The sequence below is a fragment of the Pan paniscus genome, chromosome 14, assembly GCF_029289425.2.
Source record: "Pan paniscus chromosome 14, NHGRI_mPanPan1-v2.0_pri, whole genome shotgun sequence".
NCBI lineage: Eukaryota > Metazoa > Chordata > Mammalia > Primates > Hominidae > Pan > Pan paniscus.
Genome location: NC_073263.2, coordinates 30,299,063 through 30,371,151, shown reverse-complemented (window position 1 = coordinate 30,371,151; position 72,089 = coordinate 30,299,063). Strand labels below are relative to the sequence as shown.

Sequence of the window (72,089 nt, the reverse complement as noted above, 5' to 3'; positions counted from 1 at the left end):
TGGAAGAGGAATTAGTTTTCCTTTACCCTCAGAGTGTCTGCTGGGTTGGAGGGAAGACCTGATTCTCGGAAAGGAACACCTGGGGACTTTGTCAGACTTGCCAGGAGTGGGTTCAGGCAGAGATTTTACCAGTTGGCTTTGAGAGGCAATCAATGGGGTATTTCACAAATGAGGAAACTGAAGCTCAGAGAAGTTAAACAAATCCACGTCCCTACCTTCTTCCTGGCCTGCGTTCTCTAATCTTCCTTGTGACTAGTAGTGACCACGTGGCCAGCCAATGTAGCACAGCCAGTGATGAAGGGATGCGTGCCACTTCCAGTCCTGTCCTTCAAAGTCTGCCATGCATGCCACCAAGCTCTCATCCTCTTCTGGTGATGGCCCTGGGGTGACCTTGGAAGTGACCTGATGAAGACAGCAGAACCTCCACAGTCTGAGTCCCTGGGTGGATGCGCTGAGGAGAACTGCCCCACCAACCTCTCCCCCTGCCAGGATTGTGATCTGAACAAGAAAAAACATCACTGTGATTATACATGTTGTTGAGGTCTATTTGTTCCCGCAATTAGCCTTCCCTAACTGATACATGAGGATAGTCCCGTCTAGCTTCAGCTTCCCTGTACCACATCTCATAGGTCAGCTTGGTTGCAGGGCAACTGGTGGCATCTGAGTTATCTTGGCTAATGTTGGGCTGGCCCAGAGATACTGGGTCAGAGCTACTCTGTTCATCATGATAGCTGCTTTCTGTGGTCTGGAGGGTTCCCAGTAAATTGGCTCCAAGTCAGAACATGAATCTTTCATATGACATGTTCTCAGGGAGATTATGGATTTGCCGCATGGTGTCTGGTACTTAAAAGGTGTTCTGTGAATGCTTATGGATAGATGGATGGATGAGTGGATGGACGGATGAGTTGATGGATGGGTGGGTGGATGGATGGGTGGGTGGATGGATGGATGGATGGGTGGGTGGGTAGACAGGGGAGTGGATGAGTGGATAGGTGATGATGGCTGGATGGATGGTTTCTACTATAAGGCAGGGGAAGGAGAGAATGTCCTAACATGGACATAGGAGTCTCATTGAGACACTAAAAATGTAGGCAAGGAGAGAGGGCTGCTCATACCAGTGACAACCCTCTCTTGTTATGTGTCAGTAAGTCCTACTTGCTAGAGAAGAGCAGGAGACCAGACATAGGCAAGCCTGGGAGGCAGCAAATGTGTGGTGTAAGCGGCTCCTGCTGCTGGGAATGCCTCATCCCTACCCCCAACCAGGGCAGTGGTTGTCATCTTAGGAAATAAAAATACAGGGTGCCCAGTTAAACTTGAATTTCAGATAAGCACGAACATCTGCCTGTGCAATACTGGGGACATTTTTATACTAAATAAACTATCTTGTACCTGAAATTCAGATTAACTGGGTGTCCCGTGTCTGATCTGACAACCCTAAGCCAGGCTGTCCAGCAAGTGACCTTGTATGGACAAAAGGGGAGATAGTGGCATGGGTTGGTTAAAGGTCACTGTTTCAGGGACTCAAGTCCTTCTGTTAGGGGCAGTTTGCCTCTTCTGAATGTCCAGGAGGCAGGAGACCTCTAGCCACTTCATCTGGCCTCTTTCCTGCATTATGGGAAGTATTCTAAGCTTGGAAATGGCAGGTCTGTAAATAGCGGGTGTAAATTAGAGCAGAAAAAAAAACACAAAAGTATACCTTTTGACCTTCAGTCCACTGGATACAAAAAGGAAATCCATCCAACCCAGCAACTGTTTATTAAATGTGAAACACACCATTTTATTCATAATAGGGTTACAGAATGGGAGCACAGGGGACCTTTCTGTTTTTCACCCTAGGAAAAATTCTCTACGTGCTTTTGTTCAAGAGTCTTAAACATCATTCACATGCAGTTCCTATCACTGTCATAAAGCTGGCATAAACACAGTTGTGGTCAGCATGGATGCTCGGTCAGCCTTTGTACTGACACTGCTCTTCTCTCTTCACATTCAACACAATTTTTGCTTATTTTCTTGATAGTTCTAGGAATCGTGGGAGAAAATTCTAGAAGTTAAGGGGATCTTGCTTCACCCTTTCCTCCTGCACTAATCACATCACAAGTCTACATGAAACCTCCATAGTGAGAAAAAAAAAAAAAGGGAAGGATGCTAAAGGGATTAGCTAACCCCTTCCTGGGTCGGGAGGACTGGCTGGTCACTTGTCCCCTTGCCCTGGCTGGTGCTGTGATGCCCACGTAATAATGGGACTGAGAGCTGTACCCAATAAGCACATAGTGGCAGAACCTCTGACACAATCACCCCCATTCTCACGAGGTTACTTGTCATTGTCTCCCACTGGTGGCCCTATTTTTTTTTTAGATGGAATTTCACTCTTGTCACCCAGGCTGCAGTGCAGTGGCACGATCTTGACTCACTGCAACCTCCACCTCCCAGTTTCAAGCGATTCTCCTGCCTCAGCCTCCCCAGTAGCTGGGATTACAGGCACCCACCAGCACACCCAGCTAATTTTTGTATTTTTAGTAGAGACGGGGTTTCACCATGTTGGCCAGGCTGGTGTTGAACTCCTTACCTCAGGTGATCCACCTGCCTCAGCCTCCCAAAGTGCTGGGATTACAGGTGTGAGCCACCGTGCCCAGCCAGGCAGCCCTATTTTTATGCTTGCCTCTCTGTAGCCTTTGTCCCACCCAGAAGCCAGAGACATCCTTGTGAAATGCCATTCTCCAGCTGTAAACCTTCCAGTGATTCCCCTGCCTGTTCAAAAATGTCCCAACCCCTTCCGTCGGTCCACGATGCACAGGATTCAAGCCTTCTGACCATGTTCTCCCACCACTCTCATCCCACCCCACAGACACGGCCCCCTTTCTGCTTCTCAAACACACTGAGCTCCATCCCCACGTAGGGTTCCTCATTCACTGAGTACCGGGCCTGAAAAATTCTTGCTGCAGGTGTTTGCCTGGCTGTTGCCCTCTTGTCACTCAGGTCATGGCTGAAAAGTGGCCTTTCGGAACAGCTTTTACTGACCATGAAACCTAAAACAACCCCCTTCCCTTTTCCGCTCCATCTCATCACCCATTTTTATCACAGCACTTACCATGACCTGATAATTTTTTGCTTATTTGTATATTGTCTGTATCCTCAAAAAAGAATGTAAGCTCCTATTTGTCCTTCTTAACCCATATTCCCAGTCCCTGGAACAGAGTGTGGCACATAGTAGGCTTTCAATAAATGAGGAATGAATGTATTGCAGGAACTTTCAAAGCTTCATCATATCACCAGGCACCAAATCCTCATGAAGACAGCATATATACATGGCTAGTAATAATACTAACAACAGACAGACCCAGGCCTTACTGCAGGCCTAAGCACTTTTCCAGTATAATTCTCTCAATCCTCACAGTAGCCCTGAGAATTCTGCCGTATTATTATCCCATTTTACAGATGAAAACATGAAGCCCAAATGGGAAATGTAACTTCCCGTGGGCACATGGGGATAAGTGAGGAAGTCAGGGTTTGCACCCAGGCAATTCAACTTCAAACTCTAAGCCCTGATCGCTAGGCTCTGCTGCAAACACCAAACTGAGCCCCAAGCCTGACACACAAAGAGGACTGCATCCAAGCTGGTTTCTGGGAGGTCCATGTGAGGCTTTTGGTTGTTTATTTTGGTTTGTTTTATACCATTTGTTGAGTTCTGTTCATACATTCAGTGTCAGGAGGAAATAGGCCCAACTGTAACTTGATAAGAATTCAGAGATAGCCAAAGACAGAGGATGGAGGCCAGTGAAGCCTTCTGTATACACCCACTGTCCATTTATCACACACTAGACAGACGTTTTGTGAGTCTGTGCCCTGCAAGGCACCATCCTAGGCTCATTTGTCTGTTAAGAGGTGGTCAGTGCTGTGGAGAAACAGAAGCAAGGTAGGGGATTGTGGAGTGCAGAGGGGAGGAGGAGGAGGAGGATGTGTTACCGGAGGAGGGTGGCAAGGAGAGCTGGCCTGAGAAGTTCCATGTGGGTGTCCAGAAGTAAGGTGTTTCCGGCATAAGGGACAGCAAGTGTGGAAGCACTGGGGCTTCCTGATGTGTGCAGAGGATGAGCAGGGAGTGGGCCTGAGACAGAGGAGCAGTGGGGAGGGATAAGGTGAGAGAAGAGAGAGGTCTTACAGGCACTGTAAGGATTTTACTCTGAGTCAATGACAAGCCACAGATTGACTTACATGTGTAGAGCCTTGCTCTACACCAGCACAGAGACAGTGTGAGCAGGAGCATGGAAAGTAGAAGATCAGCCATGGTGGTGGTTCTGCCCCTTAGTGGACATTTGTCAATGTCTGGGGACATTTTGGTTGTTGCACCTCAGGAGTGGAGGATGCTATTGGCATGTAGTGAGCAGAGCCCAGGGATGCTGCTGAACATCTTAGAATGCACAGGACAGCCCACCACAATGAAGAATTATCTGGCCCCAAATGTCAAATGTGCTGAGGCCAAGAAACCCCAAGCTAGGGGATTACTGCAATAATCTAGGTGAGAGGTTACTTATTAAATAGCAACTGAGCACCTACTATGTGCTGAGAGCTGAGAACATAGCAATGAGCAAAACAGACAAAGCCCTCTGCCCTCATGGAGCTTTATGCTGCAGTGATGGTGGAAGTTTTGAATGGCATTGGGCAGCGGGGGTGGTGAGAATGGTCAGATCTTAAAAATAATTTTTCGAAGGTAAAACTGACAGGATTTGCTAAGAATGGAATGTGCAGTATGAGAGAAGAGGAGTCAATGTTGATGCCAGGGTTTCATCCTGAGCAATTAGAACAGAGTTACCACTTACTGAGATGGGCCCACTAAGGGAGAAAGTGATTGTGTGGATGGAGAATCAGAGGTTTTGTTTTGGACACATTAAGTAGGGATGAGGGAAATGTGATATTTTAGTCTGGAGGTTAAGAAAGGGATCTCCTTTGGAGAAGACAAATTTTAGAAATTATTAAATGTGAGGAAGATCACTCAGGTATCTGGAGATGTGCAAGAGACTTGTGCAGCAAGCCTGAGCTCTCCATAATTAGGAGGTTGGAGAGTGTCTTAGTCTATTTTGTGTTGCTATAACAGAATACCTGAAGCTGGGTATTCTATTTATAAATTTATTTCTTAAAAAAGAGATTTATTAGACCTAAAACCATAAAAACCCTAGAAGAAAACCTAGGCATTACCATTCAGGACATAGGCATGGGCAAGGACTTCATGTCTAAAACACCAAAAGCAGTGGCAACAAAAGCCAAAATTGACAAACGGGATCTAATTAAACTAAAGAGCTTCTGCACAGCAAAAGAAACTACCATCAGAGTGAAAAGGCAACCTACAAAATGGGAGAAAATTTTCTCAATCTACTCATCTGACAAAGGGCTAATATCCAGAATCTACAATGAACTCAAACAAATTTACAAGAAAAAAACAACAACCCCATCAAAAAGTGGGCAAAGGACATGAACAGACACTTCTCAAAAGAAGACATTTATGCAGCCAAAAAACACAGGAAAAAATGCTCACCATCACTGGCCATCAGAGAAATGCAAATCAAAACCACAATGAGATACCATCTCACACCAGTTAGAATGACAATAATTAAAAAGTCAGGAAAGAACAGGTGCTGGAGAGGATGTGGAGAAACAGGAACACTTTTACACTGTTGGTGGGACTGTAAACTAGTTCAACCATTGTGGAAGACAGTGTGGCGATTCCTCAGGGATCTAGAACTAGAAATACCATTTGATCCAGCCATCCCATTACTGGGTATATACCCGAAGGACTATAAATCATGCTGCTATAAAGACACATGCACACGTATGTTTACTGTGGCACTATTCACAATAGCAAAGACTTGGAACCAATCCAAATGTCCAACAATGATAGACTGGATTAAGAAAATGTGGCACATATACACCATGGAATACTATGCAGCCATAAAAAATGATGAGTTCATGTCCTTTGTAGGGACATGGATGAAATTGGAAATCATCATTCTCAGTAAACTATCACAGGGACAAAAAACCAAACACTGCATGTTCTCACTCATAGGTGGGAAATGAACAATGAGAACACTTGGACACAGGAAGGGGAACATCACACTCTGGGGACTGTTGTGGGGTGGGGGGAAGGGGGAGGGATAGCATTAGGAGATATACCTAACGCTAAATGATGAGTTAATGGGTGCAGCACACCAGCATGGCACATGTATACATATGTAATTAACCTGCACATTGTGCACATGTACCCTAAAACTTAAAGTATAATAAAAAAAAAAAGAACTTAAAACGAAAAAAAAAGAGAGATTTATATAGCTCATGGTTCTACAGGCTGGGAAGTTCAAGGAGCATGGTGCTAACATCTGCTCCTCATGAAACAGTGGAAGGTCAAAGGAAAGGGGCAAAACTTAGAGGTGTCCTCACTTTGTAACAACCCACCCTCAAGGGAAACAATCTATTCCCAAGAGAACTAATCCAAGAGTGGGAATTCAATCACTACCTTGAGAACAGTACTAAGCCATTCATGAGGGATCCACCTCCCATGACCCAAACACCTCCCACCAGACCCCAACTCCCAACACAGCCACAGTGGAGATCAAATTTCAATATGAGATCTGGTGGGGATAAACAAACCATATCCAAACCATATTATTCCACCTCTGGCCCCACAAAACTCATGCCCTCCTCATTGTAAAATACAATTATCCCTTCCCAATAGTCTCCAAAAGTCTTAACTTGTTCCGGCATCAACTAGAATGTCTAAAGTCCAAAGTCTCATCTGAGACTCAAGGCAAGCTCCTTCCAACTGTGAGCCTGTAAAATCAAAAACAAGTTTTTACTTCCAAGATAAACATTCCCATTCCAAAGGGGAAAAAATCAGACAAACTAAAAGAATGACAAGTCCCACACAAGTTCAAAGCCCAGTAGACTGAACATTAAATCTTAAAGCTCCAGATGCTGCCTCCTAGGCACACTGGTGAAAGGGGTAGGCTCCCAAGACCTTGAGCAGCCCCATCCCCATGGTTTTGCTGGGCAGAGCCCATGTGGGTGCTCCAGGGCTTGAAATCAGACACCTGTAGCTTTCCCAGGCAGGCACTACATGCTGCTAGTAGCTCTACAATTCTGGGGTCTTGAGGGCAGCCCTGCCTCTATAGCTCCACCAACCTTGGTAGGCACTCCCTGTAGTGGCTCTGCCCCTGTGTCAATTTTCTGTCTGGGCTCCCAGGCTTTCTGATACATCCTCTGAAATCTAGGAGGAAGCTGCCACGTCTCCACTGCTCTTTCATTCTGTATGTCTGTAGAATTAGTACCACATGGAAGCTGCTAAGGCTCAGGGCTTGCTCTCTACAGAGCAGTGGCATGAGTCAAACCTGGGGCCACATGAACCAAGGCTGGAGCATCCAGAATGTGGGGACCAGTGTCCCCAGGCAGCACAGAGACACAGCATCCTGGGCTTGTTCCCCTAAACCAACCTGTCATCTTAGACTTAGACCTCTGGGTCTGTGATGGAAGAGGCGACCTTAAAGATCTTTGAAATGCGTTGGGGACCTTTTTCCCATTGCTTTTTCCCATTGTTCTTTTAGCACCTGGCTTCCGTTTATCCACGCTAATCTCTCTAGCAAGGGGTTTCTCTGCCTCACCTCACCTTTGGGCTCTTTCATTCTCTACCAGAATTTTGGCCAGGCTGTGAATTTTCCAATTTTTTCTGCTCTGTTTCCCTTTTTCTAGTAATTCACTGTAAGCAGTTAGAAGCAAGCACTCAGCAGCCCATGCACTTTGCTGCTTAGAAATTTATTCCACCAGATATGCTATTCCATCACTCTTAAGTTCAGCTTTCCACAGAGTCCTAGGGCATGGACACAGTGTAGCCAAGTTTTTTGCAATGGCATAACAAGTATGCCTTTTACTCCAGCTCCCAGTAAGTTCCTCATTTCCATCTAAGAGTTCATAAGAATGACCTTTACTATCCATATTTCTATCAGCATTCTGGCTACCACCTCTTAACAAATCTCTAACAATTTCCAAACTTTCCTTCATCTTTTTGTATTTTTTTGAGCCCTCGCCAGAATCATCCTTAATGCTTAATTCATAGCAATATAGTATTTTTCTAGCTGCTTCTTCGAACTCTTCCAGCCTCTGCTCATGACCCAGTTGCAAAGCCACTTCACATTTTCAGATATCTGTGTAGCAACATCCTACTCCTCGGTACCAATTTTCTGTCTTAGTCTCTTTTGTGTTGCCGTAACAGAATACCTGAGGCTGGATAACATCTAAAGAAAAGGGGTGTGTTTAGCTCATAGTTCTACAGGCTGGAAAGCACAAGAAGCTTGGTGCCTGCCTCGGCTCAGTTTCTAGCGAGGACTTTCATGCTGTGTCACAGCATGGCAGAGCATCAAAAGAGAAGCAGACATGTGTGAAGGAACAAAACCCAAAGATGTCCTCACTTTTTAACACCCCACTCTCATGAAAACTAATGAAGTCTACTGAGAGTGAGAACTCACTCATTACAGAGTGAACAAGTGAATGGCACCAAGATATTTATGAGGGATCCACATGCCTTTCACTAGCCCCCTTTCCCAACATTGCCACATTAGGGATCAAATTTCAACATAGTTTTAATGGGGTCAAACCATAGCAGAAAGGAGCTAGCACCAGAGGATGGCATAGAAAGAAAGCAAGAAGCCAAGCAAAGAAAGTGTTTCTAAGATGAAAGAGTGATCAAACCGTGCCAAGTAAATTCTTCTCCAATGCCAAAAAGAAAATCTAAATACCACCGTATCTCCATTTTCTAATATTATGAATTGTTCTGATGAGGCCATCACACAACTTGGTCCACTTATTGACAATCTGCTGAATCATCTCTAAGGATAATTCAGTCTGTCCAGGGGGTAATCCAGTTTCTTCAGGGACAATTACTAAACATCTACACTGAGCAATAAATGAAACTGAATGTCATGCAAGGTGGAAAAATGATTAATACCCAGCTTCTATCTTCATAAAGCTTTCTATCTACTGGGTGAAAAAACGCATCATCCATGAAAGCTTCTGCAACATCAAAAGAAAGTATTAATCCATTGATATTCATTGTTCACTGTATACACAGCACTCTCCTTGTTGCCGAAAATACAAAAGAGAAATGCAAGACAAACTCTGTCCTCTCATGGAATTTGCAATTTTGTTGGGGGGACTAGTGGAGAAACAAAAGCAGGCAGTCATAGTATGGAGTGTAAATGCACTAGGTGTTTGAAGAAAGAGAGGGCCATTCATATTACAGTGCCTGTTAACTGATCTCTGGCCTGAATTACCTCCCTTTGCTGCAGCTCACACATGGGTTCTAAGGATTCAGGGATGAGGCAAGAAGATGGGAATAAATTAGTATATGACCATGACAACCTCCAGGAAGGGACCCCATAGCACACTGGCAACCCCTAACCCTAAGAGGAGGCTTTTCCGAGATGCTCCGCTTCATGATTAAGCATTCACCAGGACTGGTGCTGGAAGTGGAATGAGGGCCAACGTGGAGCTTATGTTTCCTGATATCTCTTCCCGTTCATTAGCTCCCAACTGTTATTTCCCCAGAAGAAACCAGATGAAAGAGGTTTTGCGTTTGAAATGTTGAGGCTTTGGAAAAATCAATTTCCACACCAATTTCTCCCTGAGTTCTGATACAGTTACCCAAAAAAACTTCTCGACTCTCCATACCCAAGCATTGTAGTGGGAATTTCATCAATTTCTGCATGATATAACCAAATCCTCACGTTATATTGAGCAAAGCCTCAGTACTCACAGGAACTCTTAATATAAGGGGCAGACAGGTCTCAAAGTGCACGCAGGCATTTGTTTGTTTTAGCCTCATTGTTGAAGTATGGGCCAGACACCAAAGTGGTGGATTTCTGGGCATGGGCAGGTGAAATATGTTTCAACATATTGCAAAATTTAGATACCCTTTCCTATAGAAATTTCAGGCAATTTTTAAGATAAATGTGTATCACTTGAGTAGAAAAGGGATAAGAAAAACTATATATTTTGTAGTTATACCCAAGAATAACTACTCTCTTTGTACCAAGAATTGGTACAAAAAGAAAACTATTCCATTAACACTCAAGATACCTTGGAAGGAAGATAGAAGGACAAAATATTTCCAAAAAAAATGTCCACTTTCTGTACTCACTTTACCTTTGTTTTGTTAGGTTGCTTTAGCACCTGTAAGATACTTCAATTATCTTTTCTGTCAAAACCATGCCAGAGACAAAAGAAACGTGATCATTTTTCCTTTGGTGCTGACCATATGGGAGTAGGTTATTTTTTCAAATAGCAAAGGACCCTAGAGTTAGAAATTACCTGCAAGTCTTGAAGGCTTATAAGAGAGTTATCAGGAAAATGCCTTAAAGTTGTTTTTCTTAAACAAACTAATAAGAAAAAGACCTTTACTTTTCTTTTTCACAGGGTGGAGCCATCCTTTTCTCTTTGGGCCCTGTTCTAAATTGAAAAATTCAGAAAAATAAATGACAAATACAAAGAATCAATTGATTTATTATGATTTTTCTAACCTGACATGTTTTCCATAAATTAGGACAATGTTGCTGTGTTTTTAGATTTAAAGACCCAGTTCAATATGTCTGTCTGCAGAAGAGGAAATGAAACATCCTTTCTTGGGCCCCATTATAAGGATGACTTATGACAGGCAGCTGTCAGGCAAGGCATCTGGATTCTGACGGAGCCTGTTTAGACAGTGGTGTTGAAAGCGCTCAAGAATCTGGTGAAAGTCATAGGAATCTTACCACAACCACCCAGCCAAAACAACATGCACAGAATGGATGTCCACGTACATACCATTGTGAGGTTAATTTCAGGGTTTTCAAGCCTCCCCACCCTTGAGGTCCATACCCTGATCCCTTACCTATCAGTTCCTATCTATATGATCTGTAGTGAATTACTTGCTCTCTCAAAAGACTCACTTTCCTTCTCTTTAAAATGAGCATGAGATAGTGGTGCCTGGCTTATGGGTTTGTTTTGAAGATTAAAGGTACAGATGTATCTAAACGCTTGGCATCATACCTTACCCATAATGAAGGTTGGTCATTCTGAGCCATTATTATCCTGCTTGTGCTATGAATTTAAGATTCCCTGGTCAAAAAGAATAATATGTGTATTTTATAGTTTATCTGTATCAATTAAAAGGGACAATCTCTATTACAGGTTTTATGGAGTAACCATTTAAAGTATGGATTTACTTTACAATGTCCATAACTTACTTTAAAATACCTCAACACTGAGAAATGAATCATGAGTTTGTATTAGTAGAAGCCTCAACTCCAGAGGCATGAAGTTGCTGAAATGGAAACTTCACCTCCACAGGTGGCCAGCTGGTATTCCATCAGAAAGACTTCAGCTCTTCAGATCTCAGTCATCACCTGAGGCTTTGAAAATTAGCATAGTGAGCATCACAAATGGATTTTGATTGATATAAGAGATTTGCTAGTCAGTATGAATACCAGAAATAGGCTTTCGACCGGGCGCGGTGGCTCACGCCTATAATTCCAGCATTTTGGGAGGCTGAGGCGGGCAGGTCACCTGTGGTCGGGAGTTTGAGACCAGCCTGACCAACATGGAGAAACCCCGTCTCTACTAAAAATACAAAATTAGCCTGGCATGGAGGTGCATGCCTGTAATCCCAGCTACTTGGGAGGCTGAGACAGGAGAATCGCTTGAACCCAGGTGGTGGAGATTGCAGTGAGCCTAGATGGCACCATTGCACTCCAGCCTGGGCAACAAGAGCAAAACTCTGTCATAAAAAAAAAAAAAAAAAAAGGCTCTCAATGGTAAAATTCAAGGTATTCAAGTCTGGTGACTGTGTAAAATACTGTCAGAAATATTGTCAGAGTGCTCCACACCTGTGCTGAATAGGCAGTAGGAATCTAGTGAGGCCTGTGGCCATGCCCATAGGATCTGCACTGTGGATCCATCCATAGACAGTTCTGCCACCAGCTACTGGTTAGGAGGATTTCTGGTTGCCTAATGCTGACTTCAGGGTATCAGGGTCCTACCTCTGGAATATTGTTGCTTCTCCCTCTAGGGAACTTTCATCAGGAGGTAGAATCCATCAAGCTCACAGTTTCATGAACTCTCCTGGGCCTGCTTTTTAAAGGAATGTTTGTTTCAAGAACAGTCTGTATTTGGCAGAATTTCTTCTGAGAATTGCTTTTTTGATAACAAGATCTAAGGACATATCTAACTCTCATTCATCTTAAACATCTCAGTGCCATCATATACCCAAAAGAATGCAAGAGTTGTGCATGGACCTATTTGCTAAAGTCAGTTCACAACAGCTTTAAGATAAGATAGACTGAATTTGGATCCCAGATATGCTACTTCCTAGCTCTTTGACCTTGGGCAAATGTCTTCACCAGTAAAACAAGGAAGTTAATATTACCTACTTAATTGGGTTATTAGAGAATTAAATGAGATAAGGCATATGTGATGGTTGATTTTATGTGTCAACCTGACAAGGCTAAGGGATAGCCAAACAGATGGTTAAATATTGCTTCTTAATGTGCTTGTGAGGGTGTTTTCAGAAGATTCAGCATTTTAATCAGTAGACTGAATATAGAAGCTCTGCCCTCACCAATGTGGGCAGGCATCCTCCAATTCGTTGAGGAAAAAAAAGGAAGAAGAAGGGTAAGTTCTCTCCTTCTCTGTTTGAGCTGGGACGTCCATCTTCTTCTGCCTTTGGACATCAGCACTACTGGCTCTTGGGCCTCCAGACCCTGTCTAGTACTTATACCATGCCGATGTCCCCTCCCACACAGGTTCTCAGGCCTTCAGACTTACACTGATCTACACCACCGCTTTCTTGGTTCTCCAGGTTGCAGGCAGCAGATCTTGAGCCTTCTCAGCCTCCGTAATTGTGTGAGCCAATTCTCATAACCAATTAATCAAGCAATCAATCAATTCTATCAGTGCTGTTTCACCAAAGAACCCTGACTAACACAGCGTGCAAAGCACACAGTGCACTTCCGGCTTATGGTAAGAAAGTAACAAATGCATGGTCACGGTTATTATTATGAGTTTAGGTATTCTTCTTTCTTATTATAAACAGCTTTCCAATGTCCTTTAACTTTCATTTTCCATGATGATTTATTTAGAACTATAAATCGAAACTGTTCACTCTTGGGTTTCTGTGACCTACTTTGCTCTGGTGTTTCTGCTGCCTCTCTGACTGCTTCCTGTCCTCCAGCACAATGAATGTTCTGCAAAGATAGGGACATTGTCTCTGTCATCACCACTGATGCCCAGGACCTATCCATATGCCTGGTATATGGTGGGAGTGCAATTGGGATTTATTTGTACTGAGTCTCCTCAGCACCCAGGCTCAAAACCAAGCATTCTCTCTTATTCTCTCTCCTTTTCCTGATCCCTACCAACCAATCCTGCTTCCTGTTTGCTGTCATTCATAATGTTACACCTTCCATTTTATTTTCCCATTCTGTCAGCTGCCATCTTTGTCTGGGTGCCATCTTGCATTTAGACCGTTGAAATTGTCCCCTACCAATTGTCTCCAGCTGGTTTCCTGTTTCTAGCCTGGCGGGTTTTTATCATCAAACTATCCTCTAGGAAACTGCCAAATTATTTCTATTAAAACCCTGCTTTGCACAAGTTATCTTCCCCTCTCTCTGTGTGTGTCTCTCTGTCACACACACACATACTGCACACACACACACACCAAACACTTTCAATAACTCACTACTGAAAGCATCCAACAACCTAACTCAGGGACCTTCCTTTCAGGAAATTCTTCATTCCTGTCAAGATGTTTTACTTATTATCTCCAACTGTTCTTCTGTGCCTACTTTTGTTCACAGTCTAGAGGCTCTCAGCCCTTTCCACCAAAGCCTCCCTTAGTGACAGAGGAGGGTGGCTGTAGTACCCAGCCAAAGATGCTGCTTTCAAGTCTTGTGTTTTATATCAAGAAGCCATATGCATTTTGCATTGCTATCACCTAATATATCCATGTTTGTCGTAATACCTAAACCTTTTAAATTATAGCCATCCAGTTAGATTGAACGGGCCCAATCTCCAGGGTGAGAGAGATGTGTTGGGTTAAGTCTTTGTGAACCCTCTAGCTCTCACCATGGGGCACAATTCCCCCAGACACCCCCTTGTACTCCCCGTCACTGCTGTCAGTCCCATTCCATAATCTTCTCCCAGGCCTCAGTGAAGTCCTTCCTTTCTATCCTTGACTATTTCTGGCACCAGTCACTGTCTCCTCTGAGGCCCTGGAGTCTATTCTGCTAGTCCACCATGCTGTAGCTTGAACCACTGGGCAGCTTTCAAAAACCATTTTGTCCCCCCAAATAAAAGGTAGCCTCCTTGAAACAAGGATCCTCTGTTAGACCAGTGTTTATCCCACCAGGTGCAGCAAGCAGCTCTGGACACAAACAGCTCTCAACATTGTAATCTACATCACTCATCTGCTTGAAAGCGTCTCTTTCACATTTTCACTTCATATTGATTTTTTTGTCTGTTTTTTTCCTCTTTATGTGCTGGACCTCACGGTGGCATCCTCTTCTCCTTTCTCAGGTTTAAGTGAACTAAACACTGAGTTATCTCTCAAAACTGGGAGTTTTTCTGATGCTGTGCTTCCAACACAACAGTACAAAAGAGAAATAAGAGTAGTAAACATGGGGGTGGGAGGAAGGGTAAAAATAATGGCTACTTTATTTTTCCTTTCTTTTCTTTCAGCATTTCATCAAGACGAAGCTCCGTGCTCAGCATTTCATTTGCTTTGTTTCATGATAATATCAATTGGGAATCTTCCACTGATGTGAAGTGGAACAGTCTAGAAAAGTACACGGGCAACGCTCAACTCCCCTGCAACCCACCTCCTTTGCCTACCTGTCCACTCTCATTTAATGTCTTAATAATAACCCCACCATATGGGAAAAATGAAGGCAGGGAAGTCATGAAAAGAGAGGCTTTGAAACAAAAGGTTAAAATGAGATGAGGTTCAGACATTAGCGAGGTCCCCATTAACCCAGGTGATTGAAGGGGATGCAGAAAGAATGTGTCAGCTGAATCACAGAATGTTATTATAGCTCTTTCTCTCTCAGCAGGCATCCACCGTACCACACACACACATACACACACACACACCACCTCCTTTCCCCTGACTCCTCTCCCCAGCCTTTTTCTGAGGCTGAAAATTACAAGAATCATCCAGCCTTATGGTGTCAATTACGTTGGCCAGCATTCTTTTAATATGTCACTGCCCAGTGCACTGATAAGTTTAAATATAATTAGGGAGTGTTTTAGTCCATTACGGTTTCTATAAAAAAAACCATAGATTTGGTGGCTTATAAAAAACAAATTAATTTCTCACAGTTCTAGAGGCTGTGAAGTCCAAGATCCAGGCACCAACAGATTGTCTGGAAAAGGCCCATTTCCTGGTGCATAAATGGTGCCCTCTCGCTGTGTTCTCACATGGTGGGCAAAGTGAATGAGCTCCCTTGGGCCTATTTTATAAGGACACTAATCCCATTCATGAGGATGCTGTCTTCATGACCTAATTACCTCTCAAAAGGCCGACCTCCTAATATCATCACCTTGGGGGTTAGGATTTCAACACATGAATTTTTGAGGGATGCAAGCATTCAGACCATAACAAGGAGAGAGGGAGATTATATAATCAGTGGGGCATGGCCTGCTGGGTCCAGGTAAGAATAGACATTTCCAGACAGTTATTGTGGCCATGTTCTGGTTGCCATAGTGCTGACATTGAGGACCCAAATGCATATGCACTAAATTAAGTAATTACACATCAAATGTTTGTTCTTTTGCCCTCTTGTTGATTGGCTGAATGGTTTTTTATAAGTGTGAATCCTGAGAAGGCTTATATTTCATTCTGCTTATGCAATGGGTTCCAGTCCATTAATGGCAAATCCATTTTAGCAGCAACTTCTTCACAATTAAGGCAAATTTCCATTAAAATTTGTTTACAACAATTGTCAAAAGACAGACAGAGTTGTGTTCCTTTAGGTAGATCATCTGATTTTCTTAAAGCCTGGTGCTGATTTCTTTTAGGCCAAGTAAGAGTGTGCCAACTTGCAGGACTAGTCAATGTTAACACAAAAGCTTCATATAGACAATATATGCTACCTATCAGCAGAGCATCTAAGTGCTTAGCAAGGATAAGAAGAAAAAAGGATGAACTTCTCTTGGGACTGTGGTCTATTAGCGTGTCAAGCAAATTCTTAATTTGAAGAGCAATTCTGCAGAAATGAACAGAAAGTCCTCTCTAAACATTTTAATAAGAATAACCCCCCGAGCCAATATGCAATTGAGTGCATTACTTTCTAGTAATTTCATTTATACAACAGCTCCACAAACTGTTTCCTTCTCCATATTCAGATAACCCTAGCCTCTAGGGTGACTGTAAAAGTGATATTTTAATAATGTGCCACATCTGTGATCAGAAATCCATGGTGAAACGCTCTCATGATCATATGCTAACAGCCTCAGATAACTATTTTCCAGATTTAGGCAGGACTGGTTTGATGCTTGAGGTAACTTTCATTGCCACATTTTTCAATATCGTCTGCAAGAAATCATTGCTAAAGATGAGCCCATAGAATGAGATCCAGCCTTTATTTCAGCTGCGAAGACTTGCCATCTTCCATGGAACTTATAGATCAGCTCTGTTCAATAGGAGTATAATGTGAGCTGAATATGTTATTTAAATTTTTCTAGTAGCCACATTAAAAGTATAAAGATGTGAAATTAAGCCTAACAGTATATTTTATTTAACGCACTATATCTACAAGATTACCATTTCAATATGTAATCAGTGTAAAGCATTATTAATGAGATGTTTTGCATTCCTTTTTCTTTGTATTAACTCTTCAAACTCCGGTGTGCAATTTACATTTACAGCACGTCTCAGTTCAGAGGAGCTACACTTCAAGGGCTCAGGAGCCACACTGACTACGAACTACTGCATTGGGTAGTACAGCTACAGAGCAAAAATCTTCTGAAAAGGTGGTCAACAAACCCTGGATGAAGAACATCTTAACAAGAATGTGAATTTCCAGGCCCTATCCTTGACCTACCAAATCATACCTCTGGGGGTAGCACTAAGGAACTTTCATGTTTTAAGACAGGTTCTGTAGAGGATGCTTTGCTTACTAAAATTTAAGAACATTTCTTAGACTCCCTGTCCCAAATTTGCTTATAGCCCTATAGCCATCACCACCACACCCACCATAAACCCCACCACATGGTCATATAGGTAAGTAGGCACAATTACATAACCCAGTCTGTTCTTTCATACACTCATCGAATATTTTTTTGAGTGCTTATTGTATGCCCGGCCTAACAATATAGGCAAAGCTCCTGCCCTTTGGAAGCTTATATTCTAACGGACAAGGCAAACTGAACAAATAAAGGGGTAAATAAATGATCTAATTTCAGGTGGCAGCAAGTATAAAGAAGTGACACGTGGGTAGGAGGCTGGGGTGGAGGAGGGAGCGTGGAGGAGGAAGGGCCTAGGTGTAGGTGTGGTGGTCAGGGAGGGCTCTGGAGGAGGTGGGTGCTGGTAGACACTGAGTAAAAGGAGGGAGAGGCCCCACTGCATGAGAGAGACCAGTGCATTAGGAAGCCCCATGGTGGGAGCAGCTCCCAGGGCAATGTGGCTGGAACTGAGTGAACGAGCAAGCGAAAGGAGGAGTTGGGAGAGGGGGCAGGGACATATCTGATGGCACAGAGCCTGCATGGCCACGCCAAGGTGTGTGGGAATTATTCCAAGAGCAGCGAGAATTATCTGGGGGATTTTAAGCAAGTGCGTGTAGCATTAACATCTGATGGGCTGGGCACGGTGGCTCATGCCTGTAATCCCAGCACTTTGGGAGGCCAAGGCCGGAGGATCACTTGAGCCCAGGAGTTCAAGAGCAGCCTGGGCAACATAGTGAGGCTTCATCTGTACTAAAAATTAAACAACAACAACAAAAAATTAGCCAGGTATGGTGGTGCCAGTAGTCCCAGCTACTTGGGAGGCTGAGATGGGAGGATTGCTTGAGCCCAGGTGATGGAGGCTGCAGTGAGATGTGATCATGCCATGGCACTCCAGTCTGGGCAACAGAGCAGGAACCTGTCTCAAAAAAAAAAAAAAATAATAAAATAAATCTGACAGAGGTGGCTATGGAGACTGTCCAGGAGAGAGAATGGTGGGCCCAGGTGACAGGGATAGCAGTGGAGATGGTGAGATGTGGCAGAGGTGCGTTGGCCGTTAAAGGTGGAGCTGATGGAGCTTGGGGATGATTGACTGTGGGTGGGAGGGCGGAAAGGAATGGAGGAAGGTTCCTTTGTTTGGAGCCTGAGTGACCACCAATGGGACAGTTATTGAGGTGATGCTATGGCCTGAATGTTGGTGTCCCCCCAAAATTCAAGTTGAAATCGAATCCCCAATGTGATGGGATTAAGAGGTAAGGCCTTTAGGAAGTGATTAGGTCATGAAGGTGGAGCCCTCATGAGTGGTATTAGTGCCTGCGATAGTTTGTAAGTTTCCCCCCTCTAAATCTCAAGTTGAAAGTTAGTCCCTAGTGTGGCAGTGTTGGAGGTGGGGTCTCGTTGGAGGTGTTTGGGTCATGGAGGCAGGTCGCTCATCAATAGATTAATGTCCTCCCTCAGGAGTCAGTGAGCTCTCACTCTATTAGTTTCCCCAGTGCTGGTTGTTAAAAAGAGCCTGGCATCTCTCCCCTCTCTCCCTCGCTTCTGCCCTCACCACGTGATATCTGCACGCACCAGCTCCCTTTCGTCTTCCCCCATGACTGGAAGCGACATGAGGCTGTCACCAGATGCAGATGCCCAATCTTGAACTTTCCAGCCACCCAGAATAGTGAGCCACATAAAGATTTTTTTTTTTTAAATAGAGACAAGGTCTTGCCCCGTTACCCAGGTTGGAGTGCAGTGGCTCAATCATAACTCACTGCAGCCTTGAACTCCACCCACCTCAGCCTCTCAAGTGGCTGGGACTACAAGCACACTTTACAACACACAGCTGATTTTTTAAAATTTTAGTAGAGATGGGGTAGATGGGGTCTCACTATCTTGCCTAGGCTGGTCTTGAACTCCTGGCCTCAAACAATCCTGCTGTTTTGGCCTCCTTAAGGATTAGGGTTACAGGATAAGCCTCCATGCCTGGCCACTTTTTAAAATAAAATAAATTACTCAACCTCAGATGTTCCTTTTAGCAACACAAAATGGACTAAGATAGTGACCTTATTTAAAAAAAAAAAAAAGAGAGAGAGAGAAAGAAAGAAACAAAAAAAAGCCCAAGGAGCTTCTCGTCCTCTCCTTCCACTGTGTAAGGCGGAGCAATAAGGCACTGTCTATAAACTGGAAAGCAGGACCTCATTAGACACTGAATCTGCCAGAAACTTGATCTTGGATTTCCAGCCTCTAGAACTGTGAGAAGTAAAGTTTTGTTGTTCAAAAGCCCCCAGTTATGGTGTTTTGTTATAGCAGCCTGAGCTGACTACGAGGAAGACATAGGGTAGGGATAATTGTAAAAACCCAGTTGCACAGATTATCTCTTTGCAACCAGGGAGAATCTCAGTATGAATAATCCTATTTTAGTCTAAATGGAGAGGAGGGAGGAGTTCACTTGTATGTCTCAGCTTCATCTGTTCTTTCACTGTGCCCTTTCCCACAGGAGATAGAAAAATGGTTAATGGTGGCTCACGTCTGTAATCCCAGCACTTTGGGAGGCTGAGGTGGGCGGATCACTTGAGGTCAGGAGTTCAAGACCAGCCTGGCCAACATGGCAAAACCTCGTCTCTACTAAAAATACAAAAATTAGCCAGGCGTGGCAGTGTGTGTCTGTAATCCCAGCTACTTGGAGTTGAGGCACAAGAATTACTTGAACCTGGGAGGCAGAGGCTGCAGTGAGCCAGTGAGCAGAGATCAAGCCACTGCACTCCAGCCTGGGTGACAGAGCCAGACCCTGTCTCAAAAAAAAAAAAAGAAATTTCTCTGTCTGCCAGGAGGTGGAGGAAACCACAGCCTCCTTTCTTCCCAGGTGGTCATACGTATGAATTCACTCACACACACACACTGCTGCTGCCCAAAAACCTCAGCATCACAACCATTCAGCTTCTTTTGACTCAGTGACGTAGGCAGAATCCCAAAATAATCCCCCCGTGACCCACACTTCTGCAGAATCCCCTTCCGTGGAGTGCAGGCAGAACCTGGTTGCAATTTCACTCCTTTCACTAAGTTATGTTATACGGTAAACATGAAGGGACTTTGCAGATGTAATTAAGATCTCTAATCAGTTGACTTAAAGCTCACTTGGGCCTGGCCTAATCAGATAGGCCTTTAAAAAAGGGTCTAAAGTTCACTTAAAAAAAATATGCTAATCATGTTCTCCTATTGGCCTTAAAGACATAAATGGCCATGTTGTAGAGAAACCTGTGCCAGAGAAAAGGCTTCTAGAGACTGAAGACTGTAGGCTTTAGTCTTCCAACTGGAAAGAACTGAATTCTGCCAACAACCAGTGAGCTTGGAAGAGAATCCTGAGCTTCAGCTGAGATCACAGCTTTGGTTGCCCTCTGATTACAGCCTAGTAAGACCTCTGACCCAGAAAAACTGTCAGATAATAAATTTATATTGTATTGAGTCCCTACATTTGCAAGAATTTGCTATGCAGGAATTGAAAACTAGTGTAATAAAATAATAATAATGGCTTTTATTGAGCACTTATATTGTGCTAAACCTTTTCAATTGCTTTACCTCATTATTCCTCACAACCCCATGAGTTTAGCACTATTATTATCCCAATGTAACACATGCAAAATTGAGGCTTAGGGAGAAGTCACAGAACTGATGGTGGGATACAGCAGGCACTCTGAAGACAGGGAGTATGAGCATTACACAATGCTGTATTCAATTAGAAGCTGTCCCTCATCAGAAGCTGTGCACCTGAGACTCCTCTTCATAATTATGAAGGCTGCTCTCCCCTCCCCTTAATGCCTTAGACATGCACTCTGGCCCCAGGCCCCACCAAGTAGTGCCTCTGATGGGCCATTGCATCATTTCCTCTCCCCACCCCCTGGAAGCCCCACAGTCAGCTTGGACAGCATGACCTCTGAAAGCTAAGATGTCCCCAGGGTCCACTGGGCATATTATAACCTAGCTCACATGTGGGGTGTCTGATTTACTTTAGTTTTCCCAGGATCATCCCAGTTGTAAAACTGAAAGCCCAAAGAGAGTTTGGTGAATGGGTACAAATACACAGTTCAATAGGAGTAAGTTCCAATGTCTGACAGCAGGGTTGGGTGACTGTAGCTAACAACAATGGACTGTCTATTTCAAAATAGCTGGAACTGAGAATTTGAAATGTTCTCAACACATAGAAATGATAATCAAGGTGATGAAGACCCTAAATGCCCTGACTTCATCATTACACAATCCACACACATAATAAAGTATCACATGCACCCCACAAATACCTACAAATATGTGTATCAATAAAAATAATTTTTAAAAAACCGAAAGGACCACATCCCAGGAAAACTCCTCAATGCCAGGCCAATCGGGATTATTGATCACCTGACCACCCTCCAAACCAAGCCCAGGCATGAGGAGGCCTGGGGGCCACTTCCATCCTGCAATGTCCCATGCCTTCCCTATCAGCAAGAAGAAAAGAAAAGCCCAGCTTGGATGGTAGAGCACTGCTCTTTAGAGAGCGCTCAGAGCAGAAGCAACTATCCTGAAGCAGTCAATGCCAAGGAGCTCCTGCTGGATGAGGTCTGGCAGTGCAAGCCAGGAGGGGCTTCAGCCCGGACCATCAGACAGGCCTGGAAAGCAAGGCTCATTCAGGCCCTCTCCCTTGAATTGAGAGATCCTCTTGCCTGAGCATCATACATGAGGCACATGGATTCAGGCCTCAGACCACGCCAGACTCCACATTCCATCATCTCTGCTGCCCAAGCAGGCAACTGGAGGAGAGCTGGGGGAGGCTTCACATCCTTCCTAGGATTGTGACCGTCATGATACTCACCTGGGGAATAACACAGACCCACCTATTACTGTCCAGCTCGATTGAGAGTTCAATCCTGATGAATGGCTCCCCTATAAGAGCTGGCTTCTCTGTTGGGGATCCTGGAATCTTGACTACACCCCGCCATCTTCCAAGCTGTGCTGTTTCTGCCAAGTGGCACCTGTCATGACAGTGGCTGGATCACTGTCACTATGAACTGAGTGACCAGTGGGACATTTACTGAGATGGTGCTATGGTCTGCGTGTTTGCACTCTCCCCAAATTCACATGTTGAAATCAAATCCCCAGTGTGATGGCATTAGGTGGTAGGGCCTTTGGGAAGAGGCCCATATTGTGGGACAAATCTGTCCACACTGTGGGAAATGGCTCAACACACATACTTCATTAAATACAGCCAGTTAGCGATTCATAAACTCATTCATTCATTTATTCATTGGTTTGCCAATATTTGGGGGCACGTATGACGGTCCTCGCATTATCTTAGGTTCCCACAGGGAATTACAGAACATTTTAAACTGTATAACATGGAAGTGCTGGGCACGATGCTAGCATATGAAGATACCAACCTAATTCACATGGCTGTGTGAAGAGGGATGGATGTCATAAAAGATCTTCAAGTAATTTTTCCAGAAGCCAGATGTGTATTTTTTTTAATTTGAGATGGAGTCTCACTCTGTTGCCCAAGCTGGAGTGCAGTGGCATGATCTTGGCTCACTGCAACCTCTACCTCCTGGGTTCAAGCAATTCTCCTGCCTCAACCTCCCAAGTAGCTGGGATTATAAGCATCCACCACCATACCTGGCTAATTTTTGTATTTTTAGTACAGACAGGGTTTCACCATATTGGCCAGGCTGGTCTTAATTCCTGACCTCAAGTGATCCACCTGCCTCGGCCTCCCAAAGTGCTGGGATTACAGGTATGAGCCACCACACCTGGCCAGGATGTGTATTTTTAATATTATCATTTAGTTTGAGGAAAACAAACTAGTCGTTTGTGGGTATACAGATAAATCCCCCAAAAGCCATTAACAAAACCCCTCAACTACCAGCTTAAAACATGTCTCTGCATTTTATTTTAAGAAAACACAAACCTGGTCACAAAACATCTTCAGAGAACAGGATAAGTGAAGAAACAAACAAAATGCATGGGAATAGCAAATTTGGGGCCACGGTCATGTTCAAGGGGCGGAGCTGACATGACATCATTTTGTTCCCGGAAAAGCAAGGTTAACTCAAGCTGTGAAGCCCAGATGGCCAATAGATTTACAGCCATCTAAAGAAGAGCAGAATGCTCTCAAGAGTTGAATTATGATGACTTGTAGGTATTGATTAGATGAGAACACCAACCCCATATTCAGCAGAGAGTTAGGGAATGAGAAGTAGAGGGGAGATGGTGGTGGAGATCGTCTTTATGTAGTTTTCAAAGTCACTTCCGAAAAAGAAGATGAGGTAATAGTTGAATATGCCAGCAACAGACATGAGGAACAGGAAGAGTATGATGCGTTTCCCAAATATGTAGCCAGGGGTGCTGGAAGAGAAGGAAAAAGAAAACTGTAGATGCAGTGCGAATGACACCAATTTCACACACACAAAAATGTTACCCCTTTTAGATATATGGGGTTTAAATTATAGCTCCCTGGACTCAACAATGCTCCATTTTCCCATTTACTTCATTTGAAGGGTAGAAGTGTCTCAGCTATTACTAGTCATTGAACTTATTTCAAACCCAAGTGAAGAGAGCCTAGACCTCAAAACCCATTACCACGAGGGCTCTGCTGTACCCGCCCCTCTGTGCTCTCATGATTTCCTTAACTCCAGAGCTCCTTGATGGCCTGAAGATGGCAGGTTCTGTTGACCATTGGGCATCCTCACTGAGCATTAGGACCATTAAGACCCTCTCTGCAGCTGCCCATAACGACAGACACGTGTGTAATGCAGGACTGTGTTAGAAGTGAAGTTTAAATGAGCCGATAAAACCGGTGGAATCTGAAAGGTGCTTCGGCATCTGAGGGCTCATTCTATTCTCCTGAGGCTGACTGGAATAATTCATGTCTACATTCATGAGACCTGGGCACCCAGCAATGGGAGACAGGCCCTTGCATTTTTGAGTGGAGGGAGAGACTTGGTTTTTGTTGGTATTGTTGTTGTTTGTTTCTTTGTTTTTGAGATAGAGTCTCACTCTGTAGCCCAAGCTGGAGTGCAGTGGTGCAATCTCGGCTCACTGCAACCTCAGTCTTCTGGGCTTAAGTGATTCTCATGCCTCAGCCTCCCAAGTAGCTGCAACTACAGGCGCGCACCACCACTCCCAGCTAACTTTTTGTATTTTAGTAGAGATGAGGTTTCGTCATGTTAGCCAGGCTGGTCTTGAACTCCTGAGCTCAGGCAATCCACTCACCTCGGCCTCCCAAAGTGCTGGGATTATAGGCGTAAACCACCATGCCTAGCGGAGACATGTTTTAATACACTCTATCCTTCTCTCCAAGGCACTAAATCCTAAACTGCATCCCCCAGTGAGATGTGACCTCCTAATGGCATGCAGAGGCCACCCTGTTTCTGCCCTCCCTCTGCAGAGCCCTCCTCTGACTGCCTCCATGGCTGGCCCATCTGAGAGGTGATAACAGGTTGGGAAAGTCCAAATGACTCAGGAGGATTGTTGGTAAAGATCCTGGGAAGGCATCTTTAGGCAATCAGGACCGCACAACAAGATGAGCCAGCTCAGCCCAACAGCTAACTTCGTACTGCCAAGTGCCGTTTCCTGCCATAATCAGAGAGCAGCATTTGGCATCCACAGGTTTAATATTAGAAATCTTATCAATTTGAAAGGCACCCCATATGCTGATAATATAACTCATAATTTTTCTTTTTCTTTTCTTTTCTTCTTTTTTTTTTTTTTGAGACTGAGTCAAGCTCTATTGCCCAGCTGGAGTGCAGTGGCACGATCTCAGATCACTGCAACCTCTGCCTCCCGGGTTCAAGCGATTCTCCTGCCTCAGCCTCCTGAGTAGCTGGGATTACAGGCACCTGTCACCACACCTGGCTAATTTTTGTATTTTTGGTAGAGACGGGGTTTCACCATGTTGGCCAGGCTGGTCTCGAACTCCTGACCTCAGGTGATCTGCCCACCTCGGCCTCCCAAAGTGCTGGGATTACAGGCGTGAGCCACCACGCCCAGCCAACTCATAATTTTTCTACAGCAGGAGTCTGAAAGTCACTCAGCCATTATGTATCAAGCTCCTTGCTACTCAAATTATGGTCCGTGGACCAGCAGCATCAGGCCCCACACTGGAAACTTGTCAGAAATGGGAAATCTCAGGTCCCTCTGGAACCTAATGAATCAGAATCTGCATTTTAACAAGCTCCCTGTGGGACCCACTCACATCAGAAAAGCACTGCTAGCTGACACCAGCCCTGTTCCTTGGCCAGCTTCATTCTCTCCCTGTTTTCCTGTTCACAGTCATGTTCATGAGATAAGACATCCTAACTAGCTCCTTAAGGGGGAAAATAAACATCCCAAAAGAGGGTGTTGTGGACTGAATTAGGTCCCTTCCAAAATTCATATGTTGAATCTTTACCCTCAGTTCCTCAGAATGGGACTGTATTTGGAGACAGGGTGTTTAAAGAGATAATTAAAGTAAAATGAACTCATATGGGTGGATCCTCATCCAGTATGACTGGGGTCTTATAAGAAGGGGAGATTTGGACACAGACATGCTCAGTGAGGTGATGATGTGAAGACACAGGTAGAAGGTGGCACTCTACAAGCCAAGGAGAGAGGCTGCAGGAGAAACCGACCCTGCCCACACTTTGATCTTGCACTTCTAGCCTCTAGGACTGTGAGAGAATAAATTCTGTGGTTTGAGCCCCCAGGCTGCAGTGCTTTGTTATGGCAGCGCCAGCAGATGAGTACAGAGTCCCCTGCTAGTGCTGGTAAGGGAATTGAAAATAAAATAAAGAAGTCCAAGTAAGGGATATTTTTTAGCCAGAGAATAGAGGGTTCAGATAAATTAAATTGTGAAAAGTCAAATATCGTGGTGGCTCAGATTTATCACATGAATGAGGCCACCATATGCTCATTACAGAAACAAGAAAAAGTGATTTGCGAAGCTGTTTTACACTCAAGATAAAACTGAAGTGAAAAATGAAATGGCAGCGCCTCCTGATGAAATAGTGATGCTCTTCAATTCAGGTAGGATTTTTTCCAAGGTCTCAGGGCATGTGGCCCTCGCAGCATAGGACTAGGGTGCTTTAACTCTTCCCAGGCTGTGCACAGGGTGTGGAAGATAAGAGCTCAGCCTCCTGCTCCCTTGTCTGCAGGGCTCAGGGAATGTGACCCCAGGCTGGGCACGTCATTAGCTGCACCTTTAAGTCTCTGAAGTTTGGAGATGGGGCCACAGCTGTGGCAAGTGAGCATGGTGGGCAGATACCGAACCTGACCCAGGCTCAAGCAAAGCTGCGGAGAACCTGAAATGCTGTGAGCAGGGAAGGAAGACCTTGGGGGCCTAGACAGGGCACACCAGGGTCATTAGCCCTTGAACAAGGAGGACATCTCTTTCATGTTTCTATTTTTTTTTATACCAACCACAGAAGACTCACTAATCTTTCATTGTTTCTAAAAGTTGGTACATAATCCTAAATGAGTGAGGAAGGTCAGAATTAAATTATTAAGCATCTATCGGGGCCAGGTATTGTATACCCATGACTTCCTTTAATTCTCACAGCCATCCTATGGGGGCGTATTGTAAACCTATTTTCCATCTAGGCAAACAGAAAAGAGAGGTTGCATGATTTGCCTCAGGTCCCACAGCCAGCAAGAGGCAACACAGGAGTTCAGACCTGCCTGTGTGAGGCCAGAGTCCTGTGCTTTGCACTGCAGGGCAAAGGACGCCTTCAGACTTCGGAGACCGGGATTTGGTTATTAGTTTTGAAACAGCTGTGCCCTCCACAGGCAGCATAAAACTTACATGAAAACACAAAAACATCCTGCTAAACAATTCCCATCTCAAAGGTGCTAACCACTTCTAGGATGAGGCGCCGTAGTGTGGGAGATGGGGGCGCCCAGGCATCCAGAGCCCTGAGTTCCACCCAGGCATCGTGGGTGGCTCATGCCTATAATCCCAGCACTTTGGGAGACCAAGGCTGGCAGATTGCTTGAGTTCAGGAGTTCGAGACCACCCCAGCTCAGCTCTCTGTGGCCCCCCGCCAGTCACCCCCCCTCCTCCACTTCCCACCCCAGGTTCTTAATATGCACAAAATACGAGGTAGGAACAGAAAACATCACAGTCCCTTCTTGTTTCAAAAATCTGTTCTTTTCAGAATTTAGGGAAGTGTCATTTTAAGCCTGGTGACCTCTAAAGAAAATAAAAATTGTAAGCTCTGTGAGGACAAGATATTTCTCCTCTGCCCACCCACAAATCTCCAATAAATCAGGACCTCCGCAAATATTTCTGAAATGAATGAATCGTTTCTCAGAAAAGAGAAATGAACAGCCTTCAGCGATTCCCAAACTCCAGTGTGTGTAAGAATCACCTAAAGAATGTGTTATCTGAGAATGCAGAATCATCTAAGAATGCAAATTCTCAGGCTTCCTCTGGCAGAGATTCTGATTCATAAGTCTGGGATGGGGCCCAGGAATCTGTATCTTTAATAAGCACCACAGATGATTCTAATACTGTTGTTTGGTGGGTTTCGCTTTTAGAAACAGCAGCCTTGATATCCATCTATGCTCCCCGGCCTTCCAAAAGAAGAATGTTTCTCCTCAAACTCTGGTGAAGTAACACCATACTCCACACTTGGAGGGGCCCACAGACTCTAAAACATTGACGCTGAGGAGGAGAAATGACAACGAGGAATCAGTCTTCTTGCTTTTTGAGAACTAGGTCTATGATTATTTTGGTAAGTTGAATATATTTGGTCTTGCAATGTGCCCCTGGCTCTAGGAGACACCTTGGGTCTCCTTGGGGACAAAGACTCCGTCATGTTCACTGTTACTCCTTCAGCAACTGACCTGGTACCTGGCACAGAGCAAGTAGCAAATATCTACTGAATCAATGTTGAGTGAATGAGGAGTGAGTGAGCAACTCAGGAGGAGGAGGAGTGGGGTAACCTGAGTTCATTGGCCTCAAGAGTTGGCAGTCATTGCCCACCCACCATTGAGCTGAGAACTTCAAATTGCCAAGAGGATCAGTGGGAGCCCCAACAGAGGACAGGACTCCGCGGGATAGGAAGAGGGAGCAACCTAGTGCCTGCTAGGGAAGGTAGGTAATAAAAGACCAAGAGTCAGTTGCCAGTTGGTGCCAGGTGCCATTGAGTTCAGGCCCAGGTAATAGCTTAAATGAACGGGGAAGAAACCAAGATTCAGGCTAGGCATCATGGGTGGCTTATGCCTATACTCCCAGTACTTTGGGAGGCCGGGGTTGGCAGATTGCTTGAGTTCAGCAGTTCGAGACCAGCCTGGCCAACATAGCTAAACCCTATCTCTACTAAAAATACAAAAAATTAGCTGGGTGTGGTAGTGCACACCTGTAGTCTCAGCTACTCAAGAGGCTGAGGTATAAGAATCACTTGAACCTGGGAAGAGGTGGAGGTTGCAGTGAGCCAAGATCAGGCCACTGCACTCCAGTTTGGGTGACAGAGCAAGACTATGTAAAGTGAGGTGAGATGAGGTGATGTGAAGGGAGGGAAGGGAAGGGAAGGGGAAAAGAGAAGAGAAAAAAGAAAAGAAGAGAAAAGAAACGAAACCAAGATTCATCCTTCACTGCTGTGTAGTAACTGCTACAGGTGAACTAAACAGGATAGAGGAAGGGGTCAGGGAGAGTAGGATGAAGGGTGGAAAATAAGAGCCAGAAACTTCTAGAGGGCATTAAAAAGGGAGCCGCAAAATCCCCACAGGGCAGCCTGAAGCCTGAAGGAAGAAGCTCAGACTGGGGCATACATTATGGAATGTCTTCCCTACCCACAGGATCAAGGATGACACCGAACTTCCTAAGCGGACAGGGCTGGAGCAACTTCTGGAAAGGGGCAACGGACCATCTGGGGTTCAAGAGAGAAATTCCGGGGGAAGGATCTCATCGAGCAATTCCTCCTCGGTTGGTGAGGTCAAGAACTAAAGCAGGTCCCAAGAGCATTAGGTGTCTGCAGAGTCCAAGTGTGACATAGCCCAGGAACAGAAGAGGGGCCTGGGGAGGAGATGGGCCCAACTGAAGAAGATCTCAGCAAGTAGCTTCTAGACGGCAGGGTTGAAAATCTCCTTGCATTTAACCATAAAGCCCCTCTGGCTTGCATCTATATCAGGCCGTATTTTGGTCTAGATTAGGCTTAGACATTTCTTCTAGTATCTATTACTTCTACTGATGACAGCTGCTCAGAGTGGTTGTGTTAAGCAGTATCTGTGTTAAGAAGGATTCTGAGGCCAGGTTTGGTCTCTGCAAGAAAGAGCACCATGATTCATCAGTAATGCCTACCACGGCCAGAGGGGAGGAGAAGGGGATCTAGAACCCGCGCAGATGGCGGGTTATGGGGCTGGCAGGATCTTCTTCTTATCACCTAAAGAGGGAGACCAGGGAGGGACACAAGAAGGCAGGCCATTTATATTTCAATGAGGTCCAAAGAAATCTACTATTTTAAAGATTTCTTGTAAATCAATCTCCTATTGTTTATTTTTGCCAGCTCTGTTCATTCCCTAATAGGAATCAGTTAGTAAAGCCTTTAAAGTTAAAAGGACATGTGGGTAGGTGGACAAATTTTGTCATGTTCTGCAGATGGTCTCGGAATTAAAGCAGCTGTAGGATCTCAAGCAAGTGGTGACAGATGAAGAGAGGAGCAGTGACTGAGCCACATCCCTGGGACTTTGCAGGGGGTAAGATAGGGCTGCATAGGGAGCCAGGCAAAAGAGAAGACCCTCTTATTTCATTGCTAGACATTCCCCCACTCTTAACGAGGTAATCACATGGGAAAAGGCATGATAGAGGTTTTCCAGGGCAAAAGAGAATAAAGAATATCATTTAGGGCAGTGTTGATAAGAATAGGAGAGATAATGGAATTGTGGTTTTAGAGGATAAATAAGAATGCCACTAGAGAGGAATGAAGAAAGAGATGGCACAGGGAAGGATCTGCTGAAAGAACAGTCATTCTTTTTCCAGCTGCAGCCCGGCTCACGGTCTAACCCCGTCAAGTCCTTGAGCTTCACAGGCTCTCAGGTTTTCCAGATATAGCGCTTTCACCCGCTGACCTCCCTAGGATGTCACTGCCTTTATCACTACTGAAGGATGCTATCTAATCATAGAGCCCATTAGCCACTAGAGAGGGGTGCTATTGTAAAAGACAGAGCGGCTGTGAACACAAGGAAGGAAAATGGTGTGGAAGGCTGGGGTCAGCACCTGGGGCAGCAGCCTCACAGAACGTGTTCCTGGCACCTGAAACCATACTAGTGCATTAGGAATTGTAATCTCTGAGGAACTGACGGCATACTCTAACGCCGACATTTCTTCTGTAAGTATTAGCATGTATTTTACTAAAATCTAGATTTCCTAGTCCAGATGTCAGGAAGGTACTGTGCTGCTTTGGGGCTTTCTGTCTGGCAACATCTATAAACAATGCAATGGTGATGCTAGTCAGTTTCACAGTCTCGTGTCTGCATCTTTTTTTTTTTTTTTTTTTTTGAGATGGAGTTTTGCTTTTGTTGCCCAGGCTGGAGTGCAGTGGCGCAATCTCAGCTCACTGCAACCTCTGCCTCCTGGGTTCAAGCGATTCTCCAGCCTCAGCCTATGGAGTAGCTGGGATTACAGGCACCCACCACCATGCCTGGCTAATGTTTTGTATATTTTATAGTAGAGACGGGGTTTCACCATGTTGGCCAGGCTGGTCTCAAACTCCTGACCTCAGGTGATCCACCCACCTCAGCCTCCCAAAGTGCTGGGATTATAGGCGTGAGCCGCCGCACCCTGCTGTCATGTCTGCATCTTACTGCATCTTACTTTCCCAACATTCTTTCTGCTGGTCCCTGGAAGATATGTTCCTCAGGACAACTTATCACAAGGTGCAAGCTTTAGTTCTCATTTCTCTAGACAAACAATGAAACATTTCACTCTCAGGAGGCCTGGGAACCCAGATCTAAAAAGTCATTCCAGCGCCAGACTCTGCAGAGCGGGAGTGCAGGGTGTGGGGCTGCAAGGCACGTGCAGCAAACAGCACTGAAGCACCCTTTGAAAGCCAGCACCATGCGGAGGAATTGCTTAATGAGAAAACTGGGCAAGTCCCCCCAGCTGTATTTTCAGAGCCTTCAAAGCTCAAGGAGAGAAGGATCAGAGGTCCTAGTCAGCCTTCCCCCTCCCACTCAAGGGGATGCTACGGAGCCGTGAATCTAGTCAAATACTGTTTTGAATTATCACTCTTCCTGCTCAAAAATCAGGAATCGCTCCACAGTTCTTTAGTAGTCCCAGTTACCTACCTCTGCGTTCTCTCTCCTAGGTAACCGACAAAGTACTTTTGCCTCACAAACAAGTACATCAGCCCAGCAAAGGCAGCAGGAACTAAGTGGAGAAATGAAAACACCTGTGTCAGTTTCGTAGGCACCAAAACATGCTGTAAGCCCAATTAGGCAATCAACATTGGTCACAAAATCTAGCAGAGGACACACGCACTTCAGAAAAAGAGCCCAAGGGCTAGAGGAAACCTGAGAACCTTCCTAATACTGGTAACGACCTTATGCCGGCATCATGGCATTGTTTACAACAAACTTGTCCAACCCGGAGCCTGCGGGTCGCACGTGGCCCAGGATGGCTTTGAATACAGCCCAACACAAATTCATAAACTTTCTTAAAAATATGAGATATTTTTTGCAACTTTTTTTCTTTAGCTCATCAGCTATCGATAGGGTTAGTGTATTTTATGTGTGGCCCAAGACAACTCTTCTTCCAGTGTGGCTCAGGGAACCCAAAAGACTGGACACTCCTGGTTTCCAAGGTATTTGCATATCTATCATCTAACCTGAGTCCTTTCAACATAACTAGTACCCACATTTCTATTTCCAGATGTGGAAACGTGGGTTCAGGTGGTCAACCAGGCTTGCATAAGGCTGTCAGCTCGTAAAAGGGGGCAGAGGGTAGGGCTTAAACCCCAAACCCAGCTCTGAAACGGATTCTCTTAAAAGTACACCCTTCACCCCTGAGCCTCCCCACAACACAATGTTTAACCTTTCTTGAACTAACAGCTACCGTTTAGAAAAGGACATTCCCTCTGCATTCTAGCCTTTTGGGAAGGAGATTCCCTCTGCGTTCTAGCCTTTCGGGAAGGAGATTCCCTCTGCGTTCTAGCCTTTCGGGAAGGAGAGTCCCTCTGCGTTCTAGCCTTTCGGGAAGGAGAGTCCCTCTGCGTTCTAGCCTTTCGGGAAGGAGATTCCCTCTGCGTTCTAGCTTTTTGGGAAACTGCCAAGAGCAGCACCCCAATAACTCTATGAAGTCCTGAAGGCTTGGAGCTGGGAGTTAACTAAGCTGGAACTAGTGTTATCTAGAGCTACAGATATAAAAGCAATTTAAACACTTCCGCCATTGAGGGAATACTTTTCACCTGCCGCAGTGCTCCTGGCGTTTTGGGAACTTGAATCTCCAATCCTCCCAGCTCTCTGGTAAGGAGTGTGTTACTGTCACCATTTGACAGACGAGGAAATTTAGGCTCAGGCCACAAGAGCCTAAGACAGATGAGGACACCTTTTTCCTAGATCATCTCTGAGCCTGGCATAGTGCCTGGCACATAGGGGTTCAAAATAATATTTGTCAAATGAATGAAAATAAGTCAGGCCAGCGAAGGCGTGGAATTTGAAACCAGGTCTTTCTGATTTCAAAACTTTATCACCACCACCCGCATTATCAATAATAACATTTATTGCGCTTCAGATGTTAGGCGGAATCATATGAAATGCTATTTTTGTAGGTCATAAATAGCCAGATATTGGCAGTTTTACATGGCTCAATCTGATATATGCCAAGCACTGTGTCAGGAGCTTTATACATATTATTTCACTCACCATAGGAATGCTACTAGCTAGACCGTGGTCCTGTTTTACAATAAGGAAACTGAGGCTTGGAAAAGCTGAGTAACAGCCTGGAGTCACACACCAGCAATGAGCGTCCTTGGATTTGCCTCCAATCAGCCACTCCCCAAAACCCATTTCTTTCCACAATTTCTCCTGCCTTCCAAAATACTATTGTTATCCGGCAGATAAGAAAATCAAAGCAAAAGAGAAACTGTGAACTTCAGCTTTCTCTCTTTTTTTGAGACAGAGTTTCACTCTTGCTGCCCAGGCTGGAGTGCAATGGTGCTATCTTGGCTCACCGCAACCTCCGCCTCCCAGGTTTAAGTGATTCTCCTGCCTCAGCCTCCTGAGTAGCTGGCATTACAGGCATGCACGACCACACCCAGCTAATTTTGTATTTTTAGTAGAGACAGGGTTTCTCCATGTTGGTCAGGCTGGTGTCGAACTCCCAACCTCAAGTGACCTGCCTGCCTTGGCCTCCCAAAGTGCTGGGATTACAGGCATGAGCCACTGTGCCCGGCCCATGCTATTCTCTAAAAATCACAAAGCTGTCACAATCATGATTTGCCTTGGGCAAAGTTTTTCCTATGTTGTACCATCTGAATGATTCTGCTCCAACTTACTGGTCCATTTTTCTTTCAATGGGAACCCAACTGAACACGAGCTAACAGAGATTATGGGTGGAAAATGGCCACACTCATACCCCTGTACAAGGAAGGTGAGTGCCTCCTGCAGGGAAGTGGGCTGCTGGCACCAGGAGGGTACAAATCCAGCCCCTAAAATTCTGATGTTCTTTCAAGCCACTTGTTCCTCTGGGACTTGAGCTTCTGCTCTATAAAGTGAGGGATTTGCACTAGAATTATCTTTGGGTTTCCTTTCTGCTAAAAAAAATTCTACAGTCTACTTTATTCATAAGAAATGACGATTATCAACCAAGGTTTACTGATGCTTTTGTCTGCTGGCAATGACAAAGCTTGTTTTGACAGGAAATACATATTTCCAGGGCTACGAAACACCTTCAAACTCCCATTGTATTTATCTAGCTACAGCAAGTCCGCATTCATCTGGATCAAGCATTATCTAAGACATAAAAAGAACCATAACTCATAGTAAGAGCATAGTTTGACTTGATTTTTCAAGTAATGCGAGACATGTTTCCTATTTAACTCAGGATAGAAAATAGGAAATAAATGGTGAGCTTACTGACAGCCTTCTCAGCACAGAAGGAGTGCCACGTGGTATCCCTTAAGTGGTTTCTGCTGCCGCCTCACCTCTGCTCTCTATCACTGAACTTGGTTCTTTTCCCGTATGGCGCTTCCCACCCTTGTCATTGTCTTCATTCACTGACTTCTGTGGTCCATCTTGCCAGCTGGCCTGTGCCTCACCGCCAGGTGACCTCTAGAAGCTACTCTTTATTTATCACTGTATATCTAGGCACAGGGCTTGGCACAGAGTAGCTCTTCAATATATATTTATTATGTAAATGAATAAAGTAAGAGGATCTTTGTGAAAAATCTAGAATTTTAAGTCAAAAGACCCAGGCACTCATTCTGCCTGTGTTATTCACCAGCTGAGTAGCTCTAAGCAAGTTACTTTATCTCCCTGAGTCAAAGTATCCTGAAAGGTAATAAGGGACATAAAATCCACTCTATCTACTTTACAGAGCGGGGAGACAATAATAAGTCTTAAACAGTTCACCATGGGACTGAGTGTGGCCTTTCTGCCTGTGCCCTCCAGGGCCACAGAAGCTGGCCAGTTCATGCCGATCTGCCACCAGGCACAGCGCCAGGCGTGGCCCCGAAAGGGGACCAAAAGTATGACTGATTTCCACTCAATGTTAAATCAACTCTGGAAGTTGATTTGTCTTTCCAACTTGCTCAAGTCAAGCCTGTGGGCTGCTGATAACTGTGGGAAGGCCGGGGATGTGGCATCCAGCCCGTGGCTCAGTGGAAAGATGCCTGAAGGAGGGCCACCACACTGGAAGCTTATTAGCAGAAGAGCCAAGTGACAGCGGGCCCAAAATAGATCCCTCAGGCACTCTCATTTATAATGCCCTTGTATCTGAACTAACACTGCTTAAGGATTCTGAGTCACATTTAGCCTTAAACCACCCTTGTCAGCACAGCAGCTCTCAACCAGCCACCAGGGAGCAAGCATTAGCAATGCATTATCACACGCGCTCTGCACGGGTGCAGAGCATGCCTGAAACACAGCCTCCCGAGGGCTCTCACCTCTCCAGGGCTTCACAGATGGGAGCCAGAGGTCAGGCAAAGTCCTTTCAACAAAAAGCCTGCCCTTTGAACCTCCTTGAGATGCACTTTATAGAAGGAGAATGAACAAAGGGAAGTCTGAGTTACCTTGGCTGCAAAGTAGCCCCGCAGACCAGAGCACAGCGAGGAAAGTGGGGTACGCATCTACACAGTTCTGGCTGCAGAATAAATAAACAAGGAGAAAAACAATCAGAGACCAAGTTAGTGCAATGTGGTCTGAAAATTACCTGAAAGTTGAAGTTAATAATCACCATCGTGCATGAAACATAAATCCCATTCGTAATTCCACTTACATCTACCCAATAAGATGGGGCAGCCAGCTGCCACCTGGGAAACAAACAATGGTATAAAGCAAACACATGTTCATAATCCATTAACTCTGTTCCTACGGTGATGCGTAAGGGAGACTTGGTTTCTTGATGTATTCCTCTGGCAGGGTTCCTGTTCCTGGCGGTGCCCCTGCGCTTCTTGGAATTGAAGAGTGAGCAATGCAGACAGAGGATGTGGCCACACTGGCATGGGGGTGGTCGGGGAGAAGAGCCCAACTAAGGAAACTTTTCTATCAGATCCACAAATCAGCCCAGGTCTGCAAGCCAGGCTGAGCAAAGAAGGGTGATCTTCAAGTGTTAAAGACACCAAAGTCAACTCAAAAAAGCTGGTGCTCGAAAGTTAGCTTACTAAGAGGGTGATCACTGTATGCTGGGCACAGTCCTCACTCCCTGGAGAGTTCTCACTCTACCGTGGATGTTTTGCACCCTTCCTCTCTTTTTAACTCACCATATTCCTGTGAGTTCACATGATAACTGTATGAGTTTCCTCTTGCTGCTGTAACAAGTGGCCACAAACTGAGTGGCTTAAAACAACACGCCTTGTAATCCCAGCAATTTGGGAGGCTGAGGCAGGCAGATCACAAGGTCAGGAGTTCAAGACCAGCCTGGCCAACATGGTGAAACCCTGTCTCTACTAAAAACACAAAAAATAGCCAGGTGTGGTGGCAAGCACCTGTAATCTCAGCTACTCAGGAGGCTGAGGCAGGAGAATCACTTGAACCTGGGAGGGGGAGGTTGCAGCGAGCCAAGATCACACCACTGCACTCCAGCCCAGGCAACAGAGCAAGACTCTGTCTCAAAAAAACAAAAAAACACCCTTTTACTATGGTTCAGGATGTCAGAAATCTAAAATAAATTTCAAAGGGCTATAAAGTCAAGATATTAGAAGGGCTGCAATCCTTCTGGAACTTCTAGGGGAGAAACCATTTCCTTGCCTTCTCCAGCTTCTAGAGGTCACCTGTATTCCTTGACTCAGAACCTCCTTCCAACCTGAAAGTCAGGGATGGCCCATCAAATCTTTCTTATTTTGAATGACTCTGACATCTACTCTTATGCCTGCTTCTTCCACATTAAAAAGACCCTTGTGGTTACATCAGGTCCTACCCAGATCATCCAGGATAATCTCTTTATTTTAAGGCCAACTGGCTAGCTGCCTGAATTTCCCCTTGCCATATAACATAACATATTCACAGGTTCCTAGGATTAGGATGTGGGCATGATTGGTGAGGGGGCCATTATTCTGCCTACCACAATTGCTCTCATGTTTCCAATAAGGAACTGAGGCATGGAGAAGCTGAATAACTTGCTCAGGGTCATCCAGCTAGGGAGTGGCAAAGCCAGGATTCACACCATAATCAGTCTGTCTCCAAAGCCATGTCTGTTAACTCTTCAACTATACTAAATTAAATCATAGGTGTCCTCCTGAGAAGTCTGCAGTCCAGATCAGGACAATAAATATGCCCATCCATGAAAAACAGTGTAACTAGACTTGAGAGGCATAAAAAGGGAGGGAAATAAATACAGAGAAAAGGTCACTTGACTAGGATTAAAGTCTCCGTCCTGACTTTAACCAGCTGTTCACCATTGGCAAAACAATCTCTCTGGATTTAGTTTCCTTATCTGTAAAACTGAGAGACTGATTATAATTCTGAGGTCCATGTGAATTCTCACAGTCCATGGTCGAAGGTGGCAGTTCTCCAGGCATGCTCTCGGGACCAGCGGCAGCAGCAGCATCGGGAACATGTTAGAAATGCAAATGTTCACGCCCACCTCAGGCCTTCAGAATTTAAAACTCTGTGTTGGGGCCCAGAAATCTGTTTTAACAAGCCCTCCATGTGATGCTGATGCCTGCTGACGTTTGAGAACCACGGGTTTCATGTGATTATATAGGTAAAAACAAAGATGCAATTTTCAAACTGCTCATGCAAACCGTTAGGGTCTCATGCCTCAGTGGTACCACTGAGAACTTGGGAATGGCCAGCCCTTCATCTGTGCCCTGCAGAGAACCCAGAGAGATCCCGTTATCTGTGCCTCACCAATGGAATCTTCGTGCTCCTCTGATGGTCAAAAGATCCTTTTCTGGAGAAGTCTATGAAGGTAACAGATGAGAAACCTACCCTGGAATCCAGGCACAACCAAAAACCAGGAACAGGACAGAAAGAGCAGACCCCTGCTGGCCTTGCAAAGTGCTCTGAATCCCAGAATTTCCACTGATCTAATGGACACGGTAGGAGCTCCAAAGGGCAGGAGGCTCCTACAAATTTATCACTGGGGTGAAGTGCTTAGTGAATAAACAGGTCCCCAAGTAACAATTGCAGCAGCTACTGGGCACTGACATCACATCTATTCTTATATATTACTAGAGGCACAAAATTGCAGCCTCAGGACTGAGAAAATATGATTCATTTTCCAGTTCAAGAAACTTAGAGAAAAAATTCCTTTTTTGGTTATTCAAATAACATTCTGTGTCTGATGGGGTAAAATATCTGGTGCTCTTATTGTTTAAAAACTTATTAATACCAAAGATTTCCCCTGCTTCCTTCTCTTTCTCATGTTTCGGGTCTTTGGTTTGTTTTTAAGTAGCGATTTTGTCTGGGTTATGCAAAAGGAAAAAAATTGTTAATTGTCTAAGGGATTTGCTCATTAGAAATGCGAACTGCCTAGTGATTTGACATTGGGTCTGTATTCAACCATTCTTGACTATTAGTTCAAGTCACCTTGGTTCCTAATAAAACATGGTCAGCCTGGAGTTGAATGAAATTCTCCCAGCTGTAAGAAAATGGGCTCCTCCTGTGGATTTCCAGAATATTCTCAGAGCCTTGTTCCTGGCTCTGGCTCAAGCCAGTCCCTCTCGCCATCCAGGACTTCAAGTGCAGCTTCTACCCAAAGCTGCAAGCTTATGTGCCCCTCCTGGAGAGGGGGCTGCTGCTGGGCTGAATTCAAGTGGCTTTAGCCATGACAGCTGCCCAGTGGCTGCTCGTGTAGTCTTTGAAGTTCACATGGTCTGGGCCCAATGCCATGGCTGCCTCTTATGGGCTATGTGAGTGTGGGTGCATTTCCTAGCCTCAATGAGCCTCAATTTGCTCATCTACAAGAGGTGGATGGAGACATTAGTAATTACTTCCCTAGAGTGTTGTGAGAATGAAACAAGGTGAAGTGCCACCTGGTTCACAGTAAGCATTCAATAAGTGGTGGCTATCATTGTTCCAATGTCTTCCTTCTTAACCCCCAGTGGAAATGTCTTTCCTATTGACAAATTATTATTATTCTGGATTTTCTGTTGAGAAATTTTGCGCTATTTTTTCTGCAAAACAGAACTGATGAACCCATTTTGAGTCTCATTCCTTGAGGTCTAAGTAGGAGCTACTCAGCAGATCTTGCAACAATTCGCTGTGGTATGTTCAACTTGATGTGCTGCACTATTCATGTTTTTATGGAGAAAAGAATTCGTTGCTATATTCCCTTTCATTTTTCTCCACCTCTGGGAATAAAACATAGAAGCTCTTTAGTGTTCCGTTAATTAGTTTGGATTAGTTTAAAGTAAGTAAATATAATTAATAACAGTTTAATAATAATAGTGTCAATACTAATTGACAGGATCATTGTAGACCTATCACCTTTAAATAATTTTACAAGTCTATGCCACTTGAAAGTGAGTCTAGGCCAGGCACCAGTGGCTCACGCCTGTAATCCGAGCACTCTGGGAGGCCGAGGCGGGCAGATCACCTGAAGTAAGGAGTTTGAGACCAGGCTGGCCAGCATAGTGAAACACTGTCTCTACTAAAGATACAAAAATTAGCCGGACATGGTGGTGCATGCTGTAATCCCAGCTACTCAGGAGGCTGAGGCACAAAAATTGCTTAAACCCGGAAGGCAGAGGTTGCAGCCAGCCAAGATTGCACCACTGCACTCCAGCCTGGTGACAGAGTGAAGCTCCATTTCAAAAAAAAAAAAACAAAAAAAACAGAAAGAAAGTGAGTCTAGAATGGACACCAAGAGATAAGAGATGCAGGGAGAAGCGACATGAGGGTGGTATTCCAAAAACATGTTTTGATACACTCTGCAAAAAGCGGGCGGTAGGGGTGTCTGTAGTTAAATAATACATTCCCCTCTTAGAAAACCAAGAATCAGAATACCCTTAAACGTCCTCAAAAGTCTGTCTATAAAGAACTTGTTATCCCCTGTAACACCTGTTAAAAGTCCATGAACTTGTAATCCATTTAGAAAATTACACCTCTCCAGAGACCCTTCCCCTCTCTGCAACCTGTGCTTACTTACACTCACAAAGAGGAATCTTAGGTCAGCTTACAAGGATTTTTCTCCAAAAACCAAACTTTGACCAAGGCTGCTCTAGCCATGCTCATTGGCTGGGAATAGGACATTAAACTGTGTTTTATACATGTGAACAGGCCAGGCATGGTGGCTCACACCTGTAATTCCAACACTTTGAGGGGCCAAGGCGGGTGGATAACCTGAGGTCAGGAGTTCAAGACCAGCCTGAGCAACATGGTGAAACCCCGTCTCTACTAAAAATACAAAAATTAGCCAGGCATGGGGGCATGTGCCTATAATCCCAGCTACTCAGGAGGCTGAAGCAGGAGAATAACTTGAACCTGGGAGGCCGAGGTTGCAGTGAGCCAAGATCGTGCCACTGCACTCCAGCCTAGGCAACAGAGTGTGACTCTGTCTTTCAAAAGAATGAATTAATTAGAATTAAAATATACACGTGAACAGAGTCCAGGTCCAATTCCTTTTAGCTCTCAAACCCTGACTCAGTTCTGCCCTCATGGGAGATAGGTGGAGGGACAGCCCATTAATTAAGGCCAAGTCTGAGCTGATGAGCCACACTGGCTAGTGTATCTGTTCAGCAGCTGCCCCAGAATCTTGAGCTATCTGTATCAGTCAGCAGTTGTGTTTTATGCTAAAAATGCATGCATCTGTCTTTTTAATCCACCAGTATCATTTATCCTTCATGCTGTTTTTCCTTGATAGCCATGGTCCCTAAACATTTATGATCCCACACCCCATGAACCAAAAATTTTGAGCATGCAACCTTATAACAAGTATATTTTCATATAAACTATATACACATACTACTGTCCATGTGTATATTAAAAATGAGGAAAGCTTCATGTCTTACTTTTCAGATAGCAAGATTAAATGCATGTTCTTTTCTTCCTGCAGCCTCATGGGTCATCTTGCAACCCTTTTCAGTGCTCTTGGATGCCCCTGGAGAAGCTGCTGCTGGGACAACTTTCTCCTAGAATAACACACAACCCCATTCCCAGTGGTTTCCTGGCACAGGCAAACAGACCAGCTGCCTCTGGCTTTTACCAGCATGTAGCTGCCTGCTGCATTGATCTTTGACCCTTTTTACAACCCAGACAGGCACACAGATATGTTGCTGGCCCAGGGAGGAAGTGGTCTTTGTAACAGAACCGCAGCAGTGTCCGGACAGTTTTTATCTTACAGAAAACTCTCCACCCTGCCTGCTTAGTTCCTACCTTTCCATGGCTATCTCTCCCCTCCCTCATCCTTCTCCTTCCCTCTCATGGAGGTTGAGTGTACAGACCCATGGGTTTTGAGAGCTGGGCTGCAGCACTCACACGGTGGGGATGCCCAAGCAGCAACAATCACTTTCCACTCTCCTCTTATGCTTTTTAATCTCTGGAGCCCCACAACGACTGTGGAACTTCCAAACGACCTTCCCAAGTGACACAGCATAGCCACCAACCAAAGGGCACTTCTGCAATTTGGAGGCTGGCAACTAGCGAGCCCAGGTCTAAGCACCATGGCTTCTTACAAACAGAGTTGTTCACTCCCGGGGTCACGTGGCAGAAACTACACAGCCTGGCCTGCTCCATTTCTTCTTCATTGCCAGCAAAATGGAAATTTAACTTCTAACCAGATATGGTGAAATCGCACCATAACTTCTCCAAATTGGTTGAGCTGAGGAGTCCATAGGAACACAATGTGACCAGTGAGAATGCAGTCACCTGGCAGAAGTTTTTCTTTCCAAACTGATATAGCATAGTAGGAATGCTTTCTTTGGATTTCGTCTAGGGAGAAGTTTTGACCTTGCCTCATCAAAGACACCTTCTTTGCACCTCTTGCACGTGGATGTGTCCAAGGCGGGACTCTAGTATCTTTCTCTGCAGATGGTGCAAAGAGGCTGACAGCAACTGACATAATTTCTGTACTCTCCTCCAAATGGTTTTAAAATGTCTTAAATCACACCTTTAAACATCTTAAATTGATTCTGAGAATTAATACACGGAAGGCCTAAATGTTAAAATAGAAACCTCTCTATAATCAGTTTAGCAAAGGATTTCCTTGAGCTCAAACTGCTGGAATAGCCCTGGACAGAAGTGCTTGGGAGAAGGGAGTGGAGCCCAGAGCAGGTGGGAGCGTGGAGAAAGAGGGACATCTAGGTGGCCCACTGTAGCAGCACTGTGAGTACTCAGGGGCTGTCTGAAAGGGAAAATGCCCAAAGAGGGCAAGGGGCCAGGCAATCAACCTGTGACTGCCGTACTAATGCGTTCGAGAGTGGCCCAGCGATTTCGGAGCTGAGGGAGCAAAGCAGCCAAAGAAAAACTGCAATGGAGGAGATGCCCCCTCCAATCCCTCATGCCTACACCTCACTGAAACAATTAAAAATACCTAGATGAGGAGAAGGACTCAAGAGAAAGTATATCAGTGAGTGTGATATAGGCCTGTTCAGTCGAGATCCCTTGAAGCCAGTTTAATTCACAGGAAACCAACGGTACCCCTGAAGGGGACCCTCCCTCCCGTGGTGCCAGCAGTGAGCCCAGGGACTCCAACCCTGCAGTGTGAATCTTTGTCCTGAGTTTGCACCATTCTTGGCATTCTGAATACATTTTTCTTGGGTGACCATGACTCCCCCTTTGGAAGGATCTCTGGGAACATCAAAGTTGCTCCTAGGATGGAACTGAAGGCCAGCTCCTCCCTTAGCTCTCTAGCATGAGGCCTTCCTCTGTGACAGGCCCCTAGTCCGTAGTCCATAGTCCCCAGCACGCCTGCCACTGGCTGAGCCTTGAAATACACTCTGCATAAAGGAGAGAGGAGCATTTGAATAACATTCATTCGGATTTGCATCCCGAATAGATTGCACCCATCTTTAGGAACCGCTCAGGTGTTTTCAAAAAACCTTTTTATTCAAAGAAAAGAATGAGAGAGGGGGAAAGCACCTGCTAATGTCCCCATTCTTTCTGTTCTTGTTCTAGTTGCTCAAGGAGCCCCTGTGTTAGAAAATGCAGTGGTGTCACCTCCAGACTTCCATCCGAAGGGGAGCAAGGGGTGGGTGAGTTGAAGGCTGTCGCCAGCATGTCCTGCCTGTGGCTTCTGAAGGTGACTGGTGAGTCATGGCTGGTGTTCACAGTAGCACCCCTGGTCTAACCCCACAGGAAATAGGTCAACTTCTCTAACCAAATGACTCTTTCAGATCTTTCTGAAGCTGCAGAGATCACACCTCCCTCCACCAATGTGCCCCATATCCCCACTCCCTTTCTTTTGACACTAGCACTCACTAAGATGATAAAGGGTGTCCACAAAGCCTCTCTGGTGAAGTCCAACCTTCCTCACCTCCCTGGCGCTCAGAAACTTGGCTCAGACAGACATGTGGTATTAAGGGTGGTCATCACTCCTAGAAGGAGGCCCCCCTGCCCATGCCCCCACTTGTTAGCAACATCAGGGTTAGGACTCACTTGGCAGTGTAGACCCGCTCAAAGGCAAGTGTTCCGGTCCTCTGGAAGCTCCTCCCATTCTGGGTCCTGCTTTCGTGCTCCACTTTATGGGCAAAGAATCCTGCCAAGGGAAAAGGTTTGCATCTGGTTCATTGTGGGCATGTTCAGGAGCCTGTTACTTCCTTGTTTTGCTAGAATGTTAAATGCCTCCTTGACTTGACCTCCAAGCAGCCCTAAATGTCCTCCATCAACTGTCATTTAGCAGAAATGTACTCAGCAGCTGCTCTCTACTGAACACTGTGTTTGTTGTTGGAAACACAGTCATGAGCAAGGCACGGCCCCCACTTTCTAGGATCTTACAGTCTAAAGGAATAGACAAACAAGGAAAGCAGACATTCCACACAGCAAAGCGAGACATGCCAAGATGAGATTGAGTACACGGTGCTTTCAGGGTCAAAGGAGGCAACTTAATTCCATGTTGAGTCACAGAAGGATTCCTTGAGGGAATGACATCTAAGATAAAATCTGAAGAAAAAGTAGAAATTAGCCAAGCAGACGGAGGGAGAGGGGCCGCTCTACGCTAAGAGAACAAAATATGCAAAGGTCCAGGGTAAAGAACTGTCTGTGGTTCAGAATGTTCAGCCAAGGAGGGGGAATGGAGGGCACTGGGGAGGGAATGGGATTTGGTAGAACTACAGACAAGGCCAAAGAGGGAGGTGATGAATCATTCTTTCAATGACATGTATCTATGACCACTTGCCGTGTGCCAGACATTTAGCTTGCATCCAAGAACAAAACAAAGAGCCTTGGTTTGAGGAACTGATGCTCTGGTGAGGACAGCAGAGGAGGAGACAGATCATCCACAGTAAGCAAAATACGTAAATTAAAATGATACGGTGTGCTGAGCTATGGGCGAAAGAAGAGCATGGTAAGGGGCCGTTTGAGGCATGCAAGAAGGTGGGGTCGTGAGCCTCAATGAGAAAGAAATAACTGAGCCAGGGCTTCAAGAAGATGACCATTGAGATTTGCCCCTGGGGCCTAGCAGGGTGACTGTGACCTTGCTGAGAGCCGTGTGAAGAAATTCAGAACTTAGTTCCGTCTGAGAGCAACAAGGAATTATTGACAGTTTAAGCAGAGGAATGTTGTCATCAGAAAGCCACCCTGTCTTTAGTGTGGCAGGAACTTAGCAGAATCAGATCCAGGATCCGGGGATAAGATAGGAGTCAACTGGGGTGGTGGCGGTGGGGGTGTCAGAGATGCCAAGGAGACACAGTCTGGAGGGTTTGACTATAGATTGGATGATGGGGGTGGGGGGGGGCGGTGAAGGTCTCTCTGCCCCCTCTCCTGTTCTATTTTATTCCTTTACTCCTTTTTCAAGAGTGAAAAAAGAGATACATGTGATTGTCAGGGATCCAACCGCAGGGTTCCCTTTCATCAATTTCATATTATCCTCCTCAAAAAGACATTAAAGGGGTGCTTTATTGTGTATAGGAATAAAAGCCTTTCATGTTTTTCTTTTCTACACAAATAACACTCCTTCTGTAGGAATGTGCCCACTCTGAGTGTATCTGTAGGGCTCTCTTACATAAAGGAAGGGCCCACCTCATCCCAGGCAATGTGGTGGGCACTTGCCATGTATTCCGTCACGGAGCTTTGCACCCACTCTGTGCAATGGGTAGTACTGTTCCCACTCTGCAGGTAAGAACACTGCAACTTTCCAGAGTCAACCTGCTGCTGGGGAGAGGTGCAGCCGGGACTTCAAACTCTGAGGGGCATATGGGGATGTGTTTCTCCTCTTGCTGTCACTGTGAAGCTCCCTGCAGGATTTCATCAGCTCCACAGGTTTTTGTTTTTTTTTTTTAGATACGGAGTCTCACTCTGTCGCCCAGGCTGGAGTGCAGTGGCGTGATCTCGGCTCACTGCAACCTCCACCTCCAGGGTTCAAGAGATTCTTCTGCCTCAGCCTCCCGAGTAGCTGGGACTACAGGCATGCGTCATCACGCCCGGCTAATTTTTGTATTTTTAGTAGAGTTGGGGTTTCACCATATTGGCCAGGCTGGTCTCCAACTCCTGACCTCGTGATCCACCTGCCTCAGCCTCCCAAAGTGCTGGGATTACAGGCGTGAGCCGCCGGGCCCAGCCAGCTCCACAGGGTTTAATACACCTGTCCATTCAAAAGATCTGTTTTTACCAGAGTATGACAGAAAATGCTGATCATTTTCTTTCTGGAACCCAAGATGGTATTCCCTGCCTCTGAACACATAATCAACCTTCTGTATCTGCGGGTTCTGCATTCCTGGAGTCAACCAACCACTCACCAAAATATTTAAAAAAAAAAAAAAAACAAAGAAAACCATTTGTCTGGACTGAACATGTACAGATTTTTTTTCTTGTTACTGTCTTTTAACAATACAGTATAACAACTGTTTACATAGCATTTACATTCTATCAGGTATTATAAGTAATCTAGGCCACACACAGTGGATCATGCCTGTAATCCCATCACTTTGGGAGGCTGAGGCGGGTAGATCACCTGAGGTCAGGAGTTCAAGACCAGCCAGGCCAACGTGGTGACACCCCATCTCTACTAAAAATACAAAAATTAGCCAGTTGTTGGGTGGGTGGGGAGGGGCCTGTAATCCTAGCTACACAGGAGGCTGAGACAGGAGAATTGCTTGAACCCAGGAGGTGGAGGTTGCAGTGAACTGAGATTGCACCATTGCACTCCAGCCTGGGTGACAAGAGTGAAACTCCATCTCAAAAAGAAAGAAAAAAAAAAAGACAAAACAAGTAATCTAGAGATTATCTAGAGATTACTTAAAGTATATGGAGGATGTGTCGAGACCATCCTGGCTAACATGGTGAAACCCTGTCTCTACTAAAAAATACAAAAAAAAATTAGCTGGGCATGGTGGCAGGCACCTGTAGGCTGAGGCAGGAGGCTGAGGCAGGAGAATGGCATGAACCCGGGAGACGGAGCTTGCAGTGAGCCAAGATCGAGCTACTGTACTCCAGCCTGGGCGACAGAGCAAGATTCTGTCTCAAAAAAAAAAAAAAAAAAAAAAAAAAAGGATATGGAGGATGTGTGTAGGTTAAATGCAAATACTATGCCATTTTATATCAGGGACTTGAGCATCCACGAATTTTGTCATCCGAGGGAGGTCCTAGAACCAATCCCCCAGGGATACCGAGGGATGACTGTATTAAAAGTTAGAGGTTATTTCTACAACCAGCAGCACGATGTGCTGTACTTCTCTGCATCTGCCTCTCTTCTTTCCCTCCTTGCTCAGAGAACCGAGCCCCTTCCTTTTCTCTAAGGCTGCATCCTCTACCTGTGATCTTGACCCTGTCCATGCCACTGACTTCAAGTCTGTATTTCATTGCTCCTTCTCCCACTTCCAGAATCTTTAATATCATATTCTCTCCTTTTCTTTATCCTGGAAACACGCACAGATCTTCCCTACCCTTTAAACAAAACAAAAACAAACCTGCTTCAGTCCAACATTCAACTAGGGTTTACCGCTCCTCCCTTCTAAGCTAAACTTGGAAGAGTTGGCTGCCTTTGTCTACTCCTCACCGCCCCCTCACTCACCAACCTCTTGTAATCCTCCAGTATGCTACAGAAACAATGCATGCAAAGACCATAAACACACTTATCTTGGCTAGCTGCTAACAGTAAGCCAAAACCAGTGTGAGAGAGAGACAAAGACACAGATAGAGAGATGGCTGCAAACCGTTGTGAGACATCTGCAGTACGTGAGCGCTGCTAGCTACTTTAACTATATCATCTTGTGCAAGACCTTCAGCAACCACAGGTGGAGGTTATCAATCACTCCGCTGCTCAGTGAAGGAAACTGAGGGCCAGAGAAGTTAAATAAGTTTCTCAACAAACATAAAGAGATCTTGAGATTTTAGTTAACCACAGAGTTAATATGAGTCAGCAATGACACATAGTTCTCAAAAAAATAACTCATACGTAGATTATTCTAACAGAGTTGATGCCCGGATCTCAGGAACAGCTTCCCTGTACAGAAGACACCTATCTGCATAGGTGTTCTTAGAAAGAACACAGGAAGAGGAGAGGAGACCCAGTGGCAAGGGATTTCAGAAACGTTAGGCTGAAGAGGGGGATGTTACAGCTGACACTGTAAACACAGAAAGAGCAGGCACAGTCTAAGTGATTTTAGGGAACAGCACCAGGACTGCTGGGTAAAACGCATAGGGCTGCAGATTTCAGCTCAACATAAGAAAGAACTTCTTGAGCAGGGGGTGCTTGAATGAATGAATTGGAGGCAATATGCATGGAGCAAGTGTCTACTCTCTAAAGTCAGATGATTAGGTTTTAATCCCAGCTTCACGACTCCTGACCTTGGGACTTTCAACCAAATTCTCCATGACTCACTTTGCTTATCTGTAAAACAGGAATAAATAATAGTATGTATTTCTAGGCTGGTTTCATGCCTGTAATCCCAGCACTTTGGGAGGCCGAGGCAGGAGGATGACTTGAGGTCAGGAATTGGAGGCCAACCTGGCCAACATGGTGAAACCCTGTCTTTACTAAAAATACAAAAATTAGCTGGGCGTGATGGCACATGCTTGTAGTCCTAGCTACTCAGGAGGCTGAGACATGAGAATCACTTGAGCCTGGGAGGCAGAGGTTGCAGTCAGCTGAGATTGCGCTACTGCACTCCAGCCTGGGTGACAGAGTGAAACTGTCTCAAAAATAATAGTAATAATATATATTTCTTTATTCACTTGCATACACTTATAAAGACCTGTCTTTGTGCCAGGCAGTGTCCTGGGTGCAGGGGAATAAAGCAGGGAACAAAATAGGTACAGTGAAGGAAAGGTCAGCCTACAGCGGCCCCTCCAGTCTCTGCAAAGGCAGTTGCATGAGTGGGTGAGTGCAAGGATTAAATGGTGCAAAGATTATATGAGATAAAACTAAGCACAGCAGGAAGCGCCATTCTTCACACAACACAAGCTTTGAATCCATGCAACAATAGGAAAGGCAAGCTTGGAAGTTTGTGAGTTTTCCAAACACTGCAGTGTTCGAAGAAGCAGCCGGTGGAGGCGGTGGAGGGGGCGGTTGGGGGTTACTGTAAGGAAGATTCCTGCTTTGGGGGAACTTCATGAGTCTATGATTCTGCTTCTAGAGCCTGTCAAATCCCAGGTTGGATGGCAAAGTCTTCCAATACGGTGCTTGTGAGGTTTCTTGTGAGTGTGTGTGTGTGTGTTGGGGTGGAACTAGTAACAGCAGCTCCATTTCCCTCCTTAGCACTATGCTCACAAACCCTTATGATTGCAGGGCCATAATGTCGCCAAAACTTGGAGGAGGCTGCCTCTCTTGGGGGAAAGAGGACGCTGCTAATGCCTGCCAGCTCCCCCTACAACCAGAGCAGATGTGGAACAGCCTCCTGCAGGAGGACACCCTTCCTCTGCCATCACTAAGTGTAGCTCAGGGGCACTGAGCCCCTCCCCTCAGCTCACATTTCTTCCCAATCACTTTCTCCAAATACAGTATGTGCTTCCCAGGTTTGCATCATGTCTAAGCTGCTGGTTCCTAGGCAGGAGAAGTTGGAGGCTCTCTGCCTGCTACTCATAAGAAATGCGTCTATGTAATTAAAACTTGCCCTAAGCCCCAAACTGGGGAGACAGATTTGAGCCCAACTCCTGTCTCCTTGCTGGCCAGCCTTGCAATAAAGCCTTTCTTTTCTCAAAAGCCAGTGTCATAGTGTTGGCCAATGAGCCCATTTGCTATATTCTCTGGGAAACCAAGTTTTGATAGTTCTGGTCCAGGTTTCTTAGAATCATGTATTTTAAACTCGTTCTGTTTTTCCAAATCTGCATTCTGCTGGATCAAGCTGGAAAGGGTTACAAATTTGAAGATCTTGATGACTAAAGCATGTTTGAAAGGCAGAGGAGGACATTGCACCAGGTGGGCCAGCTCTGCCCAATCACAGAAAATCAGGCTCTCAAAGTATAGAGAGAGTGCAGAGCCCAACCCAGTCATGGGCGCATGTGGAACTGTACCTCCTTGTCTTGGGACACAGACTGTGTACAGTGCCGGGTAACACCATGGAAATCTTTTTTTAACTAACAGGAAGTGTTCAGAATGGCATTTTGGGGTATGAGGAAGAAGAAAGGCAGGGTTTTTGCATATTTTTTTGAACTCTGTAAGGCAGGTCTATGGTTGCAACATTGAGGTTAATTAGAATTGCAAAGAGAGGCTTGGACATACATCTGGATCTTTGTGATTGCCTAAAAACTCACAGTTAAAAACAAATAGTGGTGTTATCTCCTGAGTTATTTGAATGTTTTGCCCCCTCCATTGAGAGCTATACGAGGGGCTCTTCTGTGGTTTCAAAGGGACCACAGAAACTCCCTTCCTGAGCACAGGCAGGACAACTGTGCAAAGTCACTCTGACCACAAATTGCCTCAGCTGGCTCCCAAGGGGCAGCTGTGACAATGGAGGGACAGAGGCAGTGATGTGCAGGCCATCACACTCCAGCCCAAAAAATTAGCTCCCAGCTGGTCCATTCTAGTATCTCTTCAACCAGGAAGCCCCCAGCACACTCATCACTTCCGGGAACTCTGTTAGTGAGGCCCCTGTGCCCTGCGGTCTGTAAAGAGTCTAGATCTCCAGATTGTGGCTGTCAGGACTCAGACATTTGGCCATCTTTAATCTTACCTCTACCTCCCACTTGTCCCACAGAAGAAGACTTAATCCTATCTGTCAAAAAGAATTCGAAATCTCACCACTCACCTCAATCTGAACAGGGTTTGCTAGACCATGACGGCAAAGTCCAGGACAAAGCCCTGGGCAGAGCAGGGCCAGTTCCCTGGTGCACCTCCGTTAGGAGAGGTGAGGAGAACCTGTCCTTGAAACAGAGAGCTCTGAAGCTTCCCACAGTTCAGCTCTGAATTGAGAGGGAGCCGGAGAGAATGAGCTCAAACTTCGTAGCTGGGTTCAGCCCCAACTGCACAGGCAGGGAGGGGGCACAAGGTCTCCTGTCCACCGATGCTCCTCAGTTTTATTGATGGGTGTCAGGGGAGAGGCCAGAGGGGAGATCCTTCCAGAGCTGAATAAGTGCTGGCCACCTGCCCACCCATACAGCTACCTTCGCAGAGACTGCAGGCGTTGCTGCAGGCTGACCTGTCCATCACTGTAGCTGTTTTGTTTCCTGCTCTATCCGCCTGTACCCAGAATACTATCTGGCCCAGAGCAGGGTCTCTGCACATGTATGCGGGTTGAATAATGGAATCCTTGCCAATTTACAGGGCCAAGGGAGCCCTGTGTTAAATCATAATGGCTCAAGAAAATGGTGGCCTAAATAAGCCATTTGTTCCCTCTCTGAGCTACAACTTTGTTGTGTGTAATTTAGTATAAAAATGTTTGGGTCAGAAAGCCACAAAGTGTAGTTCTTGTAGAAAACATACTTGGAGTGTGTGAAGCTGAGCCTTTCTGGTGTGGAGGCTGAGGGGGAGGCTTGCTCTGTGCCCAGAAGGCTACATCACCAGCATCTGTCCACACTCAAGATGGGGGAAAATATAATATCCCAGAGTGATTAAATACTCAAAGTTCCAAAACGTGACAGCATGTCAATGTTCAGTAATCACCATAAAGCTACAGCAGCTGCCCTTAGTAATTACTCTTTTTTTCTCTATCTTAATAAATATAAAACACAAAGCCTCTGGAGATACTTATGAAAGTGGTCTGAGGCAGTCCTAACTCAGAACTTTAGGAAGACAGCTCTACACAATTCTCCCTTTTCCAGATCTAGGTATCCTGCTTGTTTTTTGTTGTTGTTGTTGTTTTTAACTAATAGCAGGAATAATGGAAATGCAAACGCCGAACAGGACAATTTTCCTCTCTCTCTCTCTTTCTGAAGTATACACTGCATATGAAAAATGCTTCCAAAATTATACATGCTAGAGAAAAAGAAGGTATCACCAAAACAAAAGTTTCTTCAGAAGAAAAAAAGAAAAAAGTAATATAGAGGAAAAATAATAAGATGATTTTTTCTACGCACCTCCCAAAATCACTTTCTTTTTAGACTGCAGATGACTGCTAACTTCAATTGCACTGCAGATGTTAGAAAAGCCCAGTATCTGAGTAAACGTGTATATCATGTTCCCTTTCTAGTCTTCTCACCTTCCACCCCTTGCCTGGCCACATTAATTAATAGTTAAAATGCTGATCATAGACACTTCGGTGAGGGTTTTAGCAAAACCTTCAAGTTGCAGCCCTGGCTCTAAAAATGGGACTAGTAATCACCACAAAAGTGAAAGACTAAGAGGAGGAAAACCCCAAATTTACACAGAAATACACACAACCCTATACATTCAAATAAAAACAAGCAAATAAAGATAAGGTAAAAGTGTGTGTGCATGCACACACACAGACACAATTGTTTAAGCCTGACTTCCAAACAACCATCAAAGAAAATCTCCCCTTCTGTTCTTCCCTGAGTGAAGGGCTTTCCTTACCATTCTGGACCACGCTGATGAGGGTGACAATGGCCAACAGGACAACATTGCCTACAGTTTCTTGATCCATGTTTGCTTCAGGCTCTCCAGAGAGGACTGCTCTGCCTCCGGCTCCGCAACCTGCCCTGTACAGGAAGGGGAAGTGAGAGCTTGCACTCTTTCATCATTACAATTTCTGAAGATCCCCGGCACAATTACACAGTGCCTTCTTCTTCCTTTTTTTTTTTTTTTTTTTTTAACTAACCACCAAAATGCCCTGGCTGTGGTTCAGTGTGTCCTACCAGGAGAAGCAGGGCTTGGCAGAGGAGCACACAAAGCCAGCACACTCTCCTACACTTCCTTGTCATGGGAAACTTCCCTGAGAGTCTCCAGAATGAATCCTGGACCCAAGACCATGACCAGCATGAGCCCAGCACAGGCACCAGAGAATCTGGAAGCTGCCATCATCTCTGACTTCGGCAAAGAGAAAGAAGGGAAAATAAACCCAGAACTTTCAGGTCAGACAGAGTGGCATAAACCTGTAACCCCAGCATTTTGGGTGGCTGAGGTGGGAAGATCGCTTGGGCCCAGGACTTTGAGGCTACAGTGAGCCAATGATTATGCCACTGCACTCCAGCCTGGGCAACAGAGCAAGACTGCCACACACACACACACACACACACACACACACACACACAAATGTAAAATGAAACTTTAAAAAAATTTATAGAACACCAAAAGATCTGTGCCCCAAATACTGTCCTTCTTTTTTTGAATTCCAAGAAAAAAAGTGAACACTTAACACACGGTAAGTAGCAGCCACATAAGGTTTGAGTGAAGGAAGGAATAAATGGCAGTGGGGAGGGACAGCTGATATCTCCATTTCTTCAGAGAAAAGTAATAAAAGGAATTCATAAATTAAACCAAAGAATTCAAACCAAACCAAAGAATTCAGGTAAAAGGCAGAAATGGAGTTACAGATGATCCCTAAGGGAAATTCCCAAAGGATTGTTAAACACTGCAACTGACTTTTCTGAGGCAATTGCAGAAACACCTTCCTGGAAATTCTTTTCAACTGAATAAGAGTAGAGTGGCTGTGCTTTCTGAGAAAGTATAAGAGTGGACCTGCTGGGTGGGTGAGGTGGCTGCCTGGTATTCTGCAGCTCAGCTCAGTGTGAATGGCAATCCCTCTGAGGTTACATGGAAAATGCAAAATTCCTGCAATCTTTGTCCCAGACTTAGCTATTTGGCATTGGTTAAGAGGTGCTTTTATCAAAACTTCACTTTGAAAGGGAACATGGACCACTGTAACTAGTGGCAGCAGGGAGGGCTGCATCTCGGCATGGAAGAGGTCAGTGTAGGGGAAGATATTGCTCCCTCATAGGTACAGTGCCAGAGGCCAGCTTCAATGCCCTCGGTTCAGCTGAGAGAGAAAGGCTGATGAAGGCAGTGTGCAGAGTTGTGTGCGGGGAAGCCAGCAGCCAGGGCTGTCGGGCTGGTCATGACACACTTGGGTACTCCCTGAGTACCTAGGGCACTTTCTAGAGTATAGACTTTATATTAGCCAAGGCTCTCCAGAGAAACTGAACCAATATATAAATAAATCTCCTCATATATATATATATATATATATATATATATATATATTGCAGATTTATAATAGAAATTGGTTCACATGCTCATGGACACCATGAAGTTTCATGGTTTGCCATCTGCAAGCTGGAGACTCAGAAAAGCTGCTGGTGGAGACCAGTCTGCATTCAAAGGCCTGAGCATCAAGGAGGGCAATGGTGCAAGACCCAGTCTGAATCCAAAAGCTGGAGAACCAGGGGCTCCAGTGTCCAAGGGCAGGAGAAGATGGATGGCCCAGCTCAAGAAGAAGAGGGAATTTGCCCTTCTGCCCGCTTTTTGTTCTATTCAGGCCCTCAGTGGACTGATGACACCCACCATATTGGTGAGGGTGGGAATTCTTTACTTAGTCCACTGATTCCAGTGCTGATCTCTTTCAGAAACACCCTCCCTAACACACCCAGAAAAAAACATTTTACCAGCTACCTGGGCATTTTTTAGCTCAATCAATTTGACATAAAATTAACTACCACAGAGTTATTACAAGATTGGTTAGGGCTCAGCACTTGTAAGATTTGTATATTCACCTTAGTGAGATCCAATTCATACCTGCAGTTTGGTAAGTTTCAGGGGATGTTTAGGTTTTGGTAGCCAAGGAGTTTGAACCCCATAAAGCGTTAGCTCTTCTAACACTTACATCTTAGTGACAATGCATCATAAATGAAGGCCAGTCCTCTTACAAAGTATTCCAGTTGCAAGCAATAGAAACTTAGCTCAAACTAGTTTAGGCAAAAAGGAGAATTTATTCACTCAAAGAGTCTAAAAATCTGACAGCCGAAGTTGAAAAGAACAGAGATGTGGTTAGGCCTTGGAGCTAGAGAGCTTTCTCTCTCTCTCTCTCTCTCTCTCTCTCTCTCTCTCTTCTCTCCCGCCCTTCCCCTTTTTTTTTTTTTTGAGACGGAGTCTTGCTCTGTTGCCCAGGCTGGAGTGCAGTGGCCCGATCTCAGCTCACTGCAAGCTCTGCCTCCCGGGTTCACGCCATTCTCCTGTCTCAGCCTCCTCAGTAGCTGGGATTACAGGCGCCCGCCACCATGCCTGGCTAAATTTTTTTGTATTTTTTAGTAGAGACGGGGGTTTCACCGTGTTAGCCAGGATGGTCTCGATCTCCTGACCTCGTGATCCGCCCGCCTCGGCCTCCCAAAGTGCTGAGATTACAGGCGTGAGCCACCGCGCCCGGCCCCCTCTTTTTTTCTCTCTCTTCTGTCCCTTTCTCTCTCTCTTTCCCTTCTCTCTACCTCTGTCTCTGTCTTTCTTCCAATCTCTCCTCTCGCTCTCTCTCAGCTTCTCTTAGCATGTCAAACGTGTTCTCTCTGCAGACCTGTTTCCTGGAGACATCTTCACCAACTCTGGAGTTTTACATTTTACAGCTTCCATCACCTGTCAAAGACTGACTTCTCTCATCTAATCTCTTAGGACAGCCTCATTGGCCCAGGCTGCCCGGGTGTCCATTCTTGGAGAGGTCAACCAGATGGCAGGAGAATGAAGACCCTGGTAGTTCCCACAATTATCATGTGGCAGAGGGGGACTGACTAATCCCGCAAAGAAAAATTGGGAGGAGGGAGTGAGAAGTGTATTCACTCTTGCACTTGACTGTCCAATAGTTATAATCCCCAGATTAAAATTTCCAGTTTTTAAAGAAGTTTCTCTATCCTACAGGCTTCTGTCTTTTAAACTCATCCCAATCTGCCGGCACATGAAAACAGCACCCACGGGGACCAACGTGGTCAGCCCCCACCATCACTGGAAACCTTCCGGGCTCCGTGGAACGCAGGGACCCCACACCTTCTGGGGCCCCACACATGGGAGAAAAGTCCAGCCATTCGCGCTTTAGAAGGTCCAAAGGCTCCTGGCGAGAGGTGCCGGGCACCCCGCTCTGAGCTCCTTGGAGTCACCCCCAGCCAGCGCGCAGAGCACGTGCAGAGGCCCGGGGATGGAGGGAGTCAACTTCACCCGGGAAGAGTGTGTTAATAGCCGAGACGGCCATTAAATTACAGCGCGCACATTAAGATTCTGGCTGCAGCTGCAGAGGAACACTTATCAGAGGTGAAGCCTCTGGAAATGCCATTCATCTCAATAGAGAGCTGCTGAGACAGAACAAAAAGACAAGGGGCACCGGGAGAGCCGGGGAGGGGAGCGCAGCCCGCCCTGCCTGCCCGGATTCCCGCAGAAGACCGCCTGGCCGCAGTCCAGAGCAGCCCAGAATCCGGAGCCGCTGAGCGGCTGTGTCGTGGGGACCTAGTCTGTACTGGGCATTGTACCCAGAGCCTCACATTTGCTCCTCAGTGCAACCCTCTGAGGGACAAATTACCCCCCTCCCATTGCCCAGAAAGTGAAACTGAGGTTCAGAGGGGTTAAAAATGTGGTCAAGGGCCTGGCACTGTGGCTCACGCCTGTAGTCCCAGCACTTTGGAAGGCCGAGGCTAGAGGATGGCTTGAGTCCAGGAGTTGGAGACCAGCCTGGGCAACATAGCAAGACCCCCATCTCTACAAAAGTAAATTAGCTGGACGTGGTGGCACAGACCTGTAGTCCCAGCTACTCGGGGCTGAGGCAGGAGGATCGCTTGAGGCTGTAGAGATGGAGGCTTCAGTGAGCTGTGATCGCAACACTGCATTCCAGCCTGGGCAAGAGAGGGAGATCCTGTCTTAAAAAAAAAAAAAAAAAAATGTGGTCAAGGCAAAGACCCACATAGCAAGGAGCAGAACAAGGGTTCAAGCCCAGGCCGGTCTGGTTTTAAAGTCTGGAGTTTTAATCACCCTACGTGCTGCTACCGGAATCGTCTTCGGAACCTGGGCTCCCTGGTCCTTCTGCATTTGTGCCTGGCAATCCCCTCACAGGCTAAAGCACTGAGCAATGGCCCCTCAGCCCTGAAGAGAGATTCTTAGAAAGGAAAGAAAGGAAGACATATACACTTCACGGGAAATAACATATCCCCATGACATCTGACCGTTAGCAAAGGTAATTTTACAAGAAATATCCCACAGCGACAGGGCTGTGAGCCCACCCCTCTCCCACCCATCCCCTGCTCCCAGCGCCCTCCGTAATTATGCATATGCTGCACTGATCTGTGTGTGACAGGTTAGTTAGACAAATATGCTGGGAGTAGGCAAGAATAATTAGCACATTCATTAATTAGAGTACTGTTAGTAGTTTGACTGTGAAGGACAACCATTTGTCAACAGAGATCAGGACAGCTGGGGCCAAGCAGTGACTCAGGGGGGCAACAATTCAGGGGCGCCGAGGCTCTGCTCAGCTGCTGTTAAAAATCCTAGGAGCTGTGCAGACACTTCGCATCAACATGCCTCCATCGCCATGGCAACGGGGCCACTATGCCCGGCTGTCAGCCTACAACATTCACATAGCCTTCATCCTCACTTCAGGGTGCACGTTGCCATCTCATGACATCTCTTCCCTCTACTCCCCATTCAGGGTTGCCCTCCCTGTTCATTAGGACAAGGATTGACTGGTGGTGAGGGAGAAGGAGCAGGAGGTGGGGTCTGTGCCAGGCAGGGCATAGAGATACAGCCCAGGTCTACAGGCTAATGGTTACACAACAGTTCCTTTTCATTTCAGTCAGTCTAAAGAATATTCAGACCAATATTGAGCTGAATGGTAAGTGATATGAACAGAGACCAGGCATGGTCTGTTCCAGATGTCACATGCCAATGGTGTCTGTGAGAACCAAATCAACCTGGTTAAAGTGTTGTTTCTCCTTCCCTGGCCACAATCAGGTGGGCTTTCCTTCCATGAACAGCTAGCTCATGGTTCTGAACAGAATTGAACTAAATTGAGATGAATCCTCATGCCATTCTATAGCTGAAGAAACAAAGATAGTGAATTTGCTGTAACCTCATATGCTATTGATTAAACTTCACACATGCTCAGAGTGCTTTACAGATATGACCTTCTTTCTCTAGAATCTTAAGTTGTAAGCTGATCATATCGGTGCAAAGCGAACAAATAGAAGACAAAGTCCATAGCCATTCACACAGACAGATAGCAGGAAGTCAATGTAGTATCCGCAAAACCTCTTCCTTTTCCCATCACAAACTCACACCACACAGTATATTGCTTATGCATTTGTACGTAAATGAAGCAAATGACCCATGCATATGGAAAACATCACGTAGTGTGTTGTGTAAGAAAACAAAGATTAAGGCCGGGCACGGTGGCTCATGCCTATAATCACAAAACTGTGGGAGGCCGAGGCAGGCAGATCACCTGAGGTCAGGAGTTCAAGACCAGCCTGGCCAAAATGGCAAAACCCTATCTCTACTAAAAATACAAAAATTAGATGGGCATAGTGGTGCACGCCTACAATCCCAGCCCCTCGGGAGGCTGAGGCAGGAGAATCACTTGAACCCAGGAGGCAGAGATTGCAGTGAGCTGGGATCACGCCACTGCACTCCAGCCTGGGTGACAGAACGAGGCTCCATCTTAAAAAAAAAAAAAAAAAAAAAATACAGGTTAGACATGTATTTCTTTGCTCCAGATTTAGCTTTATCTGTTTTGTAGGCAATCCAAGGAAAGGAGGTCAGTCATGGGCATGGCCTGCCTTGGGAACATTCAGTTCTAACAGGATTAAAATTCATGATGCCCATATATGCTCAGTTGATTTTTGACAAAGTAATTCAATGGGGAAAGGAAAGTCTTTTTAACAAGGGTGCTAGAACAACTGTACATTCTTATGGGAAAGAAAATGAACCTTGACCCTTCCAAAAAATCACACAAATTGTAACTAGAAATGGGTCTTAAACATAAACATAAAAACTAAAAATATAAAGCTTCCAAAAGAAAACATAGGAGAAAGTCTTTGTGACCATGAAGAAGGCAAATATTTTTTTAGATAACACAAAAAGCATGAGCCATCTAAGAAAAAAAAATCAATAAATTAGGCTTCATCAAAATGTAAAACTTCCGCTCTTCAAATAACAACAGATATTTTGCTAAAGAAGATATACATATAGCCAATAGGTGCATGAAAAGATATCAAACATCATTAGTCACTAGGGAAATACAAATTAAAACTACAATGAGATAACACAATACACCTATTGGAATGGTCAGCAAGGGTATGGAGCAACTGGAACTATCAATCATTGCTGGTAAGAATGTAAAATGGTAAATGTAAAAATGGCAACATGTTGGGAAGAGTTTGACAGTTTCTTTTTTGTTTGTTTGTTTTTTAGAGACCAGCTTTCTCACTCTGTCACCCAGGCTAGAGTGCAGTGGCGTGATCATAGCTCACTATAACTTTAAAGATCTGGGCTCAGGTGAATCTCCCACTTCAGCCTCCTGAGTAGCTGGGACTACAGACACACACCACCACACGCTGCTAACATTTTTTATTTTGTAGAGACAGGGTATCACTGTTACCCAGGCTGTTTGAACTCCTGGCCTCAAGCAATTCCCCCAAGTTGGCAGTTTCTTAAAAGCTAAACATACACTTACCATATGTCCTAGAAATTTCATTCAGGTATTTCATCATTAGAAATGAAAATACATATTCTGTATCAGTCAGGGATTGACCAGAGATGCAGAACCACTAGAAGATATTTTATATTTTTAAATATATATACACAGACATTTTTAAGGGATTTATTATAGGGATTAGATCTTATGCAATTATGGAGGTTGATTAAACAGTCTGAGTGTGTTTTTGTTTTCTGGAGTTGCCATAACAAAGTAGCACAAACTCAGTGGCTTAAAACAACAGAAGTGTATTGTTTTACAGTTTTGGGGAATAAAAGTCCAAAATCAAGGTGTCAGCAGGGCTATGCTCCCTGTAAAATCACTAAGGGAGGATTCCTTCTTGCTTTTTCCTGACTTCTGGTTATAATCCTTGGCTGGCAGCTGCCACCGCCTCCATCAGCACATGGTGTTCTCCCTTGGCGTCTCTGTCTTCCTGTGGCTGTCGTAGAAGGACATTAGTTGTATTGAATTAGGAGCCCATCCTGAGCCAGTATGCCCTCATCTTAATTAATTATATTTGCAATGATGCTATTCCCAAATGAGGTTACATTCTGAAGTCCTGGCAGGTAGGGCCTCAACCTACCTTTTGGGGAGATACAATTCAACCCTTAACAGTGAGGTTGCTGTTTCTGTGGCTGGTGCTGAATCCTAAAATCTAAACGGCAGACTGTCAGGAGGGAAAGAAAGGCATGAAGTGTGGGAAGCAAGGACAACCCAAAACCCGCAAGACTGAGCTGACACTGAAATTTGCAAGAAACCACAGGATGGGCTAGAACCCGTAACTATCACTCACCAACATGAAGCCCCAACTTCAACACTGGGGCTTTCTGCAGGAGAATCTGATGCCCTCATCACAGAGTAGTCAGAGAAACCGAAGGAGTTTCCAGCAGAAGCTGGAACAGCTGTGAACTCACCCACTGACCTAAGCCAACCAGATGATGGGCAGATTCCCAACAATGTGAGACAGAGCCACATGCCCTCCCCGACCTGCTTAGTGTAAAAAGATGCTGCTCCTTCACTCCCACCTTCCTCATCTCATGTGAAATGTCTCCAGTGGCCCACACTAATCCAGAGGTACATAGGAAAAGTGAATTTGGGGAAACATGGCTCCAGCGTAGGCCCACTGACACAATACAAATCTACCAGGGCTTACCTGGTGTTAGCTTAACATCCATTCGCACCTCTTAACCATGCTAAAGTTGCCTCCCAAAAAGACCGTGGTGACTGGGCACAGTGGCTCACACCTGTAATCCTAGCACTTTGGGAGGTCAAAGCAGGTGGATCACTTGAGGCCAGGAATTCAAGACCAGCCTGGCCAACATGGAGAAACACCTTCTCTACTAAAAATACAAAAATTAACCTGGCACACCTATAATCCCAGCTACTCTGGAGGCTGAGGCTGGAGAATCACTTGAACCCGGGAGGCAGAGGTTGCAGTGAGCCAAGATCGCACCACTGCACTGCAGCCTGGGCCACAGAGTGAGACCTTGGAAAAAAAAAAAAAGGCAAAATCATGCTTCCACCTAACAATGAAACTTTCTCTCATCCAACAGAAAATGCACTAACCCTCTTCTCTTTATTCATCTGTGAGTGATATTCATTCTGCTTGTAACTAAGTCGCATTCCCTTTTTGATATCTTGTGACTTAATACTGTTATATAAAGTTAACTACCATTAACACATATTATGTTGTATAGTAGAGAAATTAAGTAGAGGAATAGGAAAAAACTGGTTAGCTGGGTATGGTGGTGCATGCCTGTAGTCCCAGCTACTCGGAGGACTAAATGGTAGAATCAGTTGAGCCCAGGAGTTCAAGACCAGCCTGGGCAACATGGCGAGAGCTCATCTCAAAAAATAATAATAAATAAATAAACTGGTTAATATATGCACAAATACATTTATATCAAGATAAAGAAGACATATTCAACACTATTACCTTCCTCATTTCTCAAATTGGTTGTGTGGTTTTTGACTTACATTTATAACTACCTTCCACTACTCATTCTATATTCCCCTTGGAATTCCCCATGTTCATGAATAGGAATTCCAAGGGGAACACAGATGGAATATAGATGGACATAGATGGACATAGATAAAATATTCTCCTTGGAATATGCCCTCCTCAGTGAGTCCAAGTTCCTTGCCTGGTGACTCAAATCTTCATTCCTGAAGGGCCTGGACCATGATCAGTCCTCTGTGTACTAGGTTGGTGTCACTTTCTATTGACATTAATCACAGACACATAGAGTACATACTCCTCACCCTCATTGTGAAGTGGCAGTCCAATTTCTCCTTGGTAATTAGGATCAGTCACCCTAGGTGAGAAAGGAACCCCCCTCCTTGCTTGTGTATTCACTGGCATGAGGAGATGGCAAACTCAGCTGTCAGTTTAGTGGAACCACCATTGTATTCCCTGATGGAAGCATTCCACCCACAGGAGCTAAGATTTCTGCAATAGCAGAGCCCAAAGTTACAGGAATGGGAAGGAAAAATTACTACTCGAACACCAGGGTGATAGTGAGAAAAGCCACTCCCATTTTGACCCCATGATTCTTGGACCCATGAATCCTGACAATGGGAGAAATAGCATCATATATTGGTCACTGACTTAAAGCATCCTGCAGGACATAACCCCAGGCCAGCAAGGTGTTGCTACCCAGCTGGTGCTGTAACTGAGCCTTTAAAATCCATTCCACTGTTCTAATCTGGCCACCTGCTTCACTGTGAGGCCAGTGAAGCCCATGATCAGAAGCTCATATCTGTACTTCCTTTGCTGTAAGATTACTTCCTTGGTCAGAAGCAATGGTGGTTGAAATTTTATAACAAATAAAATTAAGCCCATGGATGGTAGGTTTGGCAGAGCATTGTAGTAGTCAGGGAAGGCACATCCATATCCAGAGTAAATGTCTATTCCAGGGAAGACAAAGCACTGCCCCTTCCATGATGGAAATGGTCCAATGTAATCAACCTTCCACCAGTTGGTTTTCTAGCCCAGGGAATGGTGCCATATTGGCGTAGATTTCTATCTTGGCAGGCTGAGCACTCAGCAATGGCTGGAGCCAAATTGGCCTTGATGAGTGGAAATCCATGTTGCTGTGTCCATACATAGCCCTGCCCCCATGGCCATGATATATGTAAGCCCATTGGGCAACAGTGGCTGGGGAAAGAGACTAGCTGATGCTGTCAGAATGAATCATCTTATTCAGCTGATTTAAAAATCCTCTTCTGTTGTGGCTGCTCTTTGGTTAACATTCATATGGGATACATAGTCTCATGTTTTGTGTGTGTTCAGAGGTATCCATATACCTCTTCCTCAGGACTCCTTGTCACCAGTTTTCTAATCATGTCTCTTGGAAGTTCCTGGCCATCAGACTAAACGATTAACCGCTCTCTGTGATTTTGTGTAGATCTGTAACTCACGGACATCTTCTCTTCTAGGTAAAATGAACACCCACTTGTATTGCTCCAAGTTCTGCTCACTGAGGGGGTTTTCCTTTGGCACTGTCCTTCACGGACACCCCAGAGTGGAGATGTAGCGCCTCAGCTAGCCACTTTGGGTAGTACCAGCACTATAAACTATGCTCCAATTTGTTTTTTCCTCCATCAAGTGGTCATAGGAAACTCCCCATGAAGCCACAGACGCAGACTGAGGAGAAGCAGTCAACTTGGCAACCGTACTGGCCAGGCCAAGCGCCTGTACTACTTGCTCTTGCAGCTTATTTGTGCCTGCAGGACCTACTTGGGCCCAATCTCATATTCCATTTGATGATGGAACACTGCTGTGTGCACCCAGCTTTCTGCCTTGGATCAAATGACTCTTGTTCACGATGGAAACTCAGGTCAAAAGACAACGTGGTGGCCCATGGTGATGCATTCTGTGTTTATTATTGATAGTAGCTAGAAGATGTTTCTCAAAAGGCGAATAGTTATCTTCAGGGAATGACGCAGCTTTGCTCCAAATCATTAGGTGCTATGCTGGGGTTCACCTATAAAGGCCCTCCAAAGGCTCCAAACAGCCTCCTTTTCCATCACAGCCACTTTAAGCCCATCATGTCAGTTGTGTATTAAGGCCTAAGTGGCAGAGTTGTGTCTTAAGGCCTAAGTTGCCCAGCAGCCTGAACTTGTATACAGAGCCTACATTCATTGTTCTGGGGTCTCATTCAAAACTGGCAGTCTTTTAGGATTCAAAATACTTCAAAGCTGGAAACAACCAAATGCCCATCAGGCAGTAAATGGATAAACAAATTGTGGTATATTCTTATAATGGAATTATCCAGTAATAAAAAGAACAAACTACTGAGGCACACAACATAGATGAATCTCAAAAACATTACGCTGAGCAGAAGAAGACAGACACAAAAGAGTAAATGCTGTATGATTCCATTTGTATGAAACACTAGAAAAGATAAGTACAATTTATAGCAACAGAAAGCAGATCAGTGGTTGCCTGGAGCTGGGGCTAGGGCTGGATATTGACTGGAGAGGGACACGGGAACTTTTTGGGGTAATGGAAATGTCTCATATCTTTATTTTTGGTGATGGTTACATGGTTGTTCACATTTGTCAGAACTTGTCAAACTGTACACTCAAAATGAGTACTTTTATTGTATGTAACTTATACTTCAATAAAATTTATTTTAAAAGCATTTCAAAAAAATTTTTAGCTGAGCACAGTGGCATACACCTGTAGTCCCAGCTACTCGGGAGGCTGAGTTTGGAGGATTGCTTGAGCACAGGAGTTCAAAGCCAGCCTGGGCAACATAGCAAGACCCTGTCTCTAAAAAAATTTTTTAAATTAAAAATGTTTGATGTTTAGTTAGCTCAGTAGTATTTTTCACTTAGGAGTTAAAATGAGTTTCATAGAAACATAAATAACTTTATTTAATAAGGATTTAATAAAGGAATTTATAATACCAAACTATGGAATGTATGGATTAGAGGATGTCCTGGCTTTGTATTTCAGAAAGATTAGAAATATTGAATGGTGGAAAACTCTCACCCATTCTTTTTACACAGACACGCAATGCTTCTTTTAGAGCCAAGTCAAGTACACAAATACTTTATTATATATCCCTTATTCCTCTGTTTGCTTTGGCCTGTATTTTCAGTAGTTAAGTAATAGGACCATTCATCTGTGACTCTAAGGTAAGGTGACCAGATATCTATGACAAAGGAGAAAAAGTAATACAGTGGAGCAAAGATAGTCTTTTCAACAAATGGTGCTGGAACAACTGGACATCCACATGCAAAAAAATGAATCTAGACACAGACCTTATGTCCCTCACAAAAATCGTCAACACATTAGTCTCTCTGTATTTTCTGCTTCTTGTATCTCCTTAGCAATGAGTTGTTGGATTTGAAATAAAATATGATCTTATAGGATTTTCAACATGGCAACTATTTTTAAATATAGTGTGGTGAGAAGAGTTCCAAGTAATTTGTTACAGGAGTGATCCAGGGTTTTACACTGACCTACTAAAGGAACCATAGCATTAGAAACAGTCTTAGTCCATTTGTGTTGCTATAAAGGAATACCTGAGACTGGATAATTATAAATAAAAGAAGTTGATTTGGCTCATGGTTCTGCGGGCTGTACAAGAAGCATGGAACCAACATCTGCTTCTGGTGAGGCCTCAGAAATCTTCCACTTACGACAAAAAGGAGAAGGGGAGGCGAAGAGCTTGTAGAGATTACAAGGTGAGAGAGACGAAGCAAGAGTGAGAGAGGGGTGGAAGGATCCAGGCTCTTTTAACAATCAGTTCTTGCAGGAACCACTAGAATAAAAACTCACTCGTTACTGTGAGAACGGCACCATGCCATTTATCACTATGACCAAAACACCTCCTACTAGGACCTGCCTTCAATATTAGGGATCAAATGTCAACGTGAGATTTGTAGGGAACAAATATTCAAACTATATCAGATACAGTTTTACAGGCCCAGATCCTAAAGAGGATCAGATGACATCTGGGCAGGAGGACCGTTATATATATCCTCTATGTTCTTTCATTGCCTCACTCATTCAACAAATACTTACTGAGCATATATACCATGTGTCATGCATTGGCTTGGTACCAAGCAATAGACCCAGGTAGTGTTAATATCAGTTAGGATTAAGTTCTTTTGCATATAAACAAAAAAAAATAAAATAGCAATGGCTTAAACATGTAAGCTCTCATTTGCCTCTCATTAAAGGAATTCCAGGGGTAGGCAAGGCAGGGCTGGTGTGGTTCAAGGTGAACAAGAACATAGGTGCCTTCTTTCTTCCTGTTCTACCCATCATAAAGCAGGTTTCTGCCTTAACATCACCTGATTGCCTGAGACAGCTTTGAAGTGTCTGCCATCTGCACCGCATTTTAGGAAGCAGGAAAGAGAAAGTGTAAGAAGTGAAATGAGGAATTATGTCTTCAACGAGCTTGCTTGGAAATCCCACCCTTCAACTTCCACTTCTATCTTATTGGCCAGAATGCTGTTGCATGGCCATTGCTAGCTTCAGAAAAGACAAGGAATGCAATCTGTCAGCCGGGCACTTTACTGCCTTGAATAGAGCTTGGAATGAATGGGAAACATTTTGGGTAGTCAACTATCTCAATCTTTTTTTAGAGAGGATGTCGGGAAAATCTTACCAGAGGAAGTGTTGTCTTGGCAAATACAAAAGGAAAGAAGAAACAGTACGTTCAAAGATCCTGAGCAAGAGAAAGTCACCATAAAGTTGAGGACCTGAAAAAATTTCCATTTAGTGGGAAATCTGATTGAAAAGATGATGTGGGAGGGGTTGGGGAACCACATCCCAAAGGGCCATGCCTCTTCCATTAGGGAGTTTCAAAATGATCCTGGGGGCAAAGAGAAGCCACTTGAGGATTTTAAGAGGAGGAGTCTCACAAATGGATTTGCATTGTAGAGCACTCTGGCTGCAGTGTGGAGCATGGATTGAGAGACCAGCACAGAGACAGGGAGAGCAGCTGGGGTCTGTTCCAGAGAAGAGATGGTGGATTAGACTAGGGTGGTGGCCATGGCCTTAGACAGAAGTTTGTGCATTGAGGGTCTGTTTACTAAACAGTAGCACAAGGCTTAGTGAGGGGTGGGGGGTAAGGAAGAGGAGTCAAGAATGGTACTCAGATTTCTCACTTAAAAAACCAGATAAATGTCAGGGCCACTGCCTGAGAAGTCCCTCTCAAGACCCTTTAGCTATCCTCAGTCTTATAGTACTTGGTTGGGGCCATTTGGGAATGTTGCTGAAGTTCTCCTTGCTTGGCTAATTTTGGCTACTCTTGAGTAAATGTTTGATAAGCACCATAGCCCCCAAACAACCCATTGGACAGTTGGATTGAGACATGGCAAAATTAGACTTAATGCAGATGTATGTGTATTAAAAATGAATGCCCTTCTCCTATGGCCTCCTGACAAAGAAGAGAGAAGTGTGTTCGGCTAGCAGAGAGAAGGAGCGTGGGGTGGGATCAATGAAGAGTCCATGAACCCTGTGCAATGGCTGGAGAACTGAATGACAAGCTCCATTTCCCCCATGTGTGTGGCTATGGGGTCCCCAGATATAGGTTAGGGATGCAGTAACCACACTTCATCTTGGGACTGAATTACAACTAAAGAGCATTTGTGCCCACAGAGAAGTGGGAAGGAAAATTAGAAAAGTGGTTGTCCCCTCCATAAAATGCTCTCAGGGTACAGACAACCCATTCTCTTAGGGATGAGCATGGAGAAGAGATTTCTTTTTCTGCCTTTTATTGACAAAAATTTTGCAACATGCAAGGAAATAGGATATTCAGATTAAATGACTGGGCATTCAAATATTCAAAAGTTAAGTTCCTTCCCCCAGCAAAATTAGCCTGACCACATTAACAGAGTATATATTGCATGAAAGTGGTTTAGTTCCTGTTTTCCTTTTGAATAAACTGGCTAAAAATATTACTGTTTGTGGTGTTAAATGGATTTCATAACTAACACAGGATGTGGCTAAATTCATATTACTGTGATAATTTTAATTGAATTTTCTGACTCCTACATGTTTGTCAACTTTTAACACTGTATTAAACATAAGGTTCCAATGTTATTAATATGAAATGCTCACATTCCCTTACGACTGTGATTATATTTTGTTATCATTCCTGAATGTTGTATTAAGTCTATTTAAAAGATATCCCAAGAGACCCTTATATGTTTACTGCATTAGAAGAAAAACAGATGTTCTCACACATCCTGAGAGATAATACAATTTACATTGCGTATGAAGCTTGTTGAGAACCACTTAAAGATCTTTCTAGGTGGCCAGAAGGTTTAAGTAATCTATAGCATCCGACAGCGTATCATATTAGAAAATTAGAAAAAAATGCCAATCACATTTTCCAAATGCAAAAGCACATTTAAAAATTATCCTCTAGAGGCCGGGCGCGGTGGCTCAAGCCTATAATCCCAGCACTTTGGGAGGCCGAGGTGGGCGGATCATGAGGTCAAGAGATCAAGACCACCCTGGCCAACATGGGGAAACCCCGTCTCTACTAAAAATACAAAAATTATCTGGGCGTGGTGGCATGTGCTTGTAGTCCCAGCTACTTGGGAGGCTGAGGCAGGAGAATTGCTTGAACCCAGGAGGCGGAGGTTGCAGTGAGCCGAGATCACGCCACTGCACTCCAGCCTAGCGACAGAGCAAGACTCCAGCTAAAAGAAAAAAAAAAATTATCCTCTGGGAAAAAAAAAAGGGAACAGAGCATTTGAACCACAGTCCTACTGTTCTCAGGCTGTGATTGAATTACAATCACGAATTAGAACTGACATGAGTTTTTCAGCAGAATATCCTGACCAGTCGCCTCACTCACCTGGAACTTGTCCATCGTCTCACTTCTCTAGAAGAAGCCAACAACCTATGACATAGCAAAAGATGACCCTGGACAATCAAAATAGATTAAACAGAGAATAGTCACTAAACAGTATTGACTCTTGGAAATGCCCTAACCAACCTGGTTATTTTATGAAGGATTGTAACAAGCTTAGTTCTCTGAAATCTATACCTAGAGCAGATAATAAGCCAGAAAGTAAGGAGAAATGAGGAGAAGGATACAGAAATATTTGTTGAATGCAGCTAAATGCAAGCAGCCTTACACATATTATTTAATCTTTATGACATCCCTTTGAAGCGGTATGATTATCCCGGTCCTCAGATGAGGTTACTGAGACAGAGAGAGGTCACGCCGTGTGAGTGCACCATGTGCATGCAATGAAGCTGAAATCCTAGCCTAGAGAGTCATCATTATATGACCAACAATTACTAACTTTTATGGAATGTTTTCTAGGTATACCTGATACAGCATTTTATGTCTATTATAACTCTTAATTCTTACAAAGGACTTTAAATCAACCTCCATTATTGTCACCATGCCATAGATGAGTGAATTGAGGCTTGGAAAGTGTAGGTCCCTTTCCCTTCATTGCACAACTAGCTGACAACTGAGACAGGACTCAGACCCGGTCAGTGTGATGCCTGAGTTCGTGGGATTTCACCACAGCCTGCACTGCGCTGACAGGCACGATGGCAACAGAAGTGGCAACTTGATGGCAGAACACAAAAAAATAAAGCTAGGCAGGCCAAGACATCCGAAAGATGCTGCTGTCACTCAGGATGAAGGCAGTAGTTTGGATCAAGGGAAGACTGTAAGGCATGTGCCCACATTCTCTGTGAACTTGGGGGAGGGAGTGTCCAGGAGTTCAGTGGTCAGCTATGAGCATAGCAGGAGAGGGCTGTCATGACCTCGAAGGTCAAGGTTTTACAGGAGGCCTGGGAGCTGCATTGGGCAGCTAGGGCGACCCTGATCCCGGCTACTGATGTGACCTCAGCTTCCAGTGTAAACCCCATGTTTTGACACTGAGCTTTGTGGAATGGAGAGAATAAAAGGCCTTTTTTGAGAAGGTGGCAGGGATGGCAGGTTCCAGAGAAAGTAATAGGTGAGAGGAACTTTCAGAGAAGAGGCTGAAGCCACACGAGAGTTTGCAGTTCATGGTGTGAGCATTCCAAAGGGCACAGTGGATGGGTATGCAATGGAGAAAAGGATGGAGGAAGGGGGCAAGGGTGGTCAGAGACATGGAGAGAAGAACTGAGCAATAAGGCAGTGTGTAGTTGTGGAGTTATTATAGATATGCATATATATATATATATATATATATGCATATCTGTGATAGGTTTTCATCCACAGTTCCTGGCTCATAACTCCCATAGCCCTTACTACAGTCTTGTTATAATGTTGAGTGTGTTAGACCTCAGAGGCAGGCCTCAAAAACAGAATCTTTTGGCCAGGTGCAGTGGCTCACACCTGTGATCCCAGCACTTTGGGAGGCCAAAGCAAGTGGATCACCTGAGGTCGGGAGTTTGAGACCAGCCTGACCAACATGGAGAAACCCTGTCTCTATTAAAAATACAAAATTAGCCAGGCATGGTGGCACACGCCTGTAATCCCAGCTACTCGGGAGGCTGAGGCAGGAGAATCGCTTAAACCTGGGAGGCGGAGGTTGCAGTGAGCTGAGATTGTGCCATTGCACTCCACCCTGGGCAACAAGAGTGAAACTCCATCTCAAAAAAAAAAAGAAAAACAGAATTTTTCTCACCTACTCCCCCCACCCCTTTCACCTGCCCGTCAAGGCAGGACTCTAATCTTGCCCCCACCCCACCTTTCTGATTGTGGGTCTTAAAACCCTCCCCAGAGAAGGTCTTGCCCTATACTCTGGGGAAAGAATGTGGGTATCTTGAAGCTTCCATAAAAACCCAAGAGGACTGGGTTGGGGAGCTGAACATGTAGAGGCCGATAGGCAGGTGAAGGAGTACTCATTCGTGTACTGAGAGGGTGGTGCACCCCCGCTCCACATGGACAGAAGCTCCTGCACTAGGGACCTTTCCACACCTCGCCCTATGCATCTCTTTATCTGCCTACTTTTATCCTTTAAAATGTCCTTCGCAATAAACTGGTAGCTGTGTTTCCCTGAGTTCTGTGAGCCACTCTAGCAAATCAACCAAACCCAAAGAGCGGAGTGGTGGGAACCTCAACTTGAAGTGGATTGGTCAGAAGTTCCAAAGGCCAGCCCTCTGACTGGGAGAAGGAGGGTTTAGTCTTGAGGATCTGACAGTATCTCCCAGTAGACAGCATCAGAATCAAATTGGAGGACACCAGCTGGTGTCCACTGCTTGGGGTTTTCCCCCACACCTTTGCTCGCAGAAGTCTTCTGCGTTGATGATTGTTGTTATGCTGCTGTAAGTGAAGAGGAAAAACTCAATTTGGGAGTTTTTTCAAAAACAGTAATAAAGAATTTAACTCTGCCCAAAAAGAGGTCTGGCTTCTGCCCTCAGCTTCTGAGAGGTGATCTCTAAGGCTTTGGAACGTCCTGCCTGCTAGAGGTGTTTTCATTTGCCCGGGGACATTGGGTCATGGTGTGTGATTTAGAGCAGGGACTGTGAGTGACGTGTAGCGGTGGAGAGTCTGGGAACAGATCGGCCGCATGGGCAGTCAGCTGTGCTCATGTGACAGAGCCACAGTAAAGACCCTGGACACCAAGGCTTCCCTGGTGGGGAACACTCCCTGTGTGTTGTCACACATCGATGCCAGGAGAGTGGCGCTGTCCGTGACTCCACGGGAGAGGACCGTAGGGGCTCCATGTCAGGCACTGTCCTGGACTCTGTGCTGTGCGCTTCTTCCTTTGGCTGATTTTAATCTGTATTCCCTCCCCATAAGAGATCACAACCATGAGTATAACAAATTTCAGTGAGTTCTGTCAGATCTCCCAGCGAATTATCACAACTCAGGGTGGTTTGGGGAACCCCTTGACTTGTAGTTGGTGTCAGAAGTCAGGATAGTGTTTTGTGGACTGTGTCCCCTCCCATTTCCAGTTGGCTAAAGGTTCACAGGCCATCACTGACTATACAAGGGAGGATGGCTCATTGCAGGGGGGCTGATATTTTAGCCAATGACTAAGGAACACAGAGCTGCAAAGTGAGGTAGATTGACCCCCTTAGTCTCTTAAAGCAACACTTCTCAAAAGCTAATGTTCATACAAATAATGTCGGAATCTGATAAAATGCAGATTCTGATTCTACAGGTCCAAGTGCGGCCTGATCTACATTTCTGATAAGCTGATGCAACTGCCCCTTGGAGCACATGTTGAGTAAGAAGATCTTACATCAATGGTTTCCAAACTGTGTTACATGTTAAAATCCCCTAGGGAGTTTTTAATTATCCTCATGCCCAGGCTACACACCATCTAGTGGTATGAGGCCGGTGTCCCTTTCCCTGTTGTTGCGGTGTTGGCAGGTATAGTCAATCAAAGCATGGAGCCAGGTAAAGCTGTGCTCATGATTGAAAAATGCAAGCCAACAATAGAGGTTGAGAGATTGTGTTTTAGAAGGTTGTGAAATAAGAAAAACAAGACAGACAAAGAAGCAAGTAGCTCCACGTGGGATTCTCCTTGTCCTTGGGGATCTCTTCCTTAGCATGTGGTGGCTGTCATCGCCACTCTGACACAGCCCTAGTTACTCAGATCCCTTGCAGCAGCTCAGCTCTGGAGGGGAGCCCGGGCTCAATGGCAGGAGCAGGCAAATGTTGGCCCAAACTCAGCATTGCAGTGACATTCTTATCAGGCCATTAAGTGCTGATATTTTACTATTACTATATATATTTTTTTATCACTTTGAATGCTGGATTCGGTAGCTAGGAAAGGACAGCCTTAGAGGTCAAAGGGCCACTTGCCTGAAAATAAGGTCCTGAAAGAAAAAAAACCAGAAGCCCAAGGGGATGATCATGTGTTATGAAAGGAAACTCTATGGAGGGCTTTTCAAAATGCCTCGGCATCTGAGCATATCCTCACAGCAAAGACCTCCCCAACACGAATGTGGCCTCCCCAGGGTTTCAAGAGGAGTCATGGAAAGGGCAGCTGGGGCCATTTCCTGGGGAATGGGTGACTTCCCACCCCATAAGTGATGTCCCTGCCTCCCCATCCCACTGTGGGCCTCAGAGGTTCAAACTACCTGTTGCATCTGCATGGTGTGGACATAGAGGCAGCCACACTGAGGAGCAAGCAAGAAAGGGCATGCGGATAACCTTGACTCCCAGGGCCCCAGAAGGCACTCACCACCTTCACTCTGGC

At 45.0% G+C, this 72,089-nt stretch overlaps 1 protein-coding gene across 1 annotated transcript; it reads right to left on the bottom strand.

Annotated features, from left to right (window-relative positions):
• Positions 1-23,105: 23,105 nt before the first annotated feature.
• Positions 23,106-52,303, bottom strand: ALOX5AP (arachidonate 5-lipoxygenase activating protein). Its single transcript, XM_034936523.3, has 5 exons — positions 51,878-52,303; positions 43,408-43,507; positions 35,442-35,512; positions 31,501-31,582; positions 23,106-23,583 (listed from the first exon to the last, which is right to left on the bottom strand). The coding sequence occupies exons 1-5, from the start codon at positions 51,945-51,947 to the stop codon at positions 23,421-23,423; spliced, it is 486 nt and encodes a 161-aa protein (XP_034792414.1). The 5' UTR covers positions 51,948-52,303; the 3' UTR covers positions 23,106-23,420.
• Between the last annotated feature and the right edge of the window lie 19,786 nt (positions 52,304-72,089).

Excerpts from the sequence above, each read along its gene's own strand:
- ALOX5AP (XM_034936523.3), bottom strand. The coding sequence starts at position 51,947 with ATGGATCAAGAAACTGTAGGCAATGTTGTCCTGTTGGCCATTGTCACC. Across the intron at positions 35,513-43,407 it reads GAGCGGGTCTACACTGCCAA|CCAGAACTGTGTAGATGCGT; the intron begins GTGAGTCCTAAC and ends TTTATTCTGCAG. Across the intron at positions 31,583-35,441 it reads GGGGCTACTTTGCAGCCAAG|TTCCTGCTGCCTTTGCTGGG; the intron begins GTAACTCAGACT and ends TTCTCCACTTAG.